Here is a 72089-nt window from a genome sequence, read left to right as displayed (position 1 = left end):
ATAAGTATGTGGTAGGCAACAGAAACAGAGAAGACCATTGCCAGTTGAAATCCTTGGGTCCTAACTAAGGCACGTTGGTTCTTCAAAATGATGTACTTTTGCTAGATAGCTACAGAACCTTGAAAGCCATTGAGAATAGCCCTCTTTCATAGTTGGATTTAGACCCCACTTGCCTCCATTTCCCTTGTAAAACTAAAAAAGAAAATACCACAACTGCTTTTCTTTAATCATCCCAGTCAAAAGAAGGAAATACCTCTGACCTTCTGATCCTCTTTGAAGATTAGAACATTATAGACTTTTGTCTCCTTCCATAAGAGTCCATCCATTTGGGCATGCCAATCACCTGGTTTCTTCCTACTGTCTTTTCCTCTTCCAGGTACTGACCAAAACCTAAGCATTTGTTGACATTATGTGCTTTCTCACCATTGTCTCCCTTTCTGCCACAAAGGTGTTTCCTAACTTTCATTTCTGAATCTGTCGGCTTTCTTGGACCCTGACTCAAAAGCATGGCTTTCTATTCTACATTTCCCTTTTCTTGGCAGCTTCCAAGATTACAGCTTACCTACCTTTGTTTCCCTCTAAATTTTCTTTGTCCATTTCCAATTGCTTTATTAATGAAACTAATAACCTAGAAGGGAACCTCAGTTTCTCTGGTAATATTTTTACCCTGTCTTCCAAGAAGAATTCAGCTCTATTAAGTGTTAAAATTTCTGAATAAGGTTCTCTCCATTTTAAATTCTGGGATACATGGAGTTCAAGAGGATACTAAACTCAGAAGTGATAAGGAAACGGGTATTCATTACACACTTACTTTATCCCCAGCTCTGGTGTATGTGATTCACATGGGCAATATCATTACAGGGACATTAGTATGAATTGTGGTTTTCTGTGTTTTGTTTTTTTGTTTTTTCTTTTTACAGGGAAAGTAACATTTAGATTCCAAAGACAGTTTAATCCACCGACAGTGGCTAGCAAGCAAGCAGGCAAGATTAAAAGTGCAGCCTGAGTCCTTGGCCTCCCTGTGCCTGGGCCCAGTGCTGTAGGCTCCACCTACCTGCTGGCTGAGGCCCAGGGCAATGTGATCCCTGACAGCAGTGATGATTTGTGTCGCTCCTTCAAATATGTATGAACACAGAGAAGGAACAAACACATCATTATGTTAACTGCATGTCTGTTAAAATGCAGTAATTCACCACTTTAGTAGTTACATTGCCACAAATCATGCATTATATAACTATTTCCAAGTTAATCAACCCCAAACCTATTACTGTCAGAAAGTTCTTGTGTTCCCTCAGTAAAACACATTTTCCTCATTCGCTCAAGGGTTAGATTTAACATCTGTACTTATTAGGAAAGAACGCTATGAAAACTGTCCTTAAACCCCTTAAGAATATGGCCATACAAAAGATCAGTCTGATTAAGAGGTCCAGGATGCTGAAAAAACACTAGTCATCTGTTTTGTTAGAGTTTCTATTTCTGGATGAAACACCATGACCAAAGGCAAGTTGGAGAAGAAAGAGTTTATTTGGCTTACCCTTCCATATCATATTGATGTTCATGATTGCAGGAAGTCAGGACAGGGATTCAAACAGGGCAGGAACCTGAAGGCAGGAGCTGAATCAGAGGCCGTGAAGGATGTTGCTTACTAGCTTGTTTCTCATGGCTTGCTCAACCTGCTTTTTTGTTCAACCCAAGACCATCAGCACAGGGCTGGCACCTCCCACAGTGAGCTGGGCCCCTTCCACATCAATTATCAATCAATCTGATGTGAGCGTTTTCTCATTTGATGTTCCCTCTTCCAGAATGACCTTAACTTGAGTCAAGTTGACAGACACCATTTATGTTTTATCCCAGAGAATGAATTTTAGCGACAAGAGGATCAATATTTCTGTCTGCTTTTATTAAAAACTGCAGAGAGGGCCAGTGGGCCAGCCTTCATCTTTTTCTCCTTCCCACACACCTGTACACTCCCTTGGTTCTCAATAGCAATGCTCCCTGCTTTCCAGAACCATAGCAACAACCCATCTAGACTCAAATGGCATGTACAAAGTTCTTCCTTCACATACACTAGCCCACCATGCTGATCACTGTAAGAACAGATCCACTGTGGGACAGTAGGGGGCACTGCACTTTCAGTCCTGTAGCACTTCTAATAATCACACCCACAAGAAAGAGAGAGTGTTAAAAGTCCAGTCTTCTGGAGTCTTCTTGCCTTCACACAGTCCATGTCTATGGCTGCAAGCACTTCCGCCTTAGGTTTTGTTTTACTTAAGTAAGCCAAACCTTTTTAAAAGCCAGCGCCAATCGCTGTGTTTGAAGTGAAATGTCCAACAAATTGTCAGTTTAAACAAGAGTCTCCAAAAACAGAACTTTTAGAGGACAATTCTAGACCTACAGTTTTAATTAGACACCAACTTTCAAAGACTATCATCTCATGCTGTTGCATTAGCTTTTCTTGGGAGACAAGAACAAACATCCATTCACACCAGATATGGCATGAACAACAGACCAAACTGGACATTCTACAAAGTCCAACTTGGTGAACCAATTAGTTCATTGGGCTTATTCACAGAGAATGAGTTATGGGTTACTTACCAGATCACAAGTGACTCCTTGTTGCAACACGAAATTAATAAATCAACAATATTTCTCTACCTCGATATTTGGTTTCAGCCCAGATACAGCATTGTATTATTCTAACAATCTCCTGTATCAAGTTTGTGTAACCATTGTTGACCATTTTATTCTCTGTCTTGTCAATAAAATGCTGGCCTGCCAGTAACTGGGCAATAGAGAGAATAGGGTGGGACTTTTGATCACGGCAAGGGGAAAAGACAAACAGAAGGGAGGAATTTGGCCACAAGAAGAGAGGAAAGGAGAGCATGAAATTCCAGCTGGAGCATAGGAGGCCATAAATGTAAGTATTATGAAGATTTGGACTGGAGGGTAGCTAGATTAGCCTAGAAGATTAGAATAGAATATAATACTCAGTTATTGTGCATCTAAGACAATCATAATCTCTCTGTGTCAATTATTTGGGAATTATCCAGATTAAAGAAAAATTGTTGATTTATTAATTTCATTTTCCACCTTATGAATAGCTCTATTACCATGAAGTTCCACCCCATTATAGCTATGACTACTAGGCCAAGGTAATTCTCTACTTTAAATTAGAGATGGGATCTAGTTATGCCAATAAGATCATCTTATGCCAAGAAGGGAAAAGTCATACACAGGTTAGCTCTTAATCCATCTCCACTCACTCAAGACAAGAACAAGAACAGGAACTCTCATGTGAGGGGATGAGTAACGCTAAAATCCATCCAGTCATTGCTAGTAAGGCCCTTTGCCCTGGGTCTCAGTTGTACCTGCCCAAATGAAGGAGAAGTGTTCTTCTAGAATGATAGGAAAAAAAAAAAAAAAACAACAACTCATATGCACCAATACCAACCTGCTAACCACATTAATGGCAGACATTTTATCATTTTCATGTTGACCATTATGCCAGTCTCCCATTGCTCTTAGAATCAATTTAAATTATGTACACACATACACATACTCATGCATTAATAGGACAGATGTTCTTCACAGGCTTGAGTAGTGCATGCTTCAGACGGATTGAAGTTGAAAAAACACTGCTTTTCACCCTTAGGGCTTTAGACCTTCCACTAAGTAGATACAGATGTAGTCATAGTCTCAAAGAAAAACTCATCAGCAGACTGTATTTCCTATCAGGAAATATCAAATGCTATATAAACATAAAGTTCTCTTAGCTTTGCTGTTGTGATAACCCTACAGGAAGATCAACAAACTACAACCTGGTGGCCCAACCCAGTCCATGCCTTATTTTTGTACTTCTAGAGTGTTAGGGATGATTTTTATATTATTAGACTTTATATTTACATTGATAAAGTAATTATAAATTGTTGTGCTCAGATGGTGCCCTTGTCTAAGTTATTCTATATTGCAGTAGTTTTTCAGATTGTGCCTTGCTTTGAGAGATTCCATTTTACAAGCTTCATTTGACTCCATTTTGAAGATGAAGGCTGAGTCTGTGCCTGGGTCATCATGTGAAAGACCTCACTTTTCCAACACCATCCATGCAGCAAGGATTAATAAATAGCTTTTCCTGAGAGGAGGAAGTGTGCCACCCTATAAGTTTGTCAGGGTGATTTGGGACTGTAGGGCATGAGTATATTAAAAACACATCAAAACATATTAGACACACCAGACCCATGAAAGGATGGAAGCTCCTCCCTTGGACCCCACAGAGAGGAAGATGCAGATCACTGTGCTGGCAATGATGCCACTGACCTGTGACATGACCCAAAGGATCCATAGGTAGAGAACTCTTAACTGTTCCCAAAACTTCAACTCTGCTCAAGCCCTGCTGTTGACGCAATCTTCTTTAGTTGTCATCTTCTCGTACTCCTGCCATTTGTCTGAACATCCATCTCCCTGTTTGGTTGTGTGGACTCACTTCTGGCCTTTGCCTCACTCCACTCCCACAGCTCGTTGTGACTCTAGAGCCAGCAACTCCAGCCACTGCTCTAGCTTCTTCTACGACCGGATCAGATTCCTTATTAATGCGGACTCTATTTGCATTCTTTCTGCCTCCATGTTCCTCGGGACTTTTCAAACCTCTTAAACTCTGCCATGGCCTCTTCATCCTTTATAGTCATTTGAAACTTACACAAACACTTATGTAGAGACAGAATTACTCTGCAATGTGTAATGTATGATCAGAAAGTTAATATTAGTAATCAAGATTTGGAATAAAAAGAACCCTTTGTTTGCCTCAGCCTGGGTTGTTCAGCAAAATGGAAGTACTTAGTGAATTGCTGCCTTTGAAACCATCATACCTGGCATATTAGTTGTTATTCAATAAATGATGATCTTGTGCAAAGCCACAAATGTGTTTGTGTTTCTGATAGAGCATGCTGATGACATGGATATCAGACAGGAACAGTATTGGAACTCAGAAAGCCTAAAATATATAGTATCTGGCACTGTCAACTTTTCCAACCCATGAACTATAATATATACAATGAAGAACATCATTGGTGAAATTACATACAACGGGTTCTGCATTATTTCTGCCAGTCAGTCCGTTATCACAAAGCACTTAGTAGGAATAAGGTGGATAAATTTGAGCATCTGTATTAGTTACTTTCTGATGCTGTGATAAAACACTACGAGAAAAATCACAAGCTACAAGAGAAAAGGTTTCTTTGGACATGCAGTTCCAGAAGAATACAAGTCCATCATGGTGGACAGGAAGCAGCAGGCATGGCAGTCAGGGCAGGAAGCTCAAAGCCCACATCTTGAAGCACAAGCAAACTAGACGTAAGTGAGGCTTCAAATGCTCAAGGGCCATATTCAATGATGTAGTTGTTCCAGTGAAACCACACCCCCTAAACATTGTCAAACAAGGCCACCTAGGGACCATGTATTCAAATATCAGAGCTGAAGGGAGATGTTTCTCATTCAAACCAGCACCCTAGCTGTGGATATTTTGTTTCTTGGACCTCTATTTATTACTGGTTGGTCAATGACTATCTTTATGAAATCGTTTTTAAGCTAGCGGATATTTGAGAAACCCAACCCTTTCAAGTGTGTCCAGCATCTAGCCTACTCAAATCCATCATCGACCCCTGTCATTCAATACTAGTGTTTCTGAGACCCCACTCTGCACTCCGTTGCAGCATCACCTTGTTGATACAAATGCTGTTCAACACCCCTGTCTTGGCTCTGGTCTCTCAACTTAGATTTTCAAATCTTTTTTCCGGTGACACTGATTTAGAGTAAGCTGGGAAGGGTCTCTCTAAGTCTACTCTGCTTTAGCATGACAGTGCTCCTTCCATACAAAGGAATTGACTAACTTCATACTTTTATGAAGTTGGGCATCCCATCACCAGAGAAATAAAAATTGAACATTTGGTGACAATGCCAGGCTAGGAGCGTACTAGACCAGCTTAGTCAAAACAAACGCTCCTTTGCTTTGTGTTTGTGCTTCATTCCAGTTTGACTAACTCCTCAAGTGAAAAATGTGGGTTTTCTTTCTAGCCTAAAACTGAGAAGGATAACATTAAGTTGAGGAGTGCTTTCAAGGACACTGGGATTTTAAGGTGACCTCTCTTGCCCAGGACTCTGAGACATCTCTGACAAGTTTTCTCCATGTTTTATCCCAGCTCAGTTGCTAAAGAACCATCTTGGGGTATTTTTTAAAGATTCTGAATCCTGGCGCCATGACGTAAAAAATAAGAATTTCTTAGAGTGGAGCCCTGGGCTTATTCCTACGAACACAAAATTTTCAGATGTGCTGACTTTAAAAGTCAAGTATGACCTTTAAGATTTGTTTTTCAATTCAGTGCAACTACTTGCAAAAGCAAGCAGGCAATAAAATGGTATTAGTGTTAAAGTAGTTCACGAGTAAAATTAAGCATCACTTAAAGAGAAAGAAGATGAACTTGAGACACAAAGCTAAACTTCTCAGACCCATTTTCTAGATGACTAACAAGCTTGCCTTCCCTGGGAAGCCATTCTTCCTCCTTATCCATGAGTGCAAAGCTCCATGTTGGTATGAGTACAACAGACCTTCCACAATTTCCGTTTTACCTGGAGAAGCAGTTTTAGAAACTTCTCGTGTATCCAAGGTTCTCTGAGTGCAGCTGAGTTTCCTCATTTGTGATCTGGAGTCATTTGCATGCCATGATCAATTATCCCTACTTGGGGACATTGGAAGCACCCCGTGGCCACAGCTGGCCTATCAGCTTCGGACACATCTGTGGGAAGCCCAGCTGGGTGAGGACAGTGTCGGTTGCTTGAGATCTCAGCTTTACTCAGGCCACTCAGTTCACGGCAGCTGCTGGGATCTTCAGCAAAAAGGGCAGCTCTTAGCCATCTGACTCCTCTTACCTGTTAGAGTTTATTTTAAAAAAAAAAAAATAGTCGAGTGTTAGATTAAAGAGGGAGAATTTCAGGCTACTGAGTTAACCCTTTATCAAGAAAGGCAGCAAGGTTCAGACACTTTAAGGAACCTATGTTATCAACCTTTTTAGCTTGTTGGGTTTTTTTGTTTGTTTGTTTTGTTTTTTTAATTACATCATCTTATCTGTCTTCTCTGTTACTCACATTATCTTCTGTGCCCCATGAAGTTTTCCAGGGAGACACATGCTGGCAGATTGAGGAAGTCATTGGCCCTTGCTCCAGTGTTCCTTTTACTTTATTAATACACCCAATGAAAACCAAGCAGGAAATTTCTTTTGAATTTGGAGAGATTGTTCAGTGACTATAAATGAGTATGTTCTAATCCCCAACTGGGTATGGCTGAGCATGCCTGTAATCCCAGCCCTGAGGGGTGGAGACAGGCCCAGCGAACTTGCTGGCCATCCACCCTAGCCTCAGGTTCAGTGAGAGATCATGTCTCAAGAAGACACCTAAAATCCTCCTCTGGTTTCCATTTGCTTGCATATGAGCACAATTACATGCCCACCCACCCACTCACACTTAGGCATCACACTCACACCTGTGTGTGTGTGTGTGTGTGTGTGCACATACAAACCTGAATTTAAATAGAATATAATATCATCTTGACTCTGAACATTAATTTTAGTTCCTAAATGGAAGCAAAGATTCACCAGCCATTCAGTGCAATAAAGAGAACAGCATGCCAGATTAGCCTTCAGGAGAACTGTCCAACAGATGCCCACTTACCAGAAGAAAAGATGAGTTCCTAAGCAGGTTTCCTAACAACAATCAATTCAGTCTTTCATTCAAGCAATTATCTAACCTTATAAGACTCAACTTATCATAAACAGGCTTTCTATCTATAAATATTGCCTCACCCTTTTATGATATTTGCTTAAGGAAATACCAGACTTCCTTCCCACACTGTACACTCTTTGACTGTCCAGAAGGTGGAGGAAACATTGAGGTTAAGGTAGAATATGAAATAGAAAAAAAAAAGCAGAAATGTAAACAAAGTCTAATTGTATACACTATGCAAACTCATTGATTAACAAGCAGATGACTCTATATTCTTGATTTAGCATATAACTCAAAGCCAAACAAGGCTAGGAAAGGAAGGAAAACCTGTGACTAATCCTTGGCAAACTGCAAATCCTGAATCGGTCAAAATAGGGCATCCATTCATTAGCCATGTGGGAAGTACAGAATACATCTCTGCTACTGTGTCTTCCCATAAGTGTTTCCCACTGGTTGACTAGAAAAGGAAAAGACACAGAAAATATTAGTACTTTCATTATATAATTGCATAGTAAATATTTAATAAAATAGCAATAGTATAAGTTCCAAGACATCTTCAGATGTGTCAATAGAGAAAGTGATTATGAAAATCAAGTTGAATAGCTGAGTGGGTGAAAATAATATATAGTTCCTTGAAATTATGTGAAGCCAAGTCTATCCCAGTCATTTTAAAAATGGTGAGCAGAACTCCTTCATTTTCCCTTTACTTCTTTCCAGATACAGATCTTGTTAAAATACACTTCATTTAAAAAGAAAAAAAAAGATATTTGACAGATTTACATTCTTCTCCTCAGGGAGAAGCTGGTAGTGTATTTGTGTTGAGGATACTTTTTAAGGTTTTTAAATCAAGTGTAGGACTCCCTTGTCATCCAAATCTAACTGGCCCTTAAATGTGTACTAATGAATGTGTGTGTGTGTGTGTGTGTGTGTGTGTGTGTGTGTAACAGCCTGTTAAACACAGTCATAAACACTTTTAGGAAGACACTTGATTCCCAAGATGACATTATCTCATTGGCATCCTCTTAAAAGAAGCCTTACTATATAGGCAAGGAAACTTAGTGGTTCACCACACTTCAAATATAGAAATACTGAAGAATGGTAAAAGTTTAGAAACTTTCCTAACCTTACATGAGCCTATCCAAGAAATCAGACCGAGGTACCTGCCTTCAACCTTTCCACCAAGACAAAAATAGTCTCCCAACAGCGTCTGTGGCACCCAAAAGCTGTGAAGCGTGGCTTTTACCTTTGCTTTATTCAGTAGGGCAGCGATGAACCTTTTGCTCATCTCCTGTTCGGAATCTGCCCACAGTAGGCTTTGTTCTGACCACAAATAGACCCTCAACTCTACATGATTAATTCTATATTTAGAGATGGAAGAACAAAAGGAGTAAGAGAGAAGGTGACATGCTACCTTAACATTTATCTGTTAATTTTAATTAATGCTTCAACGTTATCAAAGAGGAAACAATTTCCTTATTTAAAAAAAAAGAATATAAAACAAGCTGACTCCTATGAAAACAGTTGCTTCATTCTGTTTTATTTTGTTTGTTTATTTATTTTGTGTGCTACAGGTCTGGAGTTTTCACTTCCCCTCCAGGTTAGGGACTGTGCACATAGCGAGCACAGAGGCACCCTCCAGTCTTTTCTACCTTGAAAGTCAGTGCCACTAAGCAGTGGTGGAAACTATGACTGTGACACACAACCTCCCCAAGTAGAACCCACAGTGGCCACAGCTGATAATACAGCGTTTGAACGTCTACGTCCAGGCACAGAAATCCTGCAATCCAGACCACAAAGATTTTTTTTCAGTGTCTCCATCATCCCTTTTCTGTGTCAACCTCTTGCTGTTAGCATCCTCTGAGTACCTGATGCCCCTCTTGGTAACCTGTTCCCTTCTGCTTGCTTTATCTATGCCTACAGGGCCTTTCATCACTTAGGTATCTGTCAAGGTACTGATTATATTTAAAGTCTGTGTTCTGTGCTTTCTAAAGTTTTCTTCCCCAATGATCCATCAATTCTTTCTATGTTGTGGCCTGTTTGTCTTTGTTCTGGCTAGTCACTGAATTATTTATTCATGTGTCTCAGCCTACTCTCCCTCCTAACGTGAACAGTGAACTTTAAGAAAGAGAGGTCATGGCTAATTCATTTTTTTTTTGAACCTCAAATCCAGCAAGGAGTTTTGCCATTTTTCCCCCTAAGTGCAGTGAACCTAATGTTCCTTTTATTTTATGTTCAGTTCCTTCCATAACTGTTTTAAGAAGAAATACCAATGGGATCTGCAATTGTGGATTTTAATATTTTGCTATAATAAATTTGTCATTAACCAGAGGATAATAAAATAAAAGTCAAAATAATGGAAAGTCAGAGCCCATCTGGGAACGGCCAACTCCTGCCTCATATAACCCTACTTAGAATGAAACGCCAGATAACCTTAGTCAACTGACTCTCATCTGGGTGAAAAGTCGAGTCTTCCCAGGCACTTTGAATATAAGCGAATGATAGTTGAGACTGAATTCTAGCCCAATATGATGTTTGTGAATGAACACAATGTGTGTCTTCTGAAAGAGAGCACTATAGGTTTTGTTCTATAAGTCATTAGAGTCGGATGGTTAATAATGGTCTTGTTTTGCTGAAGCGATCACAGATGTGAGCGAGTTAAGATGAGATCCCGAGCAACAAACGCTGTCCTCAGCCCAGCTGGGCTTCCCATAAATGTGTCAGGAGCTTGTGGGCCAGTTGTGGCTCATGAGGAGCTCTCCATGATCTCCAGCCAGGAATAACTGTTTATGGAATGCAAAGGACTTCAGATCACCCAGGAGGAAAATCTGCTGCACCCAGAGGAGCTCTGATAATTGAGCAGCAACTAAAACTGCTTCAGTAGGTGAAATGAAAATTGTGGAAGCTCTGGTGTGCTTATGGGGCTTTGCATTCTGTGGACAAGGAGGAAGGATGGCTTCCCAGGAAAGGAAAACTTATCATACTTATATAGTGTCCAAACTATACACAAGACTGTCTTCTCCACTGACAGGCTATAAGATGTAAATAAATAGAGCAGCCCCGGTTGCCGAGACAATTTCCGATGTGCTATCCTCTGATGAGCACGCCAGAGATGCCCAAACCCTAAAGCACAGCAATTCAGCAGATGTCCAACTGCCCCAAGCTCCATATGAAGAGGTGAGCTGTGCATGCAAATGCTTTGTTCGGACCATTTTCCACATGCTTTCTGATGTGTTTCCTCTGCTTATTTCTGCCCAGTCTGACAGGAACTTAGGAAGGAGTCCACTGAAGTTCCATCACAGACCAACGATTTGGGATGTCCCAAGAACAGGCATTCTTGTGAGGTTTCCTAAGGAGTCAGAACCCTCAGCAGTGGAACCACCTTCTCCTTGACTCGTTCATCCAAAATGTTACTCATGGGACTTCCCATAGATCTCAATCCCCACACTGCAGTTTAAGGACACTCTCTGATGGTATCAGGGCCTTCCTCATACAAAGAACTAATCCAGTTGGGTATTGCCTCTCACTGGGATCTGATCCCATCTGTTCCCTTGTCTGTACTTGTAGAAGATGCTAAAAGAAAGAAAAAAGCCCCCCCCACTTTTCCCTAAAGGGAATACATTTACGTAAATGTGAAATGAGCAGTTAAAAAAAATCTATTTACAAGCTCTTGGGTATATGTAGAGGTAAGTGGAAGGTGGAGGATTCGGTCATCTAAGGAGCTCAGAAAGGTTGGGCTACTTAAATTATTAACACTATTATAGTAAGTTTTTCCCTTGCAGATGACCATAATCTTTCCTAAGTGGAGAACAAAAAAGAAAATCTCCCTCCCCCTCTTTTACCACAGATCAGCCGCATGCTTCTTAGAAGCCATTCTGTACTGCCTGTATTTGTAGTGGGAAAGAGACCTTCTCTGATTCGGAGAGCATTGTGTTGGACACAGCGATCTTTGTGCAACCCAGGGAGTGCTCAGAAAGAAAAGGATTTTGACTTGTATTTTGATTTTAAACATTTAAACCTGAATAAAAAATTTGAAGACTGCAAATTCATTGAGGACTCTCCATACTACTTTCCATCTGGGCCTTTACTAATTTACATTTCCAGAAGCAGTATATAAATTTCTCTATTTCTTACCAGCATCTGTTATTTTTGTCTTTAAAAATAATTCTTAACATATTCAGTCTGCCTTCACCAGTTTCTCCTATAACTTCCTTCTCTTCCTTGTATCCTTCCTAGCCCTCAGCCTTTTTGAGTTTATTTTATTTTACCCAGCTACTTCTGAGAGCAGGTACGGCCATGGCATGAGGTCCAACTACCCAGGGGTCACATCAAAGAAAACTGACTCTTTCTCTCCCAATATCTACTATACGCCAATAGCTCCATAGCTATCGGTGGGATCTCCTGCATCTTTAGTTTGTATCAGCCATTCTATGCTTGTACTAGAAGGTTATGTACTAAGCATTATGCCTTGTTTTTCTTTCCAGCTTATCAGGCTAGCTCTCTCTGTTCTGATCTGGCAGTTTTCCATGTACTATGTTGCTGCATATAAAACAGTTCCTTATAACCCAGTTGTCATTCTGCACAGACCCAAAACCCAAGTCTAGTAACATAGAAACGCATAAGATAAGCCATAGTCACACACAATGGGAACATGGCTATTAAACTATTAAATCTAAGAACAACAGTAGAGGTGCATGTGTCTGTTTGAAAGAGCCAACAGAAGTATCTATTTGTGGGACTCTGCTATTAAGATCAAAGTTTGGCATTTCCAAACAGCTTCTGAGCTCAGAATAAGATGACAAACGCCCTTTTTCAGGTGGACTCCCTCTCTGCCTGATCTAGGAAACCCCCTATCCTCTAAGGATGGTCACATAGCCCTCAGGGAGATTACAAGCCCAACCATTTTCTTATAAGAAACCCATTCAGCAAGCACCTGGGGATTTCTAGAAACACCCACCCTATACTAATGAGATGTCTTGGTATCTTGGCTCTCAACCAAAGACCTTCAACTGTACCTGGAGTTCTCCCACTTATAAGATAATTGAGTATTGTGTCCTCTACCCCTGATGGATAGACTGGGTTACTGTCTTATCATCTGTAAATCAAGTATCCCTGATGCCTCTAACCCCAGAGAATCAATCACATTCACCCTCAAAACCCCTCCCACTGCCCAAGGCCTTTATGCCCCTGTTTCACACAAAATAAAGGGGCCAGCATCATCTACTTCACCACAACTGGCTGAGACTCATCACTTATTCAGGGTAAGGATGGACTCCCCTTCTCCCTGAAGAATCACCACTGGACCTCCCCACCACCACCAGCAGGACTTGGCTGCCAATCAGTCAGCCATGTGCCGCTGGCCACTGTGAGCTTCTGCCATGCCCGCAGCAACAGCAGAACTGCCTCAGCAGCTGCTGAAGCCTGACTCATCGCTGGGAGCCCGGTGCTCACCAGATTTGCATCCCGCTGGATCTGCATCACACCAGACCTTCCTCCCAGCTGGGTTCAGACCTCTGCCTGCACCCGCTACCATTAGTGACAGCTCTAACACTGCAATATCTCAATTGGCTTTGGGATATTGTTGTATCCACAGTTGTCTGATACCAGCCATCTCATTTAAAAGAGATAACTGTAACACCCAGTGGAAAATTTATTTCCGCCTCCCCCAGTAAGACCAGGAGCCTTGCCTAGAGCATGGACTTTGCCCTGAGCACTCTAGGCATTCCTGAAAGAAACAGAACCCTTGATCTTTTGTTCCCATCCAGAAACCAACAGCTGGACCTCAAGGCTACCCAGCCTTCTTTGGATGGAACACCTATTGGTGTCAGTGGCCTGAGATTTGAGAAATGCCTTGGAGATAGATTTTTTTTTTAATTTCTGCTTTATGATACCTAAATAACAATGATACCAATTATCTTTGAGGAACTGTGTCAAATTAAAAAAATATTGCATATAAAATATACAGAGTTCAAGAAGAGTTAATTGATTAGATCCTTTTAATCTTTGCCTTAACTCTTAAATTTAAAAAGATTGGCCCCCCAATGTATATATGTCTAGAAACACCCCTTAAAAAATCATTCCTGGCTTCAGATTCTGATCAATGATTCATGGAAACTAAAGGGGGCTTTGGACCATTTATTGGCAAATTAAAGTTACAGCTACAGATTCTTGAGACAACCAAAAGCTGTGTCCCTAAAAGACACAGTATATTCTCACAGGCTTAAACTAAATGGAAATAGTGACTCCTTGCAGGAGGCCCTCTTGCTCACAGAATTTTAACCCCATGACAAACGAGTGCTTTATCAGAGTACTCAGGCTTTACCAAATCCATCATGATCTTTTGATTTTGATTAAACAGGCAGAGTCCTGAAATTGGGCCTGCATATTTATTTCACTGAACATTCTTCTTTCTCTAAGTTCCTTCTTCATCCTTAAGTAGCTACAATGTGCAAGAAACTGCCTTTGTTTCAAATGTACTTGACTCCTTACTGAAGGTAATTTGAATCTACCCCAGACCTACCCTCACAGGCCTGAGTACATTAGTCACTGAGGACTCTCTATGCTATTTACCATACTGGCTTTGGGAATTCTCATTCTCATTAATAGTGCATACATTTCTTTTTCTCTACATCTTCCCAGCATTTGTATTCAACCAGCTTGTGTTTCCATCTTCTTCTCACCTGAGAGTTTATACCTCCTTATCCTCAGATGTGTTCTTTTTAAAGAGTGACTTTGAAAATGACAGAGATTAAGTGACCTTATCAGAATTACCTGACCATACATACTGCACACACCTGAACTTTGTATCTAAAATACCTTCCTTTTGAGTGTCATTCTTAAATACCACAATGAATGGCAACTATGGTTGAGTTCTACAAACAGCATCAGAATGGCTTTTGAACTTCATGAAAGGAATACTTATCAATGGATGAATGCCTTCCAGTCTTCTATTTCTTCCCAGTGTAGCCCTTTCATCTCCCTACTCTTTCCACTGGTTAATTCTACCTATAATAAATTCGTGGCTCCAATCCAAAGATAATGTTATAAAATAATACTTTAGAAAAACCTTCATAAGTAATTACCTTCAAGTCTGTTCAAGCCTTAGTTTTCTTTTTGGAAACTCCTCCTGTTCTCCCTCTCTCTTGTGCACTTCATAAGTGTCATCCTTCAAAGGCTGCCTTCTTTTATTTGGTAGGGTGTATGTATGTCTACCTGCACGTGGAGGTTGTAGGATGACCGTAGATGTCTTTCTTCAGTCACTCGCCACTGTGTTTTTTGAGGCAGGATCTCTCGCTGGGCCTGAAGCTCACGGAGAAGCACTTTACCAGCACCCTTCCCACCACGCTCAAAGTCACCTTCTGACTCATCTCCTTCCTAAGAGAAGTCTTCCTTCTCCTCCAGAATTAATATTCAATTTCTCTTATGATCTCTGATAAACAATTAGATCAACTCCACATACAAATATGACCAAAAGTTCCTTTGAACAAATTGTTTAATGACTTTATACCATCTACCTACACCAAATTTATTTCACTCTTTCTCAAGGTCTGCCTGTGTCCTAGTGGATTTTTCTCAAGAGATATCTGGTAATGCTCTTTCCAGCCCACACTGTTAAAAAGGAAGTCATACATTTCAAAAAGAGAGAAAGGTATACTGGTGTATTGGTTTTGAGCATACTACAATTATGTGTTAATCATCCTCACCCAAGCCTCTTGAACTATTGAGTTATCCTTCCTTTTAGAATTAGCTCATCCATTATGGCTGTCAGATGCTTTGATACCCAGCCCCAGGACAGCAGACTGTAATGGAAATACCTTTGCCAAGACATAGTAATGTACAGAAGAGGTAGTTATTGCAAGGCTAGGCATGCAAAGCCCTGTTTGATGAAGTAAAGCATATTTAGGGGTATAGAGTTACTATGAACAAAGTAGGTCAAGGAAGTTGTGTGACTATTAAGATGAGAGAAATGAGAAGGGGCTTCCTGAAGAGGCTCATAAGAGTGATTTGTTTCTGTGATGGGATTAAAAAAAATGATGAGAAAATCCATGTCTTAGAGTAAATATGTGACATGTCCAGAAAGGTAAAATGACTAAGAACTAAAGTAAAATACACATGGAGAATGGCTTCTACCCTGGCAGAAGATGGCTAGAGGGGGTTTCCAAGGAAATTCACGTCCAATATAGGGACCAAAGGCATTTTGCTTTTCTACTGTGATTCATTCTTCCTCATGTTCTTGCTCTCTCCATCCTCATCTTTGGAGCTTGTGCACAATTCCCCTGCCCTTGATCTGAGAACTCCCATGTGCTGTTACCTGGACAGTGGAGGTATGGAAAGCTGAGTTGCAGTTCAGATAAAGTTCCAGCACAGGTTCTCATTGTTCCCTTCTTCAGGGTCCACCACAGCCAGGGGGTGGTTCAGCTTACAATAGATTTCCATTCTAACTAAGCCCCTAATTAAAAGTAATGCCATTTCTCCATCTGCTCATAATTCCCACAAACTTTTTATGCCTTTGGGCTCAATTTCTCAGGCTCGGTCTGTGCCCCGAAAAGTCTGAAGTGCTTTCCAGAAGGTAGGGTGGAAGAATGAATTTTCTTCTTTTCAAATCAATCTTTGAAAGTAAATTAGGTGAAAATCACTTTAGATGTCTATCTGCATACTTTGGATGTTACTAGCTCAAAAGAACAGCTCTTTGTCCAAAGACCGGACCAAACAGGAAGCCTCAAAACAGATGTTGACACAGATGTTATCTATTAAATTTGTAATTTCAAAATGACTAGTATGACTTAAAGTGTGAAAAGACCATTGCCCAATGGTGCAGTGCTTCAGCTTGTGTGTGGTAGAGGAGAGAAGGATGTGTATGGGGCAACTCAGAAGGTGCAAGGAGTGACCACGTTTGCTTCATACTCAGGACTCACTTTCTGTGTACCTTCTTGAGACTGAAGAAACTCAACTTTGCTCAATATGGCAATGACATAGCTTGGGCATGAAAAGATTTCCCCTTTTCCTCTATGCAACTTGTTTAACTTTCTAAGTAATTTGCAATGTGGAAACAAATCCCATTAATAGTATGTGAGTTCTAAGATCTCCTTCTTCATTCCTGTCTCTCTCTCATTGCCAACATCATCCTCTGACAGAACAAGTCAAGGCAAACATTCACAAGAGAGACAAATTTTGAGAACATCTGGACATTGGAAATGCTTGCATAGGATTACACAGACCTACTTTTCTATGCATTTCACTAAAGTTCAAGTTTTGTACCTCTCAGAGGGAAGTTCTAAGTATTCTGAGGATCTGGCAGACACGCATTGGAAACACGATGCTTGCAGTGAGCTCTGAGAGCACGCTTCCTAACAAAGTGACCAGATATGGTTCCCCTCACTCACCTATACAAATGTTAAGGGCTATGGTTGTCCTTAGCATTTAATTGTGGTCTTAGAAGTAAGACCACACATGATGGTTTGGATAGTGTCATTTCCAGGCCTCTTCATCTGTGTGACATTGGTTTGTCCTCTCTGGCAGTGAAGGCACACTCTGCCTTCTTGAGAGCATGGTCAGGATTTGGAGAAAGCAGTGACAAGTGATACAGTGGGCTAAAAATCAGCTGGATCTTGACCAAGACTCTGACATATCTGAAAGCTCAGAACCACGGTTTTCTTATTTGATCTTTTCCCCAGCATGCAAAGATAACAAATAAATGACTGTGCACTCAAAAGTCTAAGGCCCTGACACACTGCACCTTGAGGAAACAAAAACACATTTATTTCTCCAACTTGAATTCTCACGTCAAAGCTTTGCTGGGAGAAGTTGGCAGTGTTATACAGTTTCTTCTAGTCCTTCCAGCCATATAGATGCCCATTCCTACAGGGCACATGGTCTATCTCAAACATTGTCAATGCCATGGCAGAGGGTTAATGCAACAGCCAGAACTTTCTAGAATGTACCTAAGTTTGAAAGACAGTCTAAAAAAAGTAAGCAGGATATATAACTATACATTTTTGAAAGCAGAGTACTCTTTATCATCTATAGCTAAACACTTATAGAATGCTTGTTTCAATGCTAGGTTTTCACCACTTAGAAAAAAAAATACTATCTTGCTTACACACTCACTTTCTGCTGCTTACAATCTGTCATATTGTAATAGTCCACTAACACACATCAGAACATACAACCCCAAGAAATTACACACACACACACACACACACACACACACACACACACACCACAAAGTTTTTGAGCTTTGGAAAAGCCTAAGTATTAATGCAAGGACCACGGGTTCTTCTATTCTTACGACTCAGTCACATTCAATAATAGGCTTTTAAGGTTGCTGATAGACTGTAACCTGTAAGCCAAATAAACCTGTTCTCCCTCAAGTTGGTTTTGGTTAGTGTTTTATTACAGTAACAGAAAAGCAAACTAGAAAAATATTTGTATTTTCATATACATTTATGTATGTTAGAAAAATAAGATCTTGTTTGCCTTACTTTGACTTACTTAGACATTTGTTTTCTTTAGTATATAATGAATTATGAAAAAAAGCAAGGCTTGGAGTACGTGTCCTGTCCCATAGAAGATCCTAAGTGAAAGGCATCATATTAGTTGAAAGTAATTATAGTAAATAGGCCAGAGTCTACAAAGTGTCCACATACAGAGCTATAGATGTGTGTTGGGAAGTTGATAGTCCTGAGTTATCAGTGCACATCCTTTCAGAGAAGACAGAGAGAGGGAAGAAAGAGTCAGATATAGACATCAACAAGAGAGAGGAGGAATGAAGAAGAAACATAACTTGAAAGAATGAAGAGGTTTTTTTTGGCTCAGATGTCCTTGTCTTCTTAAAGTGGCCACGCTAGAAGCTGTGTGTGAACAAGATGCCCAGTATTGCTCCCCTAAAGATCTATGTACAGTCAGTAGAGAAACTAGCCAAGCCCAGTGCTACCTACTGAGAGCAAGCTCTCAAGGGGTTTAGCGAGCACTTCCTTCGACCACACTCTCTATGGTGTAGGAGTGTAGTGAGTGTGGTCCTGGGTAGAATGGAACTGCAAAGGCCCTAAGTTAACATTACTGAGAGCTACTTGAGAAGCAAGGACCCTTGCCTTCCTGGGGCTGGAGGCTAAGGGCCTTTGAGCTATCAAAATCAAGCAAGCATATAAACAAGTCTCTTGGGGATGATTAATCCTTGCTGAGAAGGTGCCAGGGGATAGATGGTGTGCCAATAATTCTATAATCAGCTCTAATAGGCAAGGCCGAGTGGGAAGTGTTGGCAAAGTACTGGGACAGCCAGGCGTGTCTTGACGCAACACAAAGGTGTTAGTTTAGCCTGCTAATATTGTTCTTGGATAATAATGGAAATCCTTCTGGAATGATCTTCTATTCCCTCTTAGGCTGATGGCTATGTACCCATAGGTTGACAAGGCGAAGAGAATCAAAGCTGTTTATTTTCTTTTAGGGGGAAACTAATGGTCATTTTCAAATTCACTCAGAGCCTGCTTTCTATCAAGGAAAGGCTCTCAAAAGTACCCTGCAGTCTGATGAAAGGAACTACCCAGTTATGAAAAGAGGAACTGGAAGAATGTTCAAGGCAAAGAAAATGGCATATGATCTTTGTACATCTCTGTGAATCCAGAAATTGAGCCCCAGCTAGCTATGCACACAGGCCACAGGCGGGGCTCAGTCTGGCCTGAGGCTACCTAAAAAGAAAGGAGAATGAAATGAATTTAAAGATATTTTCTTGCTTTCATATTTTTGGATTCAGATGAGTTCTTAGGACATTTGGGAACCTGATACAGGGAATGAAACAGCACACCTGCAGCTATAGAAGATACAGAATGCTCCTGGGCCTACCAAACAGAACCCACAGAGCCTTGCCTGCCATATATTTTTTTTTTCAATGCAGTTTATTCAGGTACATTGAACAATCCTCGGACCCCGGGGAAAGCCAGCCCACAGCTTAAATAGCCTCTGGGTAGCCAACCCAGGCGTGCCACGGGGGCAATGCAGATAGGTCCACATACATGGAAGCAAGCCAGATCCTCGGCCTTAGCCAAATGTGGAGTTGTTCGTGACAGAGAGCACTCACCATCGGGAAGGTGGAAGGCGGAAACCAGCTCCATCTTTAAGGCATAGCATTCCGCAGCTCTCTACAGTTCCCCCTTTTTGTTTTAGACGCATCAGGCAAGAGTAGAGGTCTGATCTCTGATATTAGAAATAAATTGGGACTTTGTACAGATGTTCATTTAGGTGTCATCCACCCAAAGAGCATCAGACCCGTCCGATACCTTTTTCTCAGAGGCGGGACCTGGGGCATCAACCCGCATGCAATCAGACATGCTCTTCTCTGGGTCCAAAGCGGCTGACCCTGAGTGCAGTGCTTAGCCTCGCATCCTGAGCATATCATTTTAGCTTTTTATGGTATCCAACCATGCTTGGGGAGAATGTCCTGCTTCAAGGGCTGTAAAGGCCTGAATGATCATGGCTGCATCACACTGTTGTGAGACTCTAATCTTGCATATATACCACAGGCAAACCAAGGAGACCAACACCAGAAGGCCTGCTAACACTCCCATGCCTGCCCATTCCTTCAGATGATTCATGGCTGCAGCAATCCATGTTGATAATCCTGTGGCTAGTCCTGCGTCCACTCTGGTAGAATTTACTGTGACAATGGCCACTCTCAGCTGCTCCATCGTAGTATCGAATTCTCCAGTCAAATTACCTAAAATATAGCTCGACAATTGTTTAGACAGATTTGCAGCACAGGAAAAATTCTCATGTTGTATGCTAGTGACACAAAGTCCAGCATACTTTCATTGACAGCCAGGTTGAGCGATTTGCCATAGGGTATCAATTTGCTCCTGCAAGAGGTCAATCCTCTGATTGAACACCATCAAGCTTCCTTTTAGTTGAGCATTAATTCCTTTATGTACAACTAAGGCATGAGCTACATTGGCTAAATGATTGTTCAGGGTCTGAGCAGTCTGCCCAGTATGACTCATGGCTAATGCCCTGGTGGTAGCTCCAACAGCCGTCAATGAGATGGTAGTAACAATGGTCTTGCCTGCCATATTAAGATGAGACATGGGTCAGAACCAGGCCTACCAGACACCTTTTCTCTCTGTTTCTGGCCATTCTCATCAATTAGTCACAAGTGTTCAAACTAGAGTTAAAAGGTCCTTACCATAGCACACAAGAGGGGAGATTGCAGGATCCAGTGGCCAGGAGATACAGGCTTATCCGAAGCTGGCCTAGAGGAAAGGCTTGGGCTAAGAAACCAGCTTAGCAGCCAGGTCGTTTATCATTGGGTTATAAGTTCATGTAAGATAAATATATGGTTCCTAATAAAAACAGACATCCAGACAAGGAGGCTCTTTAACAATGAACAAGACTCATGCTTCCTTTGCTCTGGCAGGCATCACAGGCATTGTTCCAGGCCATTTCCATTATAGCCTAAAGATGATAAAAGGAAGAATTCATTTTCTTCACAGAGTGTCCCTACGTAATTGCCCCCAGGTGCTGGGACCATTTTCAGTCTTGTTTTGTTACAAGTAAATAAATTCTAAGTAAATAAAATTCCTAAAGGTAACATGACATGACCAAAGAGCCACCTGTGTGGTAACTTCCAACCAATAAGTCCAGACTGTTTAAAAAAACATCTAGGAAGGTCTTTCTGATACAAGAATGACATGATAAAGCCCACATCATGAGCTTGTTTGGCTTGGCATTTGCTGAAACAGCATTCATTCTTCTGGCATAATTTGGCTACAAATCCATCTATAACCAGAGCCTAGTCATTAAAACTCTGGCCAGAGTTTTCCATTCTTCCTGGATCAGGTTTTACTGCAGGAATGAAGAAAGCTGTTTGCATGAACATATCTACCCCATGTTATCACAAATGTGAACCAAAGGCAGCTAGAGTCAAAGGGATGCTACCTCTATTTACTGACTCATTCAAGCCCACCACTTTTCAGTGATACGTGTTCATTGGTTATTTCTAAATGGAATACATTTTAGTAATACCTCTTGACCTCTCTCTGGAAATTTTGCTTTCATTTCCATCATTTGTGTATTTGAGGTTGTGTGTATGTCTACATGTCAGTGAATGTGTGTGAGTATATGACTTTGTGTGTACGTGTGTGTGTGTGTGTGTGTGTGTTGAAAATAAAACCACACCTCCCCACACAGACCCAGCAGAAGTGAGGCTAGAATACATGTGTCTTTCATCCATCAAAAGCTTCCAAACAGACTCGGGCAGAAATCTTCCACATGTTTGCCTTGGGCCCCCTGAGGTGGTGAAAACATGACTTTTCACGAACTTAAGAGCAATGCAAAACTTTCCAGAGAGTGATAATCTAATTCTAAACATGCCAGCATTTGCAGCTCTTCAAGTCCCAACAGCCTTTCTCTGCAGCTGTAGAGGTAGCTAGAGAATGCATTGGGACCAGCCCTACCGGAGACAGGATGGTGGACTTTGAACTTCTCTCCAGTGGCAAGCCGTGGTGGGCAAGTCAGGAATTCATCAACAGCCACATTAACTGTACCTGCTGGCTCTGTAAGGATATGATTGTCAATTTTTGAAAGACTTACCAAGCCATATTTGATGCTGGAGACCAAGGAGTGTGAGGGAGAGAAGGTGATGAGTCACCAAAATGACTGGAAGATTGGGTTGACATTTCTGTCTGAGATTTGTCTTGATAAGAACTTCTGAGGAAAGGGAAAGTCTGTTATGCATTCCTTTACCTTCAAGAAACAGCCGTTTATCAACTCCCATTGGCCCAGCAAACAGGTAGTAGATGCCAAGCAGGAAGAGGACATGATGGTGAGAACAGGGAAAGTGAAAGGAATGGCGTCCAAGCAACCTTTTGAGTCACAACTTTTCAGGGCTCATTCATCTCTGATATTCCTCCATGTTATCTAGGCTAGAGTTGGGACACCAGCCTACGAGAAAGAACAAGGCCTTTGGTTTAGTGAATCACCTAAGGTAAAGGACGCAGCATGAAGAACAGACTGTATGTCATCACCATGCACAGAACTCCCCAGAGCACACATTCCCTAACACTTTTCTGCACACCCTGCCCAGCTCTCTCCACCCACCTGGGTTTTCTCCTACCACTCATCATTAGTATCCAACCCTGTTTACAGACAGTTATGCAGGAAGAGACATTTTCATGGCATTTCTACTTTTCTGAACACACACACACACACACACACACAGTGATTGTGACACGTTCTAGCAAGGTTTGCTTCACTATGAAAGTGCCACAAACTGGGGCCCCAGGAGGAAATGAGTGAGTTGCTTTTTAGGGTGTTAAACCAAACAGGGTCCAGCACAATTACAAGAAGAGAACTAACTCCCTAAATGTTAGGTCACACAGAAACATTAGTCAAACTGAGCCCTTTGGTTTGCAGAGTTTAATTGATAAAGTCATCAAACCAACAGGATGAAGAACAAAATCTGTTACATCTTACTTGACCATAGTTGGAAATACAGCAGTACTTAGAGAAATTTTCCAGCCCCTTTGCCTTGGCAAATGTAAGAAGGCGGGGGGGAAATGAAGATATTAGGGGCAAATTCTTCATCTTTAACTTGATACTGTAATTCTACTGTAATCTCTACCTAATGGCGCACTCTTCGTGGCTTAGAAGTTGAGCAAGAGACAAAACTGAGCTGCTTTCATCCTTCTGGGAATGACTGTATGGGAGGGAAGCAAACTGAGACTTCTCCTCATCCATCATGATTTAAATGGACTTGACGGACCTGCTCCTCATATGGAGATTTTAGGGTTTTTTTTTTCACATTGTTCTTATTGGTTCACATGTGGCTACCTATTCCTTATATTTGAATTTTTTTTTTATTCCTCTGAAGCAAAGATTTAGGGCTTTGTTATTATTTGTTTGTGGAACTTGGGTTTGATTCTGTTTTTTTCCATTCATTGTTTAGCTTGGAGCTGAAGATGTCTGAGAGTTCTACAAGAACCATCACTGACAATCTCGCAAGCAAGTTTGACTTCATGTTCCTTTGAACGTATGTTTTGTTTGACTTCTAGAAGCTTCTTTCATATCCTCGTATCCCACTTACTTCTCTTCAAGCTTGTCAATTTTTTTCTAAAAGGTTAGGGCAGCCAGTCCTCTGCCTGAATGGCATCCATATCACTCTAAACTTTCAAAATGCCATTATAGGCCAGCAAAGGCCTTTGCCCCCTTGAAATTGAGAAATGGAAATTCCTTTGAGGTATAACCCGAATTCCTTCCATGCCCTCTGTCATCACCTCATAATTAGCACAGCTTTCCAATAGAGGCCAATATCACACTTGAGTTGGCATCTATCTCTTCCACTCTTACAAGGTAACTGGGTTCTGAGTGTGCTGTTTGTTGACCCAAGGAAAAAAAAAATCATGTTAAAGCTGCCTCAACATTTACCTGTTTTATACAGAAAAAATATACAAGGATAAAAGGGGATTGGCACAAGCAGAGTTAAAGAGGGCAGATATCTATGTGAACTCTTGCCAAAAGCATTTCCCCTAGGTCACCAGCAGACAGCAAACATGTCAAAGTTTGGGGGAGGTAGAACTGAATTTTGAGAGAGTTTTAAATTTCTCACCTCCACATTTTTCTCCAAAAACCACACCTCTAGGGTGCTAACTACAGCCATCACAAGAGACCGTGCATGCAATCAAGAGAAAGAGCCCTGTGGGTAATGTCTACATGGACCTTGAAGCTCAAGACACCTGCAGCCCAAGCCTTAGCTCCTGTCTAAGCTGGCCTCTACTCTGTTTTGGATCCAAGAAAGACACCTGTATTTATCTTTTCAAGGAGCACCTACTTCACAGAGTAAACTTTCTACCATGTGAAAATGCTGGTGGTTTCTCAGAAAACCAGGTACAGTTTTACCTCAAGACCCAGCTACACCACTCCTGGGCATATACTCAACAAATGTTCCACCATTCCACAAGGACGCTGTTCAACTATGTTCATAGCAGCTTTATTCATAATAGCCAGAAGCTGGAAACAACCTAAATGTTCTTCAACAGAAGAATGGATACAGAAACTGTGGTACATTTACACAATGGAATACTACTCAGCTAGTAAAATCAAAGATATCAGCCATTTGCAAACAAATAAATGGAACTAGTAAAGATCAAATCATCCTGAGTGAGGTAGCCCAGACCCAGAGAGATATGCATGATATGTCTTAGAAGTGGACATTAGTCATAACGTACAGAATAACCATGCTACAACCCACTAACACAAAGAAACTAAGGAGTGCCTAAGGGGGGATGCTTGAATCTCACACAGAAGAGGAAATAGTCATCTGAAGTAGATGGAGAGAGGGAACAATGTGGGAGAGGGTAACAGGGGCTGGGCTCAGATGGAGGACTAGGGGAGGGCTGGGGTGGGAGGGAAGGACCTGAAGAGAGAGAACAAAACTGGGTGGAGGAGCATCTCTGAGACAGGGGAGGCCCCAGGAAATCTACAAGGGAATCTAAAAAAAGCCATCTATAGAATCAATCATGTAAAGTTGAGGGTCTGTTTGAGGTCAGAACAAAGCCTACTGTGGGCAGATTCTGAACACAAGAAGAGGGTCGCAAAAGGTTCATCACTGTCCTACTGGATAAAGCAAAGGTAGAAGCCACACTTCAGAGCTTTTGGGTGGCCCAGATGCTGTTGGGAGACTGGTCTTGTCTTGGTGGAATGGGTTGAAGACAACTACCTTGGTCTGATTTCTTAGATAAGGTAAGGAACAGCAACGCATATGCACCAGCCAGGGTGCTGGCACAGGATTATGGCAGGCTCTGCTGTGCCAAGTATAACTCCTTTTCTGTCTGACTGGTGGGAGACCCAGAGTTTTCGGAGGCCAGCTGGGGCACAAGACCCTCAGTCTTAATAGGTAGATGGTTTGTTTGCTACTGTCACGGGTGACAGATGGGAGAAGGTCTTTGACCTTATTCATCCCAAAATGTAATGCAGGAGATATGCAGCAATTGAATGAACACACAAATGTAAGAGCCTGGTGCAAACAAGAACTAACAAACATAAAACTGTAGCTATTAAAAAATATCTCAAAGATATTTGAGATATCTTCCTTGCAGTGAACACAAGATATTAGACTGAAGGGGTACACTTCCTCAGTGTAAGCAAGGGTTGGACTGAAATCTGAAGAACAACTCAAAGTAACAAATCAGTGAGGGAATAAGCATTGTGAATACAAAGTCAGCCAAGTGTAAGCACTGGGTGGTGGCAAGAACTAGAAGAGAAGCTGGGCTAGGAAGCAGAGAATGGAGAACAATCTGAGAGGAAAGAGGAAGCTGTGTAAGGGCAGCTAATCTGGACCCTTGAAGAACTATCTATCCCAGGAACAAAAATATATCACTAAGATTCAAAAAGCTATACCCAAAACATGCTCTAGCCTACCACAAGGACGCTTGCTCAACTATGTTTACGGCGGCTTTATTCGTCATAGCCAGAAAGTGGAAACAGCCTACAGGTCCTCAACCGAAGAATGCATTTTTTTAAAGTGGTACATTGACACAATGCAGTATTACTCAGCTGAAAAACCAATTCAAAGCAGTCGGCCAAACGAGCCTTTTACAAAAGCCCCGGTGACTGTTGCCCGCAAAACACTTACACCTGCACACTAGGAGGCTAGTGGAGAGATACCACCAGTCAGTACCCACCGAGGGCTAGCCCACACCAGCCAGGTGTGGCGCACACCTGTAATCTCAGCCTTTGAGAGATGCGTGATGGCAGTAAGAGGATCATGAGCTCAAGGCCAATCTGGGCTGCAGAGCAAGGTCCTTCCTGGATAGTAATGCACTGTGCATTTTGCTTTGGATGCTAATCTGTCAATCCTTGGGAGGAAGGGCTCTCTCCCTCTCTCTCTCTCTCTCTCAGGGAATCTCAAAAAGTTTTCCATATAAATCAAACCAAGTGATTGGGCAAAATGAAAAAGTCCACAGAGGTTAAAGATATGTTGTTAGTAGTTTTCCCACTCAACTCTGATTTTTCACATCACTAAAAGCCAAGGGTCTAATTGTTCACTGCTCTTCACTTCCTCTCTGATGCTCAACAGCTTAGGGAGATGGCATTATTATTATCTCTATTTGACAGATAAGGACATTAATGGTCAGTGAAGTCACTTGCCATGGAATAGCCAACCCAGGATTAGATGGAAGATTTCCACTTAACCATAGAACTGCTCTATGGTCTGTGCTGACATTTAGATAAAATGCTGTCTTTGAAAGACACACATGGTATATACTCACTTATAAGTGGATATTAGACATACAATATAGGATATACATACTAAAATCTGGACACCTAAAGAAGCTAATCAAGAAGGAGGACCCTGGGGAAGATGATCAATCCTCATACAGAAAGGCAAACAGGGTAGATATTGGAAGAGGGAGAAAACAGAAAACAGGACAGGAGCCTACCACAGAGGACCTCTGAAAGACTCTATCCAATAGGGTAGCAAAACAGATGCTGAGACTCATAGCCAAACTTTGGGCAGAGTGCAGGGAATCTTATGAAAGAAGGGGGAGGTGAAAGACCTGGAGGGGACAGGAGTTCCACAAGAACAACAGAACCAAAAAACCTGGGCACAGCGGTCTTTTCTGACACTGATACTCCAACCAAGGACCATGTATGGAGATAACCTAGAACCCCTACACAGATGTAGCCCATGGCTGCTCAGTGTCCAAGTGGGTTCCCTAGTAAGGGGAAGAGGGGCTGTCTCTGACATGAACTCAGTGGCTGGCTCTTTAATTACCTTCCCCAGCAGGGAAAGCAGTCTTGCCAGTCCACAGAGGAAGACAATGCAGCCAGTCCTGATGAGACCTGATAGGCTAGGGTCAGATGGAAGGGGAGGAGGACCTCCCCTATTAGTGGACTTGGGGAGGGGCACGGGAGGAGAAGAGGGAGAGAGGGGAGGATCGGGAGGGGATGAGGGAGGGGGCTACATCTGTGCTATAAAGTGAATAATCTCTAATAAATAAAATAAATTTAAGGAAAAAAAACGATGCCATCTTGGTCATTCAGAATGACGGTGGCTGTCACACGCTTACACTGGCATTTTTGCAGCTTCGTAAAACACAGTGCAGCGTGAGCTTTGGAGCTAGGCAATAACATGTTGTACACATATCTGTCTTCACGAAAGAAAATAGCTTTGGAATGGGCAAAGCCGTTAGGTAATTTTGATGAGTGTGCCAGGTACTGTGTTCAATTCTTTAAATATATGTAATCCTAAAGTACAACCGTTTAAAAGGCCAAAATACTATCTCCATTTTACAATAGAAAAAAATGATTGAGGCTGCCAGGGGTCAAGAAGAATTCTCAGGGTCCAATGAAAAGCAGAGTAACCCACAAAGGGAAAGCAGAGTAATAACAAAACGTGGCAACGCTCACGCACACACACGAACACACAGGCACACACACACACAGGCACCCTCACAAGCACAAAAAAAACATGGAGTCTGTTTTGCATTGGCCAACGACTCCTGGGGATAAAGCCTGCCCTAGAATGTAAGATCTGGGAAGAGTTGGGAGAACAGAAAGAATATGATCAAAATGTAATGTATAAAAAATCTTAAATAAAAAACAATTTATTAAGGGAAAATATTGGTAATGCCAAACCTATGAAAGTGGGGACTGGTTTGAGGTCCCTGAGAAGACTTGAGACCCTATGGATTAAAACTGACTCTAAAGCACAGGACTCTACTGCGGAAAAGTTTAGTTTCCCAGAGCCAGGCTCTCTGGGCAAACTCATCCTACTTTTGGAGTTGTTTTGATATTAAAATATGAACATTCTCAAAATAAGGAGGGGGTTAGAGACTTGAAGGAATGTTAACATACTCTGTAGCCAACAGAGCAGGTTAAATATTCATTAAGGGGCTTTCATTTCAAATAATCACTTTTGCATAGCAATGTCTAAAGTGGGAGCAGTACGAAGAGAAAGAACTCTCACCTACCCCCTTTCTGAGACAGCCACAGAGAAGAGCCCCCAAGGGCTTCAACCTCCTCCACTGTAAGGTGGGATCCAGCACGGGGTGCCCTGGCCACTTACTCATGTGCGGACTCCAAGCTGGCTTGGTCATGAGCCAGGTTCCAACTCTCTCCAGCACAGTTACAGATCCTATACATAGATCTTTTTTTCTCAAACGCGAAGCTTGCTCCTGGATTATAACTTCATTATCGCTTTTAAATCCAAAGAACAAATGTCCAACTCCAAAATCGGCGCAAATGTCTGAAACCCAACCTAGCAAGTCTCCGTGGACCAAGCCCCGTCCAGCCACATAGACAGGGCATCATTTCCAGATGTTGTCTGCTGTGTGCCTACAGGGAACCGTGTGGGATAAATGTCCTCTGGCTTCCCATCTACCTCGCTAGAAGGAGCTGCTTTGGCTCTCTTGAGGTGGGGTGCCGAGAGCTTCACTGCCGGGGTGAACGTACCCATCTCGTACTTGGAGACAATTTTCTGCTAGTTCCAGGGTCTCAATGGCCCAACTGCTCTAGTATCTATTCACTCGTTTGTATATTTAACCACACCTCTTCGGTTCCTTGAACACCCCAAAGCTGGATGTGACTCTAGACACTCGGGACACATTGCTGGATGATCAGTAGAGCTAACCTTCACATTTATTCTTTCCTTCCACGTGCACACAGCACACTTTGGCACCTTGCTGGGTGGAGGCTGTTTTCCATAAACATATTTAATCAATGCTGACTGATATATTGGCAACTTACAAGCTAACTAGTTGACCAGTTTCACTGGAGGAGGATATTTGCAGAAAAACGGGGGGGGGGGGCAGGAGAAGGAGAGAAAGGAGGAAAGGCCCGGAAGGAGGAAAGAGAAAAGGAGGTGGGAGGAGAGGAGAGGGGAGCGGAGGAGAGGGGATGAGTAGATGAGGCCTGATGAGACAGAGACTCCAGCACGGAACAGACCAGGGTACCAAGACAAACCAAACATACTTCGATCCAGGGTCAGCTCGGGAGCGCTGCCATCTGGACAGTGACGTCACTAAATCTGAGACAGGAAATCAGGAAAAGAGGAAGAAGTGGAGAAATCTCAGGAAACACAACATTACCAGATAAACCCATGGCAGCTTTTCCCACCCCCGTATATAAATTTTTAAATAGTTAATCCTTTGCTCTACTTCAAGGAAGTGCTTGAGAAATGATGTGACTCAATCTTGAAATTCACAATTTCCCTCCTTTTACTTACTTTTACCTTTCTTTTAGCGTTCTAGTTAAAAGTTTTATGCTCCTTTTGTTACATTTGCTCCTTAGTAGTTATTCTTTGGAAAATCTTTAAACTATTTCACATTTAAATTCAAGTTGTTATTGAATAGATGCAGAAATACAACTAGTTTCTATGTATTCACTGTGTGGCAAATGGCAAATGAGCCTGTTAAATCCCATTATTTTTTTTAATAGTGTACCTGTAGATACACTTAATCTACTGAAAATTTTCAGTACTTGATCTACTGAAAATTTTACATTGATTTTTCTTGCCTTATGGCACTAGTGACTTACAGTGAAAAACTGAATCAAAGCAGTGATAATTGTTACCACTGCTCATTCCCTGGTGCCAATAAAATACCTTTCAATATTTTGTCACTGATATTTTCCACACATTAAACTTTTTGATAATTTCATGTGTGAGTATTGAATTCACACCATTTTGATGACTTTCTCACCCCAATCCCAATCTTTTTTTTCCCTTTAATTATTATTGTTTATACATAAATGTGTCTATACAACCTGCTGAGTCCATTCAGTGTTACTCCTACGTACATGGGTTTAGAGATTAACACTTGGGATTGAATAAAAAGACTGACTCTTACTCACTCTGCAATCCTTAGTTGCCTAAAGAGCTTCGTCTACAGGTAAGGCCCTCTGAAATTTCCCCCACACGAGTTGGCATGTCAACTGGTGTTCTCGTTGTCAAGGTCTTCTCATGCAATTGTGGGGAGGGGGCAAAGCGTACGCTTTAACTTCATTCATGGACCAATGTTGAATTGTACCAAATATGACCCGTGCTCATTAACAAGATCATATAGTTTTTCTCTTTCTCTTTTATAAGGCCTATAGGTAAATTGTGTGTTATAAAACATGGACTCAACTTTGTTTTTAAATTTTGTTTTGTTGGTTTTGTTATTTAGCACGTGTGCCACAACACCTTTGCGGGGAATCAAAGGACAGATTGGTGAAGTTAGCTCTCCGCTCTACCTAGGTTCTAGGGATTGAGCTCAGATCATCAGACTTCCACAGCAAGCTCCTTTGCTGGGTGAAATAAAATACCTTATCTGCATGGCCTAACCATGAATTCTTAAATTCAAGTTTTCATACTATAAAATCATTTCAAATGTCATTAGATTCATTTTGCTAATATTCTGGTTAATGTTTTTAAATATTTGACAGTGAGAGAGGTCAACCTGCAAAATTTTTGTTTTACTATGTTTTTTAAATTTTTGGTTTACTGTACTCAAACAGGAATAGGTTTTGCCTGTTCTGCTCTGAGAAGTCTGTGATCAATTCTCCATTGTATTTTTATATCTGGCACCTAATATCTGCCCAATAAACACTTACTAAATTAATGAACAGTTTAATAATGAATAAATGGAAAATTACCCATGCCTAAGAGTAAGAAAAATCCAGCTCCCTCTCCAGTGGTGTGAGTAAATGGACTGCAGACACAGGCAGAATTGTCCCCTCAGAGCGTGATTCCTGTGGCATTTAGGACTGAGCGGTTACAGCAGAGTCCATATGGACTGCAAGCCTGAAATATTTATTAGCTGATCCTTCCAACTCCTTCTCTAAGCATACTATTCAATATAGCTGGGAAGGGGCCAGAATGTACCCAGCCATGGAAATCACAGAAGGAAATCTTTTCTGTGTCACCCATGAAGGAATGGAGGATGCTACAAAGGTGGGTGCTGGTGACACAAGCAACTCTCAGGTTTGGTTTTGGTTTTGTTTTGTTTTTCTCATGATGACACCTGGTTAGGTCTATTATCAAGGGTCACAGCGAGAAGAGACATGTGTCTACAACTGACATTTTTTTCTTGCAATCACTATGTATTGTCCAGCTATCCCCTTTTTCCCCAGGGACTTTGGTTAAATCTTTCCCTGAATATCAGGGCTTTCATTGCCTCTTTTTTGTTTGTTTGTTTGTTTGTTTTTGTTTTGTTTGTTTGTTTGTTCCAATAGTAGGAATTCCCTGAGCTCAGATAAACAATGAATGAGCCATGTGGATCTTAGGATGGTGGTAGCAATTCACCAGATCCTGGAGCCTAACAAAGGCTCACATTCAGCCACCCTACTTCTTTCTTCTTAAAATGACAAATTCCTAATGCTTGAGCCATTCAATGTGCAACTGAGTGGAAGGTCTTCACTGCCAGAAGATGTTTAAGCAGCCCTTGTTTTCAATTTCCATTATCCTTCTGACCCATCAAGAAGCGCATTCTTCCCTTACTATCTGACCCTAGCCTATCAGGTCTCATCAGACCAAGGGAGAGGCATAGGGAGAGAAGAAGGAGGGAGGGAGGGTGCAGCTGGGAGGAGATGAGTGAGGGGGCTACAGCCGAGATACAAAGTGACAAAATTGTACAGATAGATAGATAGATAGATAGATAGATAGATAGATAGATAGATAGATATAGAGATATAGAGATAGATAGAGATAGAGATAGATAGAGATAGAGATAGATAGAGATAGATAGATAGATAGATAGATAGAGAAAAATAAAATAAGAAAATAAAATAAAACTTCAATCCCCCCTAAAAGTACATCTTTATTTTTTACATTCTAGTATCACTATGTATGTTTTTATAATTCCAGAGATGAAAGTACTTTAGAAAAAACCAAAAATCATCTTTAAACACTTGATAGTGTTTAAAGATTCCATGCTGTTTCCTATTTTTAAGCCACATACTGTGGTCACAGAGAGGCTTAAAGTGTTACAACTCTAAAATATTAAAAAAGAAGAAGAAAGAAAGAAAGAAAGAAAGAAAGAAAGAAAGAAAGAAAGGAAGGAAGGAAGGAAGGAAGGAAGAAAGAAAGAGAGAAAGAGGGAGGGAGGGAAGGAAAGGAAGAAAGAAAGAAAGAAAGAAAGAAAGAAAGAAAGAAAGAAAGAAAGGAAGGAAGGAAGGAAGGAAGAAAGAAAGAAAGAGAAAGAAAGAGAGAAAGAGGGAGGGAGGGAAGGAAAGGAAGGAAGAAAGAAAGAAAGAAAGAAAGAAAGAAAGAAAGAAAGGAAGGAAGGAAGGAAGGAAGGAAGGAAGGAAGAAGGAAGGAAAGAAAGAAAGGAAGGAAGGAAGGAAGGAAGGAAGGAAGGAAGGAAGGAAGGAAGGAAGGAAAGAAAGAAAAAAGAAAGAAGGAAAGAAGAAAAACAAAAAGCTCACGAGTAAGCATCACAAAGATCAGTGTTCTGGTAGTCAACAAAACTACAGCAAATAATGAATCACATTTTTGTGGTAAATGGCAGGATATCAGTTTTAATGATTCAATATGATTTTTGTATGATGCTAAGTGGAATGGTGCTGGGTTTTTTTACCAATGCATTATGATGCCCTCAAAGTTCATTCTAAATACGAGTGAAGAAATAGGAAAATAATTACCTGTAAAATAATCAAAGAGGCCATACAGTGTTCCTAAGTCTCCATTACTTTCTAAACTATATAAGGAAATTGAAAGAAAATAAGATTTTAGCAAATGCGTATAGTTCAGATTTGGAAAAAAGATAGAGTATTTTCTCTGCAAAATGCCTTTTACTTAAAGGACTTATTATATTATTCTAGAGGTGTTGGTTGTGTGCATATATATATATGAACAAACATATACACAACTATCTACTTATTCTTTCAAATTGTTTACTGTCCTGAGATAGAATCATGATGGATGCACAGGCCTTTGATAGCAGCACTCAAGAGGTAGAGACAAGAAGATTGTTGCAAAGTTTGAGACCATGCTAGGTCAGCTACATAGAAAGTGCAAAGGTGAGTGTGTGTGTGTGTGTGTGTGTGTGTGTGTGTGTGTGTGTGTGTGTGTGTTTGAATAGTATATCTATGGCAGTCCTGGTTCTATAAACAAAAGGGAATTGTAAAAAAAAAAAAAAAAGGGAATTTCACAGAGCAAGAAGAATAAAAAAATGTCTGAGTTCCTGGTCTAGTGATCTTAAATAAATTGATAAATTTATGAGTATAAAATTCTAGACCTGCCTGGACAAAAATAACAGACTAGAAGGCCTCAGACAATGCAGACAATGTATAACAGGTAAATGAGTTTAGTTCATTGGAAAATATCACATACGGCGATATTAGTAGATGGAGTTTTAGGCTTGCAGGCACACACCGGTCACAAAGCTTAGTGCACGTGCTATCCCAGGAGCCAAGACTAGTCTTGGAGCAACCATCCCGTATTCTGAAAGCGGAAGTTTGAGTGTTGTGTTCCCTGACAATAGCAACATTTATTCTTCCGTCAGCTTTAGGTGTGTGCTTTAGCACTGAGCTGTAAACTTGCCAATTACGCAAAGGCTCACGCACAGACCATTGGCAGGAACTCCTGGGCTATAAACAGGGAGCAATTTTACAATATCAAAGTTTTCAACTACCTTGTTTCTAGATGAAGACCTTGTTATTTCAGAAACTTCTTTATCTTTACACTGCCTAGGTGCATTACTTTCATTTTAACTTGGCCGAATTAATGAATATTAAAATGTTTGTTAATTAATAAGGGTTTTAGTAGATTCTACCTAAAACAATATACACGATCACCAATGATTTTGTAAATGCATTTTTAAAATAATTGCTTGTGAATGAATTTGGCAAATGAGCTTTTCTATTACATTTTCTAGGTGACTGTAGATGTCTGGAATGTTAAAAAAAAACACCCCAAACTAATAATAATGACAATAATTAACAACCTTTTTCCTCAGAAAATCTAAATATAATTATTCTTATTTCCATTTCAATTTACTCTTTTTCCAGTCTGTAAAGATGACTTTTTATTTTAAGGCAGCTGTTTTTCCGAAATGGATTGTCACCTCACTTCTGACAGATATTTCGGAACTCTCAGATGATGATAGAAGAAAAAAATATAAATGGACACAAAATTACAAAAGCCTGAACTAGTGTCAGTGCGGGGGAGAACATCGTTAAAAAGCTGTGCTGTTCTAACCTGCTCAGAGGACAATCAAAAGAGAGAGAGAACCAAAACATGCCTGGCCTGTTTGTGCTACCCCAGCTATGACCTGACCTACGGCCAGAGGTTCATTAATTGCCCCCCTTGATCCCAACCTTGAAAGGATGCCAGTGCTGTAGCCAAAGGTCAGCGAGGAAAGAGACACAGGGTAAGGATAGCATGTCAGAGTTGTAGATGCCAGCATCCGTGGAGGAAGAGGCAGAGTGCAGCAAGGCAACACAGGCATGACTCTGAGTCCCAGCATCTGGATCTGGTTAGATGTAAAGAGAAATCTCTAGACGTGCTGAAGTACACATGCCCAGAACTGACATGGTGTAGTCCACCGATGGGGAGAAGATTCTGACCTAAGTGGAAACAGGATAATCCTACTCTTACCTATGTGACTCTGGAATAGGGTCTGTCTACTAGGAAGAAAAGGCTGGAGTGTGCCAGCTGCGGTTCATCTGCGTGTGGATATGCCTGGGCTGACATCTGAAAAAACTGCATCACATCAGAAGGTGGGGTGGGGAAAGAAGACTGAGCTCAGACCCATGGGACCAAAGAGTCAAGGAGCAAGAACAAGCCCAGACCCCAGACACTGGGAGAAGCATGTAACTCCTCCCTAAGATGGTCCTCCACTCGTGCTCCTCTTGGGGTCTTATTTTACCTTCTCAGAGAAGTTAATGTGACAGTCCATCAAAGGTACCTAATGGATGTCTCCAAAGGAGTGTCTCCAAGCCTCTCAAGCACAGCCTCCAATAATTCCTTGCCATCCCTCCACTCTTGTTCGCTTGCTCTACTCTCCAACGCTAAGGTAGACACTTCCTCTGAGGGAGTCCATCATCGTCTTCTAGAGAGAAATGCAGCACGTTTCCTTCCCCTTTCACTCCATCATACTGATCTAACAAAATATCTGAGGTAGTGAACTCTATAAGCAACAGACCACTCCCATACTTGTGTAGTATAGGAAGTCCAAGGTCAAGTGGACGGGAGCCTTAGTCTGTAAAAAGATCCCATCCCTCATAGACGTCAAGGAACGCCTTCAACTCAGATGTGCCAGTGTTGATCAAAAGGTTCAACATTGTTTTGTTCACTTTTGTTCACTTTTGTTGCTCTCTCTGATCTACTGTTTGGGTACAAAATGGGCATTAACAGGCCTACTGTCTTCGTCTTCAGTGTCTTCTCAAGGCCCTCCGCATCATTCCTATCTAGGAAGTAACGTCCAGGGGTGATAGAGCCAAAGTTTTGAGGCGGATGCCCCCTACTATTCAAAACAATTTCCCTATAGCCCACGGAGGCAGCGTGCACAGCCTGAATAACCATCCTGCTGACTGAGATCAAAACAAAGTATCTATTCCATCCACCTTTAGACCATCATCACACAGCTCTTCATATGTCAAACACTGTGAGAGGTTCTAGATGCTTGAGAATTTCATACATGAATATAATGGTTTTGGGGGTGCCTAAGATGCCCTTAACAGTCACACTGCCCTCCAGAGAAAATGAGCCCTTCTGAAATCCCATCTCCTGGGAAATACGTAAAAGAAAACAAAATGATTTAAGAAAATTGGGGTTCAGGATTAGTAATGACTCCATCAAAACTTCATCCACAGGGTCTTTAAACAGGTGAAATGTTAAAAAAATATTTTTAGAAGATCAATGTGAATTGACTCTCTCTTAAACTCCCTTTGACCCTCAAATATATTTCTATGTACACACGTATCAAAATATCACATGGTTCCTCAGCAATACAATGTTTATTTCTTGGTTAAAGATAAATCTACTTTAATGTTTTAGGGGAGAAAAGAATGCTTAAAATAGAATGATTCTCTCCCTAACTTTAAGTGGGGTCACATGTCGGGTTAATCTGTTATTTTCTGAACCATGTGTTTTCCAATTATACCAGCAAGTCAGAGACAGGACAAAATACCTGGTCATTCTGTTTCTGATTTAATAAAAGTTAACAACAACAAAAAGTGAAACAAACTCTTACAGATTTGCAAGAAACTACCTTAAATAGATTTTAGAATAAGCCTTTGAAAGCCTGCTACACTTAAAGATTGGAACAGTTAGTGATTCTTAACACATTTATAACCAAAAACTAGCATTTACCATCAGCTTTAAAAGAAGCTAAGAATATTCTTCCAAAATGTGTTTGTCTAGATCCTCTGTAAGAGGTGTAGCAAAATAAAAGCAATTTATCATGTAACTCCAGTAATTACAGACAAGCTGTGGGTATGGTATTTTGTTGTTATCCTGGAGTCTGGCATTCTGCTGTTGGCACAGTTGTAATAGGAAATGAAACAGAATGCAGAGCCATGAATGGCATTTCAGGTGGCGGCATCTGGGCGCACACTGTACTGGTAGAATATTGAGCTTGGACTGGAGCCTGGCTTAGCCATTTCTAGCTCTGTGGCTCTGGGTAAGTAATTCGACATCCCTGTGCTTTTTTTTTTTTTCTGAAAAACAATATCATCTCCCTGACACAAACCTGTCTTAAGAATGTAACAGGATACTGTAAGTGAAAGCAGCCTAGGAAACGTGAAAGCCTTCTCCTAAGAAAATATCCTAATTGTTGTGCTAATTGAGCCAGTGATGGACACAGTGCTCAGTGCACTGAACTATTTATTCCTCAACTAACATGGCTTTATTTTCTATTTGAGACAGGATGAATGAGAGCCTATCCACAGAGGGCCTCTGAAAAACTCTACCCAGCATTGTATCAAAGCAGATACTGAGACTCATAAACAAACTTTGGGCAGAGTGCAGGAAATCTTAGAAAAGAAGCGAGAGATATTAAGACCTGGAGAGGACAGGAGCTCCACAAGGAGAGCAACAGAACCAAAATATCTGGGGCCCAGGGGTCTTTTCTGAGATTGATACTCCAACCAAGGACCATTCATGGATATAACCTAGAACCCCTGCTCAGATGTAGCCCATGGCAGCTCAGTATACAAGCTGGTTCCCTTGTAAGGGGAACAAGGACTGTCTCTGACATGAACTCAGTGGCTAGCTCTTTGACTGCCTCCTCCTGATGGGGGAGCAGCCTTGCCAGGCCACAGAGGAAGACAATGTAGCTAGTCCTGATGAGACTGGATAAGCTAGGGTTAGATGGAAGGAGAGGAAGATCTCCTCTATCCGTGGACTTGGCGAGAGGGCATAGGCGGAGATGAAGGAGGAAGGGTAGGATTGGGAGGGGAGAAGGTAGGGAGCTATAGCTGGGATACAAAGTGAATAAACTCTAATTAACATAAAAAATAAAAATTTAATTAAAAAAATATGAACTTAAGAACCAGCCTACCTCTATCTTAGACTTTAAAAAGCCATCTTATAATAAAGGCAAACCAGGTTCATTCCTGTTAATGATTAAAATTCTGTTTCTCAAGGATTGGGCTATACCTCTCCCATAGCCTAAACTATTCCAGAAATGGCAATCATTCTTTGTTTCAAAAAGTTAATAACCATCTTGCAATCCTACCTTTGTTTCAAAGGGGTTGCTATGGCTCCCTTGTTATGACTACCTATTGTTATGACCACCTTGCAATCATGTCTTTGTTAGGACTAACTTGCCATGCTTACGTTCTCTCCTGCAACCCTGCCTATTTGGCCACCAAATCTCCAATTTGGAAACCCCTACCTCTGAGCTATAAAAACCTTGTCTTCCTCACATCCAATGCTGATCTCTCTAATCCTGCCTTAGGGAGAGGCAGACGATGTACATGAATTAAAAACAACAACAACATTGCTTTAATTAATTTAGCCATGCTAATTTGGGTTGGTGGTCTCTTTCCTTCCATCTTTGGAATTGACAGACCATTTAAACAGATGTTCATCTTTAGATTATTTAGAGGCTCTCCAGACAAAAGGATGACTATCAAGGTCACATTGAGTGAAACCCACAGACTAAGTTTTCTGGACTCTGTACGTTAGACTTCACCATCTAACTAGGAAGTGAGTGTTCTTCAACTCTGCGCTACCATGGTGCACAGCGACAGCCAATGTGGCTTCTTTCTATGTCCCATTCCCCTGACACAGTACCTGAGCCGTGCCTCTGTGAAGTTATTATAGTCTGTAGTCCTTCTGACACAGCATCAATGACCTTTATTTTGTCTCGTAGTTGTGCTGCCATTTCCTGCTTCTTAACTGAATGCAGGAGTGATAGGTTTGTCTCTTTCTCTTGGTTTTGTGGCCTCACTATCTCCTAGTTCCTAATTCTCTGTTCCTGCGTGTGTGCGTGTGTCTGTGTGTCTTTCTGTTTGTCTGTCTCATCTCTTTCTCTTTTAGTCTCTCTGTGTCTCTGTTTATATCTCTCTGTCTGCCTGTCTCTCTCTCACACACACATACACACACACTGATCCAGTCATTTAATATCCTACCTTAGATCCCAAGCCCTTCAGTCAGGGTTTTGACATAGCATCTGCTGAGCCACGGTTCCCGAAGTGGCCTTGTGCGCTGTTCCCCAGTTACACTTCAACTGCAGCCTCTGGATTACTCTGACTGCTATGCTGTCTACACACAAACATTCACCACAAAAGAAACTACTCACTCCTGGGAAGAGATTCCAAACATCTTACTTAAAAACATCAAATGAGTAATTGTTAAAGCATATTTTTTTCTCCGTAAAGCCCATAACATTCTAATTACCTTGAAGTAAACAAAGAACCCTGTAAATATTACTCAAATTGTCTATTCAAAAGCCACCTTTGAATTGCAAAGTATTTTGTTCAGTTGATCAGTCCGTCAGTCGTTTGGTTGGTTTTGTATGAGAGAGGGTTTGTCTGTGTAGCCTTGGCTGTCCTGGACTCACTTTGTTGACCAGGCTGGCCTTGATCTCACAGAGATCTACCTGCTTCTGCCTTCCCAAGTTCCCAAGTGCTGGGATTACAGGCATATACCTCTGTGTCTGGCAAAAAAAAAAAAAAGTTTTGTTAAAGCATATATAATATGATAGCAGAAAACTTCCCATGCTTATTGTACACCTATTATATACCCATGCTTATTATATGCCTCAAATGTACTTATTGTATACCTCAAAATATTCAAAGACTGAATGATCCAGGTCAAGCCTAATCAGTAAGAGGCTGCAGACAAGGACAAGATTAGACTAGAAGCTCCTTGAAGAATGCACTATGTCTTACAGTCCAAAGGTCACAGGCCTTCTTTCAACATGACTTCAGAACGGCTGCACATCTAGGGCATATATATCACATTGCTCTGAACCACCCGGCATTGGGGTAGTTATGGCAAAGGACAAAAGCTTTTCCACAGAGGAACATTGTCACTTTTATTTTATACTTCTCTAGGACACCACAATTTCAAAATATCTAGGAGTTAACCCTTCTCTGATCTCTAAATATTTAGCCTAAATCTTACTTATGTAGCAAACTAGCCCAGGGTATTGCAAGGGACGTTTGCCCCTTTGTTTCCAGGTTTGGATAAGAATTCAAAGATTACCTCAGGTGATAGGAAACAAATCTTCAGTCCTACTGAGACCCTCACGCAGGGCAATATTTCTAGTTGTGACCCTGTTCATTTAAGTTAATTTTCCCTGAGAGCGCAAACATTTACATATTTTAAGGGAATAAGTATTATTATTAATGATAATACAAGAAAACTTTGAAAAAAAACTAATGTGTGTTTGCTATAAGGACTTCAGGTATTTTCTGACGCTACAGAGTTAAGGGCAATGTTATCATCAAAGAAAAGCCAAGAGAAAGTAAAGTGCCTCTCTTCTTAGAAGGGCCTCTTGGGCCTTCCAGACACTAAAGGACAGATGATACTGAGCTCTCTCTTTCCCTCTCTCTCTCTCTCTCTCTCTCTCTCTCTGAATGAATGCTTCTCCCATATTTAAGCAGAAGGTATGGACCTACTAATTAAAAATAATACTTTTCTGTGGAAAACAGTAAACATAGAGTCTTGAAGAAAATAAAACTAATCTTCAAACTGTAAGCCTTAGTTTACTAACTTATAGAATATGGCTAATGCTACAGCCCTGGTTATATACCTGGGTTGTTGTAGGGTATCAAATGGTCATTGCATTAAACAAACAATGTTAGCAGGCTCATTAAAGTTCATTCTAAATTAGATTACATATTATCATTCTTACACTTTTATGGTGATAGTAATACAGGTTTTACTGTTGGTGACAAAATTCTTTGGGTGACATCCCTGTTTACAGACCATTGCAGAGTGTGGCAGCCTTCACTCTCATTTTTCTCCACTTTGGAATTCAACAGAGGGGACCTATGTTGCTGTGCAATGTAAGGTTCTAACATGGAGAAATGTCATTCAAAGTCATAGGCAGAGAGCAAAGGAGACAGCTTTAAGGAGACACCACTAGCCAAATTTAGTATAGTTTGAGCACTTAAGTATGGATTCACGCTAATGGGTTAGAACCTGAGTGAAATTAAAATTCGTGATTTCATAGTAGGTACGTAGTTAAATTAGTAGAAATAAAGACATATGTACATACATACACGCATGCATACATACATGACAGATAGGCAAACAAATAAAAATATAACAACAATTTTCCTTATGGTAAATTCCCACTTAAAAACAACAACAACAGAAGAATAGATGAAGAGATGAGAGATCAGAGAAAGCCAGTAGCCATCACCTTAGCTCAGAATCACAGTTGACAGCAGCAGCAGCACTAGTGGTAAGACACGCTGACATCATGTGCCTCCTGGTGTGCCGAGGAAGACATAACATGACTTTCGTGGCATTTAGGCGGAAAAACGTATAACCTGAGTCTAATCCAGACAAAATGTCAGATGAACCCAACCTGAGGGACACTTGACAAATAGTCACAACTCTGAAAATGTCAAGCTGGAGAAAGACGGAAGAACTGTTTCACAACAAGAGAGCAACGAGACATAACAACTGTATGTCACACAATCCAGTTCTGGATGAGCCCCAAACCAGAAAGAAAAAAAATAGCTATGAAAATGCCACTCGGGACACTGACAAAATTGGAAAATGGATGTGGCACTAGGTACTGTGGGTACCTAGTACTAGATTGTGGCCATGTTGGGTCTCCAGACTTTGGCATTTGTATTTTGTTGGTAGGACACACTCCTTTGTGAAGAGGTAACTATTGAAGGAAAAGATGTGCCATGTCTCCAACTTATTTGCAAGTTCTACAAAAACAATTCGTGAGTGAGTTAACTTTGGTTCCTAGGAGACAAAAATTTTAAAAAGCTTTAAATATTTCAAAAGGTTTGTAGAAGAGCCAATTGCACTAGACACATGGTATATTTTTATATGAAGTTTTCAGAGAGGAAACATATCTAAAAGTCTCACTGAAGAAGCAACAGTAAGGGGGTGAAGAGTTGTGAAATGCACACCCAGGAAGAGGAAAGACAAAAGAGACGAAGAAAAGGCAAAAGTACGTGGCAACCTGAACAAGGAAAAGGTGTGCAGATATTGCCTGGCTTTGCAGTTCTATGTTTTTAAAAATAAAAAGATTACAAGGGCACAAAAGGGAGGGGGAGGGAGAAGAGGACCAAGCATGAGCAAAAGAAGGAACAACAAGGAAATGTCTGCATTGCCACAGGGATCATTTGTACTGTGCCTTGGCAAAGCACACTGTGACTCTTCCACCAAACACAGGCCTTGAGGATGGTCTCACTTGGATCTCTTATAATAATGGAGAGTTATTCTCTCTCTCTCTCTCTCTCTCTCTCTCTCACACACACACACACACACTCACTCACACAGGCATGCACATACATACACACACACACACACGTGCACACACGCACACATAGCTTCACAGGATCGAAGTATATAACAGCAGTTAAGATCTAGAGAAAGACGCAAAAACGCCTGAAGTATAAAAGTGACTGAAGCTATCCTAAATATTCTCTCCTGGAGACCTTGAAGACATTGACTATCATGGTTGGGCATGGGTCTCTGAAAGGACCGTTCCAGAGCAAAGAGATTAAAATTCTATCTATAAGTGAATAAAAGAAAATGAATCTTTCGCCCATTTATCGATGATTTCAGTGTGCCAGGCATCGTTGGCTTTAAGCCATTTGGAACCTCTGTATTTAGTGAACTAGAAAAGAGAGGATTTTACAGCTCATCTTTCAGTGTGCTGAGACTATGGCCTTATCACAAATTATCATCCTTCAGAAGCTTCTTCATTTCTCTGTCATTATCTTTCTCCAGCTGCCTGCTAGCCACCAGTGACTGCACAGCACCAGGACAGGCCAAAAGGTGCTCATTCTACATCTGTGCAACCAGGTGTGCTGATGCAGCAAACAGATCCCCAGGAACCAGGAAACAGGAGGATGACTGCAGGCCTTGTTGTCAAGTCCCAGGTTTAGACAGACGGTGCCGTCCTCATGCTGTTCCCTCACTGGATTAATTAACTAGAATTGCCTCTCAGTGGCAATTCAGATTTCTGTTTTTCATTTCTTCCTGTGCTGGAAAAATGAGTAGGTCTAACCACATTTTCAAGCCTCTTTGCATGGGCTTTCTGTGCCATATAGCAGCCCAGGATTTGCCAGGAAACATCTGGCCCGCCTCCAAGTGGGGATTCAGTTTCTTTGTTGTCGTTCAGTATAACCTAGCTAACCACAATCCTTTTCCACCACCACTCTGCAATGCGCCTGATCTAGAGCCAAGGGGCCATCCCATAAAACGTACATAAGAAATGAAAACAAGGAAGAAGAATTGGAAAAAGAAGAAGAAAATGAGTAGAGAAAGAGCCATCGTGGAGAATGCAAATTATGGATGGTTTACCTAATTTTCTCATTGTAAGTTTTTCTCTCCTGACTTCACAAAAAATATGCAGGCCTCAAATGCACTATCATAGTTGGGAATATCCATCCTATTTGCCCAGCTAAAGAAGATTATAGGATGATTAACATGAGGTTCATTCCCGAGATCCCAATCCCTGGGGCATATGCCCAGGCTTTCAGTTTTGCGAGGGTGGGAGCGGGGTGACAACTGCCTTAGGGGGTGTCTAAAGACAAGCAGATGGCTTTAGCAGGCCTGTGCCAACTTGGTGTGGTTAGTATAATCCCTGCCCTCTCTACACCATTTCTGTACCACTCCCTTTCCTCCACACCCCCCAAGACAAATGAGTTTCTGCTCACTCAAGCTGGTGAATGTTTAAGAACAGGTTTTCTAACAGGAAAATGACAGAGGTTCCAGGCCAGAGCACAGACAGCAAGGAAGCCCTGAGCTGGGGGAAGAGGGGGAGCTTGTGTATTTTCTTTGGACAGGCTAGTGTTCTAAAGAGATCTCTTATCATTCTGAACTCTGCCACTTTCCTCAGTTTCCTCAGGTGATAGAAATGGTGTGAACACACATGAAGGTCAGAGGATACAGGCCGTGTGCCCAGGAAAGATAGTGAATGAAGAACGGTCAGTGGAAATGAAAGTGCCCCAGAGTCGAGGGTCAGAGTTTAGCAACTGGGGTCATCAAGCCCAAATTTAAACTTTGGTAATGGAGGAAACACTAAAGGCTAAAAGATAAAACTTTAAAAAGATAAATAATTTAGAAAAACAGCCTTATCACATCAGAAAACAATGGGAGATAAATATGTAAATGAGGGTATTTACACGACTAGTTGAGCTCAGGGATGAAATTCCAAGCCTCATCACAGTAGACAGAAAAGGATGAACTGTAAGGCCATGGGACTCTTCATCTGACAGCCGTGAGTTCGTTGATTCCTGAAAAGAAAAAAACATTCTAGACACGTAATGTGGACTCTTTTACATGCCATTAAATGGCACAGTGAGAAAAACCTTCAACAAACACAGATGCAAAGTCACGCGGTTGCTTAAGATCTGGTCACTGAAACACAACGTAAAGGAGATGGTTCTGTTAGGGGTGGACCTGGTTCATATTTTAAATAGTTCTTTAGCTCAGGGAATTATGGGGCTGCAAAACCTACAGCAGTAAATGAATAACATCTCTCTCAGGTTCTTCCTATCAAAGATTATTAGCCAGTCAGGGGGGAAAGTGGATAAATTGGAGTTTTTCCTCCTGATGACACTGCCAAAGTAGGTAGGACACATTGCTGGATAAGTAAAGTCTCTAGGTTTAGACTGGGTGGCTTGTGTGTAAACTGAGTACCCTCCTCAAGTTCACACCTGATGCCTCAGAATAAGTAGCGGCATCCCTCCATTTAGTTTCTAAGTGGCACCCATTGGGTCATATGTTGTACTGTCAAGACATCTCCAAAACTCTGATGTGCTAAAGGTGGGCTTTCACTCTGCTGTGCAAGTTTGGAAGCTCAGGTATCCTTTCTTTCTCTAAGTGGGAACCCAACTCTCTTCTAGAAGCAATCTGGAGCCTGGTGAACAGTGAAGGGTGTGATGAACCTAATTTCACTAGCTTCTCTTCTGTGACACCCCAGTGTTTTGTCTTACTGTCAACCCTGAGCACAGAAACATGTCACAAGCATGTACTGAATGAATTCATTTGTGACCGAGGTCACGGACGATACTGAATACATACTGGTATGGATTATTGCAAACCCCTGGCCTTGGTCCTTCTTCCTTGCGAGCTTCTTCCAGAAACATTAAGACGTACATAACCAACCCACAGGTCCTTTCCTAGTACAACTACAAGGGTCCAACCACGATTCCAACTCTTCCAAATTCTGTCCAGTCACTGAATTGAGACACTGACTCTCAGGATATCCCGGAGATCCTGTCTGGGGTGTTGTTTCCCTATAAAGATGAAGCCATCCAGTCCTCACTCTGCCAGACCAGCAATATTCCTAACGCGGGGTACCTCTAGTGCAGGAAATTCCAGTTCTAGGACTCAGACACGAATGCCCATCTATTATTGTTAAATTGCATGTGTTAGGAAGTAGTTTTTTCCTGCTGGAGGAAGACAGTACGGCATGTACATTGTGGTTCCCAGAGGCGATGAAAACATATTCTGTTCTTAGATACTGAAAATGACCAGCAAAACTAAAAACAATCCACTTAAGATGTTTTTAACGTTTCATTTTTCACATGATGTAAAATATCATGCTCAGACCCGAGGAACTGAAAAAAAAAAAAAAAAGCCACAGCTTACCTCTTTCTTGCGACTGGCTTAAGGGGTACTCAACTTTGATTCAGTTTGGTATTTGGGACTTTCTCATGAAAAACAAAACAGTACATTTCAATTACTCTGTGACATCTTGCAACAGTCTAAAGTTGTCAAGATCCTCCATTCTTACCGTTAAGGATATGAAAACAGCCATAATCCAAGTAGGCAATAACACTGACCCTGAAAATCTTACCACTAGGTAATATCACATCAAATTTTGTCTCTTTAAAGGCGTTAAAGATCCAAGTTAGAGAGAAAAATTTGGGAAATGTGAAGGAGGGCTAGAAAAGCATCTCATTCTTCTTATTCTGCCTTTAATTTCTTGTATTCTCTCGCTAACAGAGGCCACCTGACCTTTCTTTCTTTCTCTTTTATAATTAATTCCTTGAGAATTTTAAACAGTGTGTTTTGATCCTATCCAGTTCCTCCCAGATCCAGGACCTCTTCCCTATTGGCACAACTTTGGATCTTCATTTCTTCTCAGCCAGTGGAGTCATACGCTCCTGGGCATGTGGACATCTGTTGGATTTTGGCTGGCCTGCCTCTTGCATGGGTCAGGCTCAGTGTGGATGTATGCTGAGTTTGGCTTCTTCTTGCCTGCCTCCTTGCATCATTTAAGATCTAGTACGCATTAACCTTGCCTTTCCATAGACATTAGTGTCCATGGTGAAAAAAGGAAAATTATGAAAGCAATTCTCACAAAACTAGCCTTCAAATATCAGGAAAGTTCTCTTTAAGGTTTGTTTCTTTTTTAAGTTCTCTCTCAGTAGAGAAACCAACTGGGTTTGAAATAGGTATACTAGCTCCATCTTTTTTTTTTCACTCTAAAACTTTGTTGTTGGAAGTTTAAAAGCAAACATCACAAAAAGTAGGAATTCAACTACAATCTTACACTTTACGAGAAAAGATTTACATTTATTCCTAACATGCGCTAATTCTATTTTTCAAATGAGAAAAGTACTAAAAATTAAATAAAAAATTCAAGAATACAAAATTATTAATTTCACTGGGACGTATAAAAAGGAACATATAAAGTGCCAGAGAGAGAGAGAGAGAGAGAGAGAGAGAAGGGCTCACCTCACTTTTTATTAGCTTCAAGTGGAGGAAAGGCAATGAGCAGAATGATAAACCAAGAACGGCTGCCGCCTGCACCATCACGTGGATGTTGTCACACATTTACATGGTGAAGAGAAATTAAAGCGAAGATTTCTAGATGAGATTTTAAAAAGTAGAAACGGGAAAGCTATGACTTCTCTCGTGCACAGTAAGCCATCAGATGTCCTGCTGATAGTTGAAGTTAGCAATTACAGACATGGACCTAGAGAAACAGAACATATCAGTATGGCCCAATCCTGCAGACATGTGAGAGACCTGGGTGCAGAAAATGCCAGGCTGTGGGTACAGCACTGAGTGGTATGTGCCAAGGATCCATGCTTTCTACCAGATCAGGAGGAGATAGGCATAAACAGAAATGTTACTTTCAGGCTCAGTCTTAATGAGGTTTCCAGGTAACACTTTATCATTGAAAGAAGTCAGGACAGTAACTCAAGGCAAGAACATGGGGGCAGAATCTAAAGCAGAAACCACGGGGAAACAGGGATTATTGACTTCTTCGTCCATGGCTTGCTCAACTACCTTCCTTAGACATCCAGAATAACCTCTCCGAGGCAGATACCATCCACAGGTCCTCCCACATCAACTATTAATCAAGAGAATGCCCCCAGTAATATAACCACAGGTCAGTCTCATAGATGCAATCCTCAACTGAAGTTGCCTTATGCTAGGTGACTCTTATTTTTGTCAAGTTGACAAAAACCAACCAGCACAGCACTCTATGGGTGGTATTTGTGTTAAGCCTAACCTTGTCTAAATTATAGCATGAGATGGGTAGGCACCCCAATTTTTGAGTGGCATAGTCAGTTTTAGAGAATGTCAGAATGTGGGTTTCCCTTTCCTGGCTTTAATACCTCTTCATTTGGATCAAATGTTACATAGATGTTGAGGTTTCAGTCTTTAATTGATTAAATATGGAAAAATTGGAAAGCGCACATTCCTGGAATTTATATGACCAAGTGGTGCTATGTGGTAAGGGGAGGTGGAAATGGAAAGGAATGTATTTCAGTATGTGCCATCTATCTTTCAGTGACTTCCTTGATCATATTATTTATATGCATTGGCATTTTTGTGGTCTGGAAATTACAAACAATTTTTAATAGTCCTCTGAAAAGAATGTGAAATGTGAAACAATCTGTGGAAAACAATTTTTTTTATAATTCTGTCAGGATCTAGAGAAAAATATCTCGTTCCTCTAATTCACTTCTGCTTAGGAAATTGTCCAAGGAAAGATAAAAGAGAAGCTGAAACTTGAAAAGGCTTATCCTCTTCTTCAGTTGAGTGTTACTCAAACCTTCTATATTTTAACTCATGCTGCTGCTTCTGGTATTTCCAGATCATGGGTGACAGAGAAAAGAGCTATTAGCTACTTATTCTACATGTAATGTAGCTTAAATAAACTTGTTAATTTGGGAACTTTACAATGAATAGCAAAGGATCTTTGTTTTCAGAGCTATAAAGCTCAACAGCAATAATAAATCACTATAGGAAAATAACCAGCCCGCTATATAAAATATGATGAGTGACTGAAGGAGTTCACATTTCTTCTTTTTAAAATATGGTGAAATAGATTTGAAGAAAAATATAACACACTATATAAAATATAAATATTTGGTAAAATATTTTAAACTCTTCTAAAAATCATTACTAGGATACAGAGAAGAAGTAGCCCATGACAGAAAACAAAACGACATGAGAGTGAGGTTGTAGAACAAGGTAGGACAAGAGTTGTTATTTTCTTCAATATTTGTGTGAACTACAGGCTTCATTCAGGAGAGACAAAGAAAATGATCAGCAAACTGAAAGTCAGAAATGTTAAGAAAACTAGAATATAACTATAGACTAAGAAGGAGTATGATGGTATGAATGGAAAGGCTCCATGGGCTCATTTATGTGAATGCTCAGTTTCCTGTGAGTGGAATTGTTTGGGAAGGAATTGGAGGTATGGCTTTGTTGAAAGAGGCATGTCACTGGGGGAGGACTTTGAAGTTTTGAAGCCCAGCATGTACAAGCTCAGATCCCCAGAAACAGTGCCCTGCTCTCCCCTCATGTCAGGAAGTAATTAGGTCAGAAGAATTTAGTAACCATGAATGAAACCTACAAATTCTCAAAACAAATTGATTCATGTATCTATGGGGTTTGACTTACATAAAGTTTTTTATAATAATTTTTATTTTTTATATTAATCACAGATTATTTACTTTGTATACCAGCCATAGCCCCCTCCCTCATTCCCTCTCAACCCCACCCTCCCTCCCTCATCTCCTCCCTGTCCCTTTCCAAGTCCACTGATAGGAGAGGACCTCCTCCCCTTCCATCTGACACTAGCTTATCAGGTCTCTGGCTGCAATGCCCTCTTCTGTGGCCTAGCAAGGCTGCTCCTCCCTCGTGGGGGGAGGGGAGGTAAAGAGCTAGCCATTGAGTTCATGTCGGAAATAGACCCTGTTCCCCTTACTAGAGAACCCACTTGGATACTGAACTACCATGGGCTATAACCGAGCAGTGGTTCTAGGTGATATCCATACATGGTCCTTGGTTGGAGAAACAGTCTCATGAAAGACCCCTATGCCCTGATATATTTGGTCCTTGTGGAGCTCCTGTCCTCTCCAGGTCTTACTAACTCCCCCTTCTTTCATAGGATTCCTTGCACTCTGCCAAAGGTTTGGTTATGAGTCTTAACTGTATCAAAGCGGATATTACATAAAGTTTTAAACAAAAATAAACTAGCAATTGCATATTAGAGGCTAACATCATTCTAATCTTTAAACCTCATTGGACAGGAGTGACAGGAATGGGGCATGGAGGGGCTTCTGTGCAGCTGATCTTGTTTTGTGTTTCTTGCTCTACATGCTGGCTAAAGAGGACTGGTTATGACAGCTCATCTGACATGACCTGACACATAAGCTCTGTTCAGGATAACTTGATTGACACATAAGCTGGGTTCCAGGATAGTTGTGACTGTGACTCATCACCTTTGCAGATGACAAGGTCATATTGCAAAGTCAAAAGCTTGGACATGCCCACCATGTTTTCAGATGCACGTTTGAGTTGAGTAAAAGAGCAGAAGAAAAAGAAATATGAGGTCTATATTATTTTAGGAAAAATTAAGACACAAGTGGTCTCCACCTTAAACAAATGGTTTTAGACAATAGGAAAAGAGAGATTACTTACACCCCCACACAAATAGTTTTCAAGCTGAGTAAGACTATAACGTCATCATAGAGCACGACAGTACCAGGAAAGAAAAGCTCATGCTGACCTATCCCTGAAAAATGCCCTGAACAAAACCTAGAAAACTTAAGTCTAGCTATGAAAAGAAGAATTGTGATCCGGTGGTATGTATCTTAGTAATACAACATGAAAAATATAACATAACTATTGGAATAATGAACTAAAGAAAAAAAAGCTTAATGATTATCTAGACACAAAGAAATAACAATTGATACAATTAGTAACCACCCAAGATAAGTTTTTGGATGAACAGAACCAGAACCAGAAGAAACTTCCTTAGCCTCCTCAAGGTTAGTTTCTTAAAATACCACAATCCCCACAAACACATTACTCAAGCATGAAACATTAAAACGTCAGTATCGTTTTTAAAAGGAACAAGTCAAGATGTCCCCAATGATTGCTATTCAACTTGCTGTCCCAGGAAGTAAGAAGTCAAATAAAAATACATACACATGCACACATGCAGAGAGAGGAGGGAGAGAGGGAGAGCCAATAGAGATTGGGGAAAACAATTATTTGTGAGTGATATAACTGCATAGAAATTCAAAATTACTCATGGAATATTACTAAAATTAATGAAATAATTTATATAGGTTTCCCGGGTTAAGATTAATATGTAGTGGTCTTGTCCAGCACTGAACTTTGCAGGCCGCAATGATGACCTGCCAGGCAAGAAGTGTCTGCTGATGAAAGAATGGCATGTTATGGGGTAGTTTTCTGATTAGATTTGAAGTTTGCTCAACAGGAAGAAATTTTATGACTGTTATTCCAAAGCTGGTAAAAAACCCATGGTTGGGGAGGTCACAGGCCCTTTAGTGTTTATCTGCTACTGTTATATTGCTAAATGGTCAATGTTGTCAAACTTTCTTCTAAATATTTATGCTTATAATATGCTTCTACCTGCAGACCTGGTTTGTTGCCAATCTTGATCAGCTTCATTTTGTAGTGGGCTGCAGTCGATGTAGATACAGGCCTTTGGTCAAAGTGATGAAAGAAAGAGACTAAATAATCAACCATAAAAGGGACACCTTCATTAAACTCCATCCCTCTATCTCCCTCCTAAAGTTGCTATCAAGGCTCGGGGAATGTCTCAGAAGAGGAGAAAGAATATAAAAACTGCAAGATGAGGAGGAATGCTGTGAAACACTGTCCTCCAGACATTGCATGGGTATGGCATTAACTCATAGTAGCTATGGCTAGCAGCACAAGACCTGTACAAGATCAAACCAGCCAAAATTCCAATATAGATGAACAAGGTTCTCTCCAGACCCTGTCCATGTCAAAGAAACTATTGGCAGTTGATCGCTGCTTGGGGAGCTCATTTTTCTTTGAGAGTGCTCAGACTGAGTTTCCCATGCTCCAATGGATGTCCTGCACCCTAACTGGACTTAAACTGTTATAAAAAAGACATAGAGTTTGGGGATGAATCTGGAGGAAATTGAGGAAGGAAGTGAGAGTGAATATAGCTATAATTTATTGTGTGTATGTGTGACTTTCTCAAGAATAAAGAAAATTATCTTAAAACACTAATATACAATAATCAATTTCATTTTTATATATACAAAGCAATAGTCACATTACACAACTGAGAATTAAAGAAATATACAATGGAAAAAAATATAGATTTGTTTTGGTCAACACAGACAATAAATCAAAGAATGTCTTGCAAAGATATTAAGTAAAAACTATGTAGAAGTTTATTGAAAACATATGAAGACACTTTAAATGAACAAAGAGGGGGACTATCTTCATTAACTGAAAACTTCAACATTATGATGCAAAGCCTTGACATCCTGAGCTTTCAGCTTCAGTTCTGACAACACAGTACATAATAGCTGTACCCTGAGAGATTATGGTACAAGTGATGGGAACTAGGGTTCGTCTGTCAGCTTTTTAAAAAAAGACTTCACAGGTAGTTTTAATGTGTATAGCATCACCCACACAGTTCATTAAAAACTCCAATCCTAGGACTCATCCACAGAGATTCTCACTCATAGGTTAACCTTGAGTTAACTCTTAGGTTAACTCATAAGCTAACCTTGACCAGGAACCAAAGTTTTGAGAAAAAAGGTCTCAGAAAAACCCTTGCTCATCAGGAGGGACCCATCACAATGCTGATCAGTACAGAGAGAAAAACTAGAAAACACCTAAATGTCCACCCAAAGGAGAAAAAAAACACACAACAAACAAACAAACAAACAAAAAACCTCATATATATCCAAGCAGCAAAACACTGTGTAGCAGGAAAACTTACCAGGTGTTCACAGCAGGTAAGGGTTCATAACAGAGAACCCCTATCCAAGTTTGCTAGGGAGTGGGAGGTATTGTGTGTGGACTCAGGAAAGCTTAATTAGAAAGCAATGGGTTGAATAATTGATAACAAACTAAATGGTAGTCTGGCTTTTGGGGACACTGCCCTCAGAACAGATTCAAAGCTGCCACTGTATTTATTGTCCACAGGGAAAGCTGTTTTTCTTTTGAAAGGAGAACAGGGAGAGGCTGGGTGCAGGGAAAGGAGGAAGAGTGACATTGTCCTCCAGCTTTATAGTGCAGGTTTCTTTCCCATGTTCTATTCTGTATGACCCCTGCCATGCCAAAACATGACTGTAAAAATACTCTCTTGAAATGTCAACGTTTCATTATGTTCTAAATTTATCTGGAGCATTGAGAGACTCAACTTCCTGTTGTCCCACAAAAATGGATGAATTGGTAAATGACCGGCCAGGAGAGGGGGCGGTCTGGAGTTCCCACTCAGTGAGCCTTGGCGAGGTCTTAAAAGATGAAGGGGAAGTGGGGAGGGATATCCAGCTTGTTTCTCTGACACTTGTCCCAGGGGAGCTGACCTGGCACTTGCCCTCTCTCCCGTGTGTCCAGTGAGTCTCCGTCAGTCACCACCTGTGGTGGTGATGACCACCCTCATGTGGCAGTGATCAGTAGGGCTGCCCACTGCTGAACTCTGCCCTAAAATGGCTAGAATTCACTACACATTCACAAAAGGTGTCCAACCTCTCTGCAGCTGAAAAGATAGATGGTTGTGCCCTGGGCTGATCTGAGAGCTAAATGATGTCTCACGAAATCCCTGTTTTTAAGTTTCAGGCCCTAGACCCTGAGAATCTAACTGTATTTGAAGGTGGACCCTTTATGAAAATAATTAATGCAGCATCCTTAAAGTAAATCTGTTCTAGTTAGGTTTCAGCTGTGAGATACAACACTGACCAAAACCAATCTCTTGGTTGGAGATCTCTTGGAGAAGAAAGAGATTATTTAAAGTGCGCAGATCTCAGTCGAACATTGAGGGAAGCAGGGCAAGAGTTCAAGCAGGAGTGGTGGAAAATGCTGCTTACTGGCTTGCCCTGGGACTCACATTCAGCTGTCTTTCTTATACCTCCCAGAAGCCCATGCTCTGGGGTGACACCACCCACAGTGGGCTGAGCCCTCCCACATCAATCATCAAGCAAGAAAAGGACCCACACACCAATCTGATGGAATGGAAGTCTCAATTGAAACTCACTCTTTCTGGGTAACTCCAGCTTATGTGACTAAATAAATTAATTAATTAAAAAAAAAAACTAACCAGCATAGGATCCTGAACCAGTATGTTTGGCATCCTCTTAAAGGGACACACAGATCAAAGGATGTTCATATGAAGATAAGAAGATGGCCGTCAGCAAATCAAGGGCACAGTCCTCAGGAGAACCAAAATGCTCACACTTTGATCATCAACGTCTTCCAGAACTCCAAGATGATAAATTCCTCCCAGTGTCTCTAGTTTTCTCTGGTGTCTGAACAGCACAAATCCTTAGAAAGTTCCTTCTGGACTCAAGAGGAAAACAAGAAACCAGAAACTCTGGGAATATTGGTAGCTGTTCTCACGGCTTGGACATCTAGTTTTTAAGAAGTGCTACTCCTTTTATGACATAAATGTCTGACCTAACCTCCAAGGGTGGTAACACTTTGTTCATGTAGCAATTAGGAGACAACAGAATATAAGATCAAATCTTTAGGGAAGCTGCCTTGCAAAGAGCCTGGGCTCAGGGTTCAAAAGACCCTCTGTATGAAAGTGGACCCCAGATTCCTCCCTGTAAAATGGTGAAAAGTATCTTTAATGATGCTTTTAATTTGTGTTAGGATTAAAGAAGCTAACTGTAAATGTTTGTCCCGTTCTTGGCAGGAAAGATGATCCTTGATAAGTGGTAGAATAATAAGTATTATTATTACTACTATTGTTTAGAATAAACAATTTTATACAGACCTGAACCTGGCAACTGCTAAGATCCAGTATGCACTAACCTTCCCTTCAACTAAGATCCCGTTGAAAATGTCAGGACCTTCATTTAACTGAGATCTGACTATGACTTCAATTCTTATGCAAAAATTTGTATCATCTGCAAATTACAAAATCTCTCGTCATCTTAAAATTCTTACAACTTTTCTTGCCTTTTGTTGTTTGACTTTTTGCATGAAAGCCTTGATGTCAACATTGTTTTATTCTTGTTCTGGATTTTAAATAAAATAATATTATAAGTATTTTGCCATTCTGTCCTGTTTGCTATAGGTTATTTTGAGGTTGAGGACATTGAGTTCTCAACTATAAATGCTTATTGTGAGTAATTTGGGGAGTTTATTTAGGTGTTTCTCTGCATTTATTAAGATGTTTATTTTTTTGTTTACTTCAATCTTCACTGCTGTGAGTAGCATCCATATATTTAAGTGTTTGACTTAGCTACATCTCAGAAAACATTCAACTTGAATAATAATAATTTATTCTTTACTGTTAACGTATTTCTGGGTTCCAGTCACTAATTTTTTAACACAACATTTTATATTTTCCCCATTACATAGAAATGCTGTATAATATTTTATTTTTCATCTGTGCCTGCATGTTTTAGGCATCAAGCTTGCATTTAACTCATGAAATGAAATGGGAATAGTCCCTGTGTTTTATCACTTGAATGGTTTTGGACATGTGGTGGGATTCATTTCTAAAATCGCTGGGAATAAGGTTTACACTCCTTTTGTATTGTCTTCTTTGCGGGTGTGTGTGTATATGGTGTCTATTCAAACATGTGTGCATGTTTGAATGTATACCAGTGGGTGGATGTGCCTGTGTGTGTGTGTGTGTGTGTGTGTGTGTGTGTGTGTGTGTAGGTAGGTAAGTAAGCTGCACGTGAACACAGGACCACGGGTGTGTGTGCAGAGGCCTGGGAAGAATTTTGGGACTCATTCTCCAATGTGCATCCTTTGAGGCAGGGTCTTTAACCGAACACATAGCTTACAAAATGGCAACCCTCAGAGCCAGCTCTCTTTGAAGACATGTTGTCCCCAGCTGGATCATGGGTGTGTCACCATACCCATCCATCATTTGCATGGGCTCTGGTGACTTGAGCCCAGGCCCTGTTGCCTATCAAGCACTTTAACTCTGGGTGGCCTCCCTTCCTGTAAGTTTTCTTTGTAGAAAGACCCAATTTTCAGTAATATCCCTGACTCCTCTAATAGTTTAAATATTCCTTCAATACAATCATTCAAAGCTTTTGCCTGAGTCACTCTTGTGTATGTATTTTATCTAATATTTCCAATTTGATAGCCTATAATTTTTACAAGCTAAAATCTCTTGAAAACACAGAATCTGTTATTATAGTTCCTTTTTTATTTCACTTATCCTTTCTCCTTTTGAGTTTCATCAAGAAAATATTCATCAGTTGTATTAAGTCTTTTGAAAACTATAGAACCTTTGTCTCCTGTACTATCAGAAACACATTTGAACACTGCAGTGTCTCCATCACATAGAGCTATGTCTGACATATCATAGAATGTGAGTAGCGGGTTGGGGAGGTAGTGGGAAAACTATGAGGAGAAGCATGCTCAAAGACCGAACTTAATTAATGTCTACGACAGAAGACATTATTATATGCATGGATCTTTCCAGAAGAAAAAGAGAGTGACAGCCAGGTAAACAATATGACCTCTGTTACATGAGTATTCGATTTTTTATTTACTCGAAGACTGCACAGACCTTAAAAGTACAGAGACTTGTGGGTCACACTTACCTTTAGAAAGAAGTCTTTAGTGACCAGCAATTCTAACCCCCACATCTCTGCTCTTACAAAAAAACTAAAGGAGTAAAGAGATACGACAATGTCCTACATTTTCCCTCTACATATTTCTTTTTATTTATTACCATTTATACACTTTGTATCCCAGCTGTAGCCCCTTCCCTCATTCTCTCCTAATCCTGCCCTCCTTCCCTCTTCTCCTCCCTTGTCCTTCCCCAGTCCATTGATAGGGGAGGTCCTCTTCCCTTTTCATCTGAGCCTACCCTGTCAGGTATCATCAGGACTGTCTGCACTGTCTTCCTCTGTAACCTGCTAAGGCTGCTCCCCCCCCCCTCAGAGGGAGGTGATTAAAGATCCAGCCACTGAGTTCATGTCACAGACAGCCCCTGTTCCCCATACTAGGGAACCCACTTGCAGACTGAGCTGCCATGGGGTATATCTGTGCAGGGGTTCTAGGTTATCTCCATGCATGGTCCTTGGTTGGAGTATCAGTCTCAGAAAAGACCCCTGGGCCCAGATTTTTTTGGTTCTGTTTCTCGCTTTGTGGAGCTCCTGTCTCCTCTAGGTCTTTACAGCACAGGCTCTAAGATCAACAATCAATAAATGGGACCTCATGAAACTGAAAAGCTTCTGTAAAGCAAAGGAGACGGTCATCAGAACAAAACAACTGCCTACAGACTGGGAAAGACTCTTCACCAACCCTGTATCTGACAGAGGGATAGTATACAGAATATATAAAGAACTCAAGAAGTTAAACAGCAACAAATCAAGTCATACAGTTTTAAAAATGGGGTACAGAGCTAAACAGAGAATTCTCAATTGTGGAATATCGAATGGCAGAGAAACACTTAAAGAAATGCTCAATGTCCTTAGTCATCAGGGAAATGCAAATCAAAACAACCCTGAGATTTCACCTTACACCCATCAGAATAGCTAAGATCAAAAACTCAAGTGACAACACATGCTGGAGAGGATGTGGAGAAAGGGGAACCCTCTTCCATTGCTGGTGGGAATATAAACTTGTACAACCGCTTTGGGAATCAATCTAGCACTTTCTCAGACAATTAGGAATAGTGTTACCTCAAGATCTAGCTATTATCACTCCTAGGTATATATCCAAAAGATGCTCAAGTATACAACAAGGACATTTGCTCAACCATGTTAGTCACAGCTTTATTCACAATAATACCAGAATCTAGAAACAACCCAGTTGTCCCTCAACTGAGGAATGGATATAGAAATTGTGGTACATTTACACTATGGAATATTACTCAGCAATAAAAAAACAAGGAAATCATGAGATCTGCAGGTAAATGGTGGAAACTAGAAAAGATCATCCTGAGTGAGCTATCCCAGAAGCAGAAAGATGCACATGGTATATACTCACTTATAAGTTGATATTAGACATATAATGTAGGATAAACATACTGAAATCTGTACACCTAAAGAAGCTAAGCAAGAAGGACGACCCTCGATAAGATACTCAATCCTCATTCAGAAGGGCAAACAGGATAGACATCTGAAGAGGGAGAAAACGGGGAATAGGACAGGAGCCTACCACAGAGGGTCTCTGAAAGACTCTACCCAGCAGTATATCAAAGCAGATGCTGAGGCTCATAGCCAAACTTTGTGCAGAGTGCAGGGAATCTTATGAAAGAAGGGGGAGATAGAAAGACCCTCTACATATTTCATCCATGTATTCAGCAAGAGTTCTCTGGTGCTCTCTGAGCTTGCTAAGAATGAAGTCGGCTGCATGATTCTGTAAGAAGAAATTTTAAGGTTGGGTATTCTGGCCAAATCACACACTTTCCTAAACCTTAACAAAAATCATTTTAACGGGTCACATCTTACAGTGTTTTCCCAGGGTAAATTGCTGAGTACAAACTACAGGTAAATGAGTTTCAGGACAAAATACCTGAAGTTCAAGTCTCTAAATACTCTTCCTGGCAACACAAGAAATCAAGATGGAGGTACAAGCACTCAGAGAAAGGTGTGGGCAGAGGCCCCAGCACAGCTGACAACAGGAACCTCAATAAGGAGCTGGGAAGAATCTCTGGCAGGTCAACCCTCTCCTCCAGGAAGTCAGGCCAGGTGGATGAGATGAGGGAGATGTGTATGTTTTAGATAGTAAAATGACTGGAAAAGAAAGCATAATTCTTGAAAATACACGAAAATTGAGTGTTATTTAATTATACTAAACAGGATATTTTTAATTTATAAGCGGTAATAAGCAAGTTTGGTGAACATGGCCTGGTATGTGTATGAAAGTGTCCTGAATATTTATAGCACAACTATACGCCAGTGTCTAGTATGTAATAGTTGCCTAACTGGTACTTTAAGAAAAGTACATTAAAAAAATAAAAATAGAAAGGAGAGATACATAATATGAAGCATATTGTTCTGGAAGTTACTATCTCAACTTTTAATTATGTTATTAACTAGCTATGTAACTTCAGGAAAACCACTGAGTTTCTTTAGGTCTTGAGATTGTCCCTTATCAAGAGGAAGAGGAATAAAATGACCATAAGATCACTTCCAGTTTGAGGATTCTACATCTCCTTCACTGATACAAGAAGTGTAGACCTTTGAAACCATGAAAGAATATTTTGCTCAAGAAATCACTGAGCAGAAATCCAAAGGCAGAGATATTCCGGGTGTGACAGCTGGTCCCATGTGGCTGAGAACTGGACAGCAGAAAGACTACAAAAGGGATAAGAATGGATGATCTGAAAACGACCACTGGAGGTGTGAAAGGTCAGGAGGTGCAGCTGAAGGCAAACTTGAGGGTTCCAAGTCTATCTGTAAGGACAAATGGAGCCAGCAAGGTGACTCAGTGAATAAAGGAATGTGCTGCCAACATGAGTTCAATCTTGACAACCTGAGTTCAATTCTCAGTGCCTACTCAGTAAAAGGAAATACTCCCTCAAGTTTTCCTTTGATCTCCACACATATACCAAGAAACCCATACCCCTTCCGTACACACATCACATACTTAGGAAATGTAAAAATCAAGACAAATGAAGTCTAAATACTATTTAAAATCAATCTGTATCTTTGTATGAAAATTTGATCTGTGATTTCATATGAAAATTTGTGCTGTGCATTGGAATCAGAAAGAAAGAAGGGGAAAATAGATAAATAGAAATACAAATAATTGATGATAGATAGATAGATATAGAAGATAGATAGATAGATAGACAGACAGACAGACAGACAGACAGACAGACAGATAGATAGATAGATAAAATAGTTTTAAGTCAGTATCTTTATACGTAGGCCAGGTTAGCCTTGACCTGGACTGACACTAAAGGCTTACACAGTAGAACTGAGAAATTCTCAGATATATAATGAAAAATCATTGTCAGGGTGCTTTACAGTTTAAAAACCTTTAACAAACCCTTAGTCCTCACAGTCAACACAAAGAAGGGGACAACATAGATGTATTGGAACACAAAGCACCATTTGAAATCAGCAAAAATAAAAATAAAAAGCCAATTTAGGCATAACGGAGTTGATAATTCATACATTCGTGGGTTTACAAATCCTGAGGATGTAATAGAAGATGATCAAAGATTTAAAGAAGGCACCAATAAGTTTATGTACACAGAGCTCACCCAGAAACTGTTTGAAGGCTGTCCCACATTTACCGTTAGAGACCAACGCTGGACTAGAGGTAAAACAGCCATGAGAGTTACAGTCAGACACTCCCAGAGCTCAGAGTATACAATCCCACCTCTTCCTTCTACTGAAACCTCGGGCACTCAAGCCCTCGAAGGAATGAATAGCACAGAGAAGTGAAATTTACACATTACCCCAAACCAGTTACAAAACATGAGGATGTGGGTGACCCCAGAAGACCATGGGGCCTGGGTGACACTAGGCATGTTAGTTATCACGTGGTTAAAATGGGGAAGGAAACCAGCGATTGCGTGATTCCTGAGCTAGGCACCGCCACATTTAACGTCCATGAGAAATTATAATGTCCATCTAAAATTATAATAATTATAAAAACATCATTCTCCTCTATGGTGGGGAAAATGGACTCTTAGAGATTTAATATCATTCAAGAGGTTCTAGAGGCTCATGGGGCTGACTGTGACATCAGAGCAGCCTGTGCCATCCTGTGCGGAGAGCTGCATGTCACGTGAGTTCTGAGCTTAACTGCTCAACTCATCTCATTAGCAGTGACAGCCAGCACCCGAGAAAAAGGGCAAGGCACCCAACCTGGGGTGCCTGAGATGCTCACACTGACGTGTCCCTGCCAGTGGGGAGCGTGTCCCTAGTGTGAGGAATCCTGGTTCACTGAGTCACCTTGGCATTGCTTCACAGACATTGCATTTCCAGCAGCCTGGCACGCTAAGTGATGAAAGCAAATGAATAATAAGTACAAGAATTCAAACAGTCAGAGGTTGATGAATAACGAAGCCTTCACTTGCCTGTTGTATAAGCTGGAGCTCAAAGAACCTGGTGCCTTTAACTTCGCAGACAGCAAAGCACTAAGGAAACTCACGGCATTACGCATGCCGTCAGCATGCATGCCAAACTGAGCAATACCCTGTCGGTACAGAGGCCTGAGTGCCAAAACCTTTAATGCCCTTGCCTCAATAAAGATGAACGGACTACAAAATGAGCACCTCTGCCAGCCTCACTGACAACTCCAGGCAGGAGGACATATAAAACATCAAAGGACACTGATGCCATGCCACCTCCAGCTGTGACTGTCTCTGTGGCCTCACTTCTGCCATCCCCGTATTCTCCTTCACCCCCTTTCTGGCCACTCCACCAGCAGCCAGATCATCTTGAAATACAAATCTTATCTGTTGGGTTCCTGTCCCAAGCCTTCTATGGTCCCCCCACCCGCCCCATGTTATTGGAAGAGTTAAAAAGTGTGGCCACAAACAACCACCCTTGTCAGCCTCACCTTTTATTTTCCCAACTGTCTTGGTTGGCTTTCTCACACCACACTGAAATGTTAGCCAGATAATAACTGGGAAGGAAAGGATTTGTTTGGCCTTCAGGTTGCAGTTCATCATCTAGGGCAGGAAGGGTAGGGACCAAGGCAAGAATCTGGAAGCAGGGACTGAAGCGGAGACCTTGGAGGATCACTGCTTATTGGTTTGCTGGTCCTGGCTTGCTCAGCTACCTTTCTTTTTTAAGATATAATTTATCTTTCTTTTTATTAATTACAGTTTGTTCACTTTGTATTCCCCCTGTACCACCCTCCCTCCTCCCCTCCCAAGCCCACCCTTCCTCCTTTTTCTCCACACATGCCCCTCCCCAGTCCACTGATAGGGGAGGTCTACCTCCCTTCCACCTGATCCTAGCCTATCAGGTCTCATCAGGACTGTATGCATTGTCTTCCTCTGTGGTCTGGTAAGGCTGCTCTCACCTCAGGGGGAGGTGATCAAAAGCGCCATCCCATGAGTTCATGTCAGAGACAGTCCCTGTTCTCATTACTAGGGAACCCACTTGGACACTGAGCTGCCATGGGCTACATCTGTGCAAGGGTTCTAGGTTATCTCCATGCATGGTCCTTAGTTGGAGTATCAGTCTCAGAAAAGACCCCTGTGCTCAGATAGTTTGGTTCTGTGGCGCTTCTTGTGGAGCTCCTGTCCCCTCCGGGTCTTTCTATCTCCCTCTTCTTTCATAAGATTCCCTGTACCCTGCCCAAAGCATGGCTATGAATCTCAGCATTTGCTTTGATACACTGCTGGGTAGAGTCTTTCAGAGGCCCTCTGTGGTAGGCTCCTGTCCTTTCCCCTGTTTTCTCCCTCTTCTGATGTCTATCCCTTTTGTCTTTCTGAGTGAGGATTGATCATCTTCCCTAGGGTCCTCCTTCTTGATTAGTTTCTTCAGGTGTACAGATTTTAGTATGTTTATTCTGTATTATATGTCCACTATCCACTTATGAGTGAGTATATACCATGTGTGTCTTTCTGCTTCTGGGATACCTCACTAAGGATGATCTTTTCTAGTTCCCACCATTTGCCTGCAAATTTCATGATTTCCTTCTTTTTAATTGCTGTGTAATATTCCATTGTGTAGATGTACCACAATTTCTGTGTCCATTACTCAACTGAGGAGCATCTGTGTTGTTTCCAGGTCCTGGCTATTATGAATAAAGCTGCAAGGAACATGGTTGAGCAAATGTCCTTGTTGTATACTTGAGCATCTTTTGGATATATGCCTAGAAGAGGTATAGCTGGAGCTTGAGGTAGCACTATTCCTAATTGTCTGAGAAAGCGCCAGATTGATTTCCAAAGTGGTTGTACAAGTTTACATTTCCACCAGCAGTGGAGGAGAGTTCCCCTTTCTCCACATCCTCTCCAGCATGTGTTGTCACTTGAGTTTTTGATCTTAGCCATTCTGATGGGTGTAAGGAGAAATCTCAGGGTTGTTTTGATTTGCATTTCCCTGATGACTAAGGACATTGAGCATTTCTTTAAGTGTTTTTCTGCCATTTGGTATTACTCAATTGAGAATTCTCTGTTTAGCTCTGTACCCCATTTTTAATTGGATTACTTGGTTTGTTGCTTTTTAACTTCTGTAGTTCTTTATATATTTTGTATATTAGCTCTCTGTCAGATATAAGGTTGGTGAAGATCCTTTCCCAGTATGTAGGCTCTCTTTTTGTTCTGACAACCATGTCATTTGCTTTACAGAAGCTTTTCAGTTTCATGAGGTCCCATTTATTGATTGTTGATCTTGGAACCTGTGCTGTTGGTGTTCTGTTCAGGAAGTTGTCTCCTGTGCCAATGAGTTCTAGGCTCTTCCCCACCTTTTCTTCTAACAAGTTTAGTGTGTCTAGTTTTATATTGAGGTCTTTCATCCACTTGGACTTCAGTTTTGTGCAGGGTGATAAGTATGGCTCTATTTGCATTTTTCTACATGTAGACATCCAGTTAGACCAGCACCACTTGTTGAAGATGCTAACCTTAAATCAAGCCCACTAAGGAGGGATTTCCTTGTTTTTAATTGCTGTGTAATATTCCATTGTGTAGATGTACCACAATTTCTGTATCCATTCTTCAGTTGAGGGGCATCTGTGTTGTTTCCAGCTTCTGGCTATTACAAATAAAGCTGCTACAAACAATCCCATTAAAAAATGGGGAACAGAGCTAAACAGAGAATCTCAAAGGAATATCGAATGGCAGAGAAACACATAAAGAAATGCTCAACCACATTAACCATCAGGAAAATGCAAATCAAAACGACCCTGAGATTTCACCTTACACCCATCAGAATGGCCAAGATGAAAAACTCAAGTGACAACACATGCTGGAGAGGTTGTGGAGAAACGGGAACCCTCCTCCACTGCTGGTGGGAATGTAAGCTTGTACAGCCACTCTCGAAATCAATCTGAAGCTTTCTCAGACAACTAGGAATAGCACTTTCTCAAGATCCAGCTATACCACTCCTAGGCATATATCAAAAAGAGGCTCAAGTATACAATAAGGACATTTGCTGAACATGAGTGTATTTATAGTTGTGTGTGTGTGTGTGTGTGTGTGTGTGTGTGTGTGTGTGTGTGTGTGTGTGTGTTAGAGGGGAAATAACAGGGATGGAAGTGGTGTCAGGGAGACAGAGAGAGAGAGAGAGAGAGAGAGAGAGAGAGAGAGAGAGAGAGAGAAAAGAAACTCCAGCTATTTTTAGTGCCTCTATGATTTGAACACCGAGCTACTGTGATGCCATTTCGATGGGTCTGGCATCTGAAGTAGTCATTACAAGGTGCACCTGTGAAAATGAGCAAAGGGTTCCAGCCACATCTGTAGAGTACCAGAGATTCAGGGATGGCTTCTGTGTTGGGAGGACCACTGTGTCTGAGTTTCCCAGTGGTGCTAAGGCTGGAGCAGGAAAGGGCTTCACATGGGAGCTGGGTGGCATTGACTGGCTTGCCTGTGCAGGGCATGTAGACATGTGTGCTTCCTCACTGTAGTATTTAACGTCTCCTGCATGGATTCTTTCCTGAGGACCGCGTCCAATCACCAAGCTGCTGCTGCTGCTTCTGTTTCCTCTTCTCCCTCTTCCTCCTCCTCTTCCTCCTTTCCCACTTCATTCTTCATGTCCTTTCTTCTTCCTCTTTATCCTTCTTTATAGCATAGATGATGAAATGATATAGTAAAATGGAGTTGGGTATTAGTATTTGCTACTTATACAAAGACCAGTTCAGATATTTTCTGTTTTTCTGGAGTGTTTTAAAACTGCAAAAACTGCCAGTCTAAAGGCAGACTTTCCTATAATAAATGTGTTTGCTTTGGCAGAGACAGTCTTTTTTTACATTCTTTAAATTTGAATTATAGGGTTAATAATAAAAATAAAATCTGTTCTATTGGTACTTCTATTTGAACTTGTAACTCAGAGGTGTAATGAAAAAAATCAAACATGTGTCCAGAGACCAAATGATATAATCTGTACTTCTTGGATAATCATTAGTTTGCAAGCTATATAAAGAAGTGACCTGACAGCTAGTCAGCGAGAGCTATAAGATTCCCATGAACACGGTGCCTGACACATTCCTCCATCACTAGCTCCTTATCTCCTCTTGGGCCACACTGTCAACAGCTGGAGAAGGTCCCTGACAAAATGTAAGGCTTCTTTGAAAGTCCTGTTAAATTTTAAGGTTCAACAGAGCATTTATTAAAGGACCAGTTTTGTGCAAGGTGACCAACTGACTGCTTCTTGTGGCTTCGTGCTCTGAGATGAATTCTATTGCTTATAACCTAGTCTGGGACAGAGTGATCCCATAGACAATATGCAGTGATATGACCAGGCAAGGGGTAAGTGAGTAATGTGGGCTGTGATGAGTCACTCTGTGTCCATGGGTGACAATTGGATTCTCTGTATCATAGCAAAATTGGACTATGTGTGTGATGAAATTCTTACACATAAAAATGAGTTGTGATGGCTAATCTTGGTTGTCAGCTTGACACACCTGGAGAGAGGGAACCTCAGTTGAGGAATTGCCTCCATCTGATTGGCCTGTGGGCATATCTGTGGTGGTATCTTATTGATTGCTAATGGATACAGGAGGCTCCAGCTCATCACTGGCAGCACTATGCCTAGAAAGGTGACCCTGAATTTTTTTAAATTAATTTTTATTTATTTATATCCCCCACCCCAGCTCATCAAGTTGCATCAGGACTGAGCATATCCTCTTTCCCTGTGGTCTGGCGAGGCAGCCCCACCAAGGGGGAGTGGTCAAAAAGATCCCAGGTTTTAAGAAAGGTAGTTGACATCTTTGTCAAAAATCAGGTGTCCATAAGTGTGTGGGTTTATTTTAGGGTCTTCTATTAGATTCCATTGATCCTACAGTTGGTTTCTATGCCAGTATCATGCAGCTTTTACTAGTGTTGCTCTATGGTATAGCTTGAGATCAGGGATGGAGATACCTCCAGAAGATCTTTTATTGTAGAGGATTGTTTTAGGGATTCCGGTTTCTTGTTAATCCCTATGAAGTTGAGATCTTTTTCTTTCAAGATCTTCTTTCTTTTAATTTCTTTACACAATTCTGTAAAGAATTGTGTTGGTAATTTGCTGAAAGTGTTTCGCAGCTGAAGTTCCCTGGTAGAATTTTGGAGGACATTCATATATACTATCAAATCATCTGTAAATAGCAATACTTTGACTTCTTACTTTACAATTTGTATCCCCTTGATCTCCTTTAATTGTCTTATTGCTCTAGCAAGGACTGTGTTGAAGAGATATGGAGTAGGCAGCCTTGCATTGTCCCTAATTTCAGTGAGATTGACTTAAGTTTAGCATCTTCAACAAATGATGCTGGTCTAACTGGATGTCTATGTGTACAAAAATGCAAATAGAACCATGCTTATCACCCTGCACAAAACTGAAGTCCAAGTGGATCAAAGACCTCAATATAAAACTAGACACACTAAACCTGTTAGAAGAAAAGGTGGGGAAGAGCTCATTGGCACAGGAGACAACTTCCTGAACAGAACACCAACAGCACAGGTTCCAAGATCAACAATCAATAAATGGGACCTCATGAAGCTGAAAAGCTTCTGTAAAGCAAAGGACATGGTCATCAGAACAAACCGAGCCTACAGATTGGGAAAGAATCTTCACCAACCTTATATCTGACAGGGGGATAATATCCAGAATATATAAAGAACTCAAGAAGTTAAACAGCAACAAATCAAGCAATCCAATTAAAAATGGGGTTCAGAGCTAAACAGAGAATTCTCAATTGAGGAATACCAAATGGCAGAGAAACACTTAAAGAAATGCTCAATGTCCTTAGTCATCAGGGAGATGCAAATCAAAAGGACCCTGAGATTTCACCTTACATCCTGCAGAATGGCTAAGATCAAAAACTCAAGTGACAACACATGCTAGAGTGGATGTGGAGAAAGGGGAACTCTCCTCTATTGCTGGTGGTAATGTAACTTGTACAACCACGTTGGAAATCAATCTGGTGCTAGCTCAGACAATTAGAAACAGTGCTACCTCAAGATCCAGCTATACCACTCCTAGGCATATATCCAAAATATGCCCAAGTACACAACAAGGACATTTGCTCAGCCATGTTCATAGCAGCTTTATTCATAATAGCCAGAATCTGGAAACAATCTAGATGCCTCTCAGTTGAGGAATGTATACAGAAATTGTGGTACATTTACACAATGGAATACTACTTGCTGAGTAGTATTAAAAAACAAGAAAATCATGAAATTTGCAGGCAAATGGTGGGAACTAGAAAAGATCATCCTGAGTGAGGTATCCCAGAAGCAGAAAGACACATATGGTGTATACTCACTCATATAGACATATAATATAGGATAAACCTACTAAAATCTGTACACCTAAAGAAACTAATCAAGAGGGAGGACTCTGACTAAAATGATCAACCCCCATCCTGAAAGGCAAAGAGGATGGACATCAGAAGAAGAAGAAGAAAACAGGAAACAACCTAGGAACCTGCCAAAGAGGGCCTCTGAAAGGCTCTGCCTTGCAGACTATCAAAGCAGATGCTGAGACTTATGGCCAACTGTTGGGCAAAGTGCATGGAATCTTATGAAAGAAGTGGGAAATAGTAAGATGGGGAGAGGACAGGATCGCCACAAGGAGAGCAACAGAACCAAAAAATTTAAACACAGGGGTCTTTCCAGAGACTTATACCCCAACCAAGTACCATGTATGGAGATAACTTAGAACCCCTGCACAGATGTATCCCATGGCAGTTCAGTGTCCAAGTTGGTTCCATAGCAATGGAAAGAGGGTCTGCCTCTGACATAATCTGATTGGCCTGTTCTTTAATCACCTCCCCCTGAGGGAGGAGCAGCCTTTCCAGGCCACAGAAGATGACAATGCAGCCACTCCTGATGTGATCTGATAGGCTAAGATCAGAAGGAAGGAGAGGAGGATCTCCCCTATCAGTGGACTTGGGGAGGGGCATGTGTGAAGAAGGGGGAGGGAAGATATGACTAGGAGGGGAAGAGGGAGGGTTTATGGGGGGATACAAAGTGAATAAAGTGTAATTAATAAAAATAAAAAAATGCTGCCCCCCCAAGATCGTGCTCTACCACTCCTAGGCATATATTCAAAAGATGCTCAAGTATACAACAAGGACATTTGCTCAACCATGTTTGTAGCAGCTTTATTCATAATAACCAGAACCTGGAAACAAGCCCAGATGTCCCTCAGTTGAGGAATGAATACAGAAATTGTGGTATATTTACACAATGGAATACTACTGAGCAATTAAAAACAAGGAAATCATGAAATTTGCAGGCAAATGGTGGGATCTAGAAAAGATCATCCTGAGTGAGATATCCCAAAAGCAGAAAGACACACATGGTATATACTCACTTATAAGTGGATACTAGACCTATAAAATAGGATAAACATACTGAAATTTATATACCTAAAGAAGAGAAACAAGGAAGAGGACTCGGGGTAAGATGATCGATCTTCACTTAGAAAGACAAATGGGATGGACATTGGAAATAGGAGAAAACAAGTAACAGGACAGGAGCCTACCACAGAGGGCCCCTGAAAGACTCTACCTAACAGTGTATCACACAGATGCTGAGACTCATAACCAAACCTTGGGCAGAGTGCAGGGAATCGTATGAAAGAAGGGGGAGTTAGTATGACCTGAAGAGGACAGGAGCTCCACAAGGACAAAATATATCTGGGCACAGGGGTCTTTTCTGAGACTGTTTCTCCAACCAAGGACCATGTATGGATATAACCTAGAACCTCTGCTCAGATGTCACCCATGGCAGCTCAGCATCCAAGTGGGTTCCCTAATTATGGGAACAGGGACTGTCTCTGACATGGACTCAACAGCTGGCTCTTTGACCTCCCCACACACACCGAGAGAGGAGCAGCCTTGCCAGGCCACAGAGGAGGACATTGAAACCAGTCCTGATGAGACCTGATAAGCTAGGAGCAGATGGAAGGGGAGGAGGTCCTCTCTCATCAGAGGATTTAGAGAGGGGCAGGGAGGAGATGAGGGAGGGAGGGTGGGATTGAGAAGGAATGAGAGAGGGAGCTACAGCTGGGATACAAAGTGAACAAACTGTAACTAATATTAAAAAATAAAAATTTAATTAAAAAATAAAAAAATACACACGTGTGCACATAAACACACATACAACTATGAATACACACATGTGCACACGCACACACATTAGAGACCCTGATAAGTTGTTTTGTTTCCCCGTGGAATGAATTACCCAACTGTAGCTTGGAATATGACAAAGCAAGTTCTAACCAAATACTTATCTCTGGGCTTGTCGTCCACATAATACATGGGTCTGATTTGGAATCCAATAACTTAAATATTTTGTCTATACTTCATTATCTCCCACAGGTTCACATGTCAGAAAGCCTCTTTTTTTTTCCTTTTCCATAATTTTATTTTTCTCATTAGTTACATTTTGTTAATTCTGTATCCCATCTGTATCCCTCATTCCCTCCCCAATCCCACCCTCCCTCCCTCATCTCCTCCCTGCCCCTTTCCAAGTCCACTGATAGGGGAGGACCTCCTCCCCATTCATATGACTCCCTTTTGTCAGGTATTTTCAAGACTGGCTGCAAAGTCCTCCTCTGTGGCCTAACAGTACTGCTCCTCCCTTGGGAGGTGGGGAGGTCAAAGAGCCAGTCATTGAGTTCCTGTTAGTAATAGTCCTTGTTCCCCTTACTATGGGAAACCAATTGATTACTGAGCTATCACGGGTCACATCCGAGCAGAGGTTCTAGGTTTTATCCTCTCCTGGACTTTGGTTGAGTGTCCATCTCAGAAAAGACCCTGTGCCCAGATACGTTTGGTCCTTGTGGAGCTCCTATCCTTTCCACATCAAACTCCCCTTCTTTCATATGATTCCCTGCACTCTGCCGAAGGTTTGGTTGTGAGTCTTAGTATCTATTTTGGAGCACTGCTAGGTAGACTCCTGTCATACGTTCAATGCATATCCCATTTGTCTTTCTAAATGAGGATAGATCATCATACCCCGTGTCTGCTTTCTTGATTATCTTCTTTAGGTGTATAGATTTCATTATGTTTATCCTATCTTTTAGGTCTATATAAGCGAGTATATTCCATGTTTGTCTTTCTCCTTCTGGGATACTTCACTCAGAATGATCTTTTCTAGTTCCCACCATTTGCCTGCAAATTTCATGATTTCCTCCTTTTTGATTGCTGAGTAGTATTCCATTGTGTAAAAATACCACAGTTTCTGTATCCATTCCTCCGTTGATGGACATCTGGGTTGTTTCCAGGTTCTGGCTATTACAAATAAAGCTGCTACAAACATGGTTGAGCAAATGTCCTTATTGTGTACTTGAGCAAATTTTGGGTATATGCCTAGCAGTGGTATAGCTGGATCTTGAGGAAGCAGTATTCCTAATTGTCTGAGAAAGCGCCAGATTGACTTCCAAAGTGGTTGTACCAGTTTATATTCCCACCAGCAATGGAGGAGGGTTCCCCTTTCTCCACAACCTCTCCAACATGTGTTGTCATTTGTGTTTTTCATCTTGGCCATTCTGATGGGTGTAAGGTGAAATCTTAGGGTCGTTTTGATTTGCATTTCCCTAATGGCTAATGACATTGAGCATTTCTTTAAGTGTTTCTCTGCCATTCTATATTCCTCTACAGAGAATTCTCTGTTTAGCTCCGTTTCCCATTTTTTAGTTAGATTACTTGTTTTGCTGCTTTTCAGCTTCTTTAGTTCTTTATATATACTGGATATTAGCCCTCTGTCACATAGAGGGTTGGTGAAGATTCTTTCCCAATCTGTAGGCAGTCGTTTTGTTTTGATGACGGTGTCCTTTGCTTTACAGAAGCTTTTCAGTCAGAAAGCCTCTTTGCCCAAGTCTGCTCCCTGAGTCTTTGCTGGGCCTCAACAGCCATGAGTTTTCTTTGAGGTTTACCCCATAGCTGTTACATGCATGAAGAAAGAGGGAAAAAGCAAGACTCATGGTTGGAAACTGAAGTCACCATGCTGGTAGTTCTGATTAGTAGATCAGACAAAAAAAAAAAAATTCTATTTCTTTCCTAGGTGAGGTACTGTCACTCTACAGGATAAGCATTTGGCTGCTGTCCAGATATTGGTGGAATTGCCTGTCATTCTATCTCCATCCCTGAGGGGTAACACTGAGGGGCAGGTTTTTCTTTTTTAATTCTTAAAGAAGCCCCTGAAAGAAATATAACTTTTTATATAAAGGACTACAATTTAGCATCTTATTAGATTATAAGCTAATGCTTCATTGAGGTCTGGAAATGCTCTGTGCTGATATAGCGAAGTCAAGGAACAAACCATGCTTACTTCCACGTTTTTTCTAGTTGTGGTCAAAATGATGCCACTGTTCATTTGCAAGACTTTGGGAAATTGCTTAATCATACCAAGCTCAACATGGCCCAGCTTCAAAACTGGAACTTTCAATCTTTATCCAATGTCACGTGTTCAAAACCTCTGGTCTCTGCATGCACATGGAGCATTATATCTCAGCAGAGAAGATATGAAGACTTCCCCAATCTTCATGAATACCCTCTTCATTAAAATATCTTCAGTTGCTAAAGACGAGGAGCAAAGACTGCAAACCAATGGTTGTGGGAAACCTCTAGGGAACAGTGTTTTCCAAATACAGCAAAACAGATGTACATGAGACCTCACAGAAACTGTGATAATGTGCACAAGACCTGTGCAAGCACCAGACAGACGAAATACCAGCATGACAGGAGGAAGATGAACAAAAACTCCCTTCAATAGCTGAGAAGCTCTTAGTTGGTAGCTGCTGGGAGAGAGAAAGAGAAGGGGGTGGGGGAGATCTTTTTAAATGGAGGGAGGGTCAACTACACCCCAGGACAGACCCAAACATCAAGATTTTTCTGGACAACACAAACTGAATTTGATCAAGAAAGAAAAGAAGTAATCTCAAAGCTGGGTACGAAAAAGGGATTGGAGTGTTAAAAATGTAGTAAAAGGAGTTGAAAGGAGTGAAGATGTTCAAAATACATATATGAAATTCTCGAAGAATTGCTAATATATTTTTAAAAATACAATGTGAGTGCTAGAAATATGGCTCAGCATTTAAGATTACTGGCTGCTCTTCCAGGGGATCTAGATTTGATTCCCAGCACCCACATGGTGGCTCACAACTATAATTCTAGTTGAACAGAATCCTATGCCCTTTTCTGCCTTCTCGGGCATCGGGCATGAATGTGGTACATAGACATA

The 72089-nt window shown here is 41.1% G+C and overlaps 1 long non-coding RNA gene across 3 annotated transcripts; it reads right to left on the bottom strand.

Annotated features, from left to right (window-relative positions):
- Positions 1-20579: 20579 nt before the first annotated feature.
- Positions 20580-60140, bottom strand: LOC110561503 (uncharacterized). Of its 3 annotated transcripts, none has more exons than XR_009587355.1 (5): positions 60003-60140; positions 44506-44616; positions 39575-39833; positions 22342-22692; positions 20580-21204 (listed from the first exon to the last, which is right to left on the bottom strand). It is a non-coding gene; the product is annotated as an uncharacterized LOC110561503 (long non-coding RNA). The 3 variants fall into 3 exon arrangements; XR_009587356.1 differs by having other exon boundaries at positions 20580-22304; positions 22495-22692; XR_009587357.1 differs by having other exon boundaries at positions 39632-39833.
- Positions 60141-72089: the final 11949 nt, after the last annotated feature.

This window comes from Meriones unguiculatus, chromosome 18 (assembly GCF_030254825.1).
Source record: "Meriones unguiculatus strain TT.TT164.6M chromosome 18, Bangor_MerUng_6.1, whole genome shotgun sequence".
In the NCBI taxonomy this organism is placed as follows: Eukaryota; Metazoa; Chordata; class Mammalia; order Rodentia; family Muridae; genus Meriones; species Meriones unguiculatus.
This window is presented reverse-complemented; position numbering and strand designations above follow the sequence as displayed.